The 70,427-nt window shown below is 45.7% G+C and overlaps 6 protein-coding genes and 1 non-coding gene across 10 annotated transcripts; 3 read left to right on the top strand and 4 right to left on the bottom strand.

Annotated features, from left to right (window-relative positions):
* Window positions 1-32,264: 32,264 nt before the first annotated feature.
* Window positions 32,265-35,345, top strand: CRR2 (Tetratricopeptide repeat (TPR)-like superfamily protein). The gene has a single exon (XM_048709174.2). It carries the CDS (start codon window positions 32,413-32,415, stop codon window positions 34,372-34,374), a length of 1,962 nt encoding a protein of 653 aa, XP_048565131.1. The 5' UTR covers window positions 32,265-32,412; the 3' UTR covers window positions 34,375-35,345.
* LOC125545280 (delta-1-pyrroline-5-carboxylate synthase 2) lies at window positions 35,195-41,593 on the bottom strand. The gene is made up of 21 exons (XM_048709173.2): window positions 41,330-41,593; window positions 40,715-40,786; window positions 40,487-40,590; window positions 40,295-40,397; window positions 40,050-40,211; window positions 39,380-39,657; window positions 38,544-38,694; window positions 38,209-38,373; window positions 38,048-38,125; window positions 37,844-37,933; window positions 37,677-37,763; window positions 37,491-37,577; window positions 37,309-37,405; window positions 37,065-37,168; window positions 36,791-36,866; window positions 36,397-36,547; window positions 36,245-36,313; window positions 36,047-36,113; window positions 35,828-35,898; window positions 35,559-35,639; window positions 35,195-35,473 (listed from the first exon to the last, which is right to left on the bottom strand). Exons 1-20 carry the CDS (start codon window positions 41,429-41,431, stop codon window positions 35,561-35,563), a joined length of 2,193 nt encoding a protein of 730 aa, XP_048565130.1. The 5' UTR covers window positions 41,432-41,593; the 3' UTR covers window positions 35,195-35,473; window positions 35,559-35,560.
* Window positions 41,594-47,255: 5,662 nt separating this feature from the next.
* Window positions 47,256-47,329, top strand: TRNAV-CAC (transfer RNA valine (anticodon CAC)). Its single transcript has one exon. It is a non-coding gene; the product is annotated as a tRNA-Val (tRNA).
* A 4,096-nt stretch (window positions 47,330-51,425) lies between these two features.
* Window positions 51,426-54,723, top strand: LOC125545278 (PRA1 family protein A1-like). 4 transcript variants are annotated; one of them, XM_087513482.1, is made up of 8 exons: window positions 51,427-51,921; window positions 52,527-52,564; window positions 52,668-52,746; window positions 53,133-53,219; window positions 53,308-53,402; window positions 53,496-53,567; window positions 53,646-53,762; window positions 54,587-54,723. In XM_087513482.1, the coding sequence occupies exons 1-7, from the start codon at window positions 51,446-51,448 to the stop codon at window positions 53,729-53,731; spliced, it is 933 nt and encodes a 310-aa protein (XP_087369608.1). In that variant the 5' UTR covers window positions 51,427-51,445; the 3' UTR covers window positions 53,732-53,762; window positions 54,587-54,723. The 4 variants fall into 4 exon arrangements, with proteins under 4 accessions (XP_087369609.1, XP_087369610.1, XP_087369608.1 ...); XM_048709171.2 differs by lacking the exon at window positions 54,587-54,723 and having other exon boundaries at window positions 53,646-54,021; XM_087513483.1 differs by lacking the exons at window positions 53,133-53,219; window positions 54,587-54,723 and having other exon boundaries at window positions 51,426-51,921; window positions 53,646-54,021.
* Window positions 53,993-56,106, bottom strand: LOC125545279 (aldo-keto reductase family 4 member C10). Its single transcript, XM_048709172.2, has 7 exons — window positions 55,836-56,106; window positions 55,698-55,748; window positions 55,514-55,590; window positions 55,258-55,345; window positions 54,888-55,160; window positions 54,573-54,803; window positions 53,993-54,239 (listed from the first exon to the last, which is right to left on the bottom strand). The coding sequence occupies exons 1-7, from the start codon at window positions 55,947-55,949 to the stop codon at window positions 54,156-54,158; spliced, it is 918 nt and encodes a 305-aa protein (XP_048565129.1). The 5' UTR covers window positions 55,950-56,106; the 3' UTR covers window positions 53,993-54,155.
* Window positions 56,107-56,172: 66 nt separating this feature from the next.
* On the bottom strand, window positions 56,173-56,967 carry LOC147980689 (uncharacterized). The gene has a single exon (XM_087515715.1). It carries the CDS (start codon window positions 56,965-56,967, stop codon window positions 56,173-56,175), a length of 795 nt encoding a protein of 264 aa, XP_087371841.1.
* Window positions 56,968-57,679: 712 nt separating this feature from the next.
* On the bottom strand, window positions 57,680-61,491 carry LOC125545277 (aldo-keto reductase family 4 member C10). The gene is made up of 7 exons (XM_048709169.2): window positions 61,165-61,491; window positions 61,000-61,050; window positions 60,514-60,590; window positions 60,334-60,421; window positions 59,466-59,741; window positions 59,101-59,349; window positions 57,680-58,035 (listed from the first exon to the last, which is right to left on the bottom strand). Exons 1-7 carry the CDS (start codon window positions 61,273-61,275, stop codon window positions 57,952-57,954), a joined length of 936 nt encoding a protein of 311 aa, XP_048565126.1. The 5' UTR covers window positions 61,276-61,491; the 3' UTR covers window positions 57,680-57,951.
* Window positions 61,492-70,427: the final 8,936 nt, after the last annotated feature.

Below are 70,427 nucleotides of genomic sequence, written 5' to 3'. Positions count from 1 at the left end.
CACTTATAGCTCTAGTGCATCTGTTGCATGGCAATCCCTACTCACTCACATTGATATCTATTGATGGGCATCTCCATAGCCCGTTGATATGCCTAGTTGATGTGAGACTATCTTCTCCTTTTTATCTTCCCCACAACCACCATTCTATTCCACCTATAGTGTTATGTCCATGGCTCACGCTCATGTATTGCGTGAAGATTGAAAAAGTTTGAGAACATCAAAAGTATGAAACAATTTCTTGGCTTGTCATCGGGGTTGTGCATGATTTAAATTTTGTGTGGTGAAGATAGAACACAGCCAGACTATATGATTTTGTAGGGATAACTTTCTTTGGCCATGTTATTTTGAGAAGACATGATTGCTTTGTTAGTATGCTTGAAGTATTATTGTTTTTATGTCAATATCAAACTTTTGCCTTGAATCTTTTGGATCTGAATATTCTTGCCACAATAAAGAAAATTGCATTGATAAATATGTTAGGTAGCATTCCACATCAAAAATTCTATTTTTATCATTTACCTACTCGAGGACGAGTAGGAATTAAGCTTGGGGATGTTTGATACGTCTCCAACGTATCTATAATTTTTGATTGTTCCATGCTATTATATTATCAACCTTGGTTGTTTTATATGCTATTTTATATGATTTTTGGGACTAACCTATTAACCTAGAGCCCAGTGCCAGTTTCTGTTTTTTTCCTTGTTTTAGAGTATCGCGGAAAAGGAAAATCAAACGGAGTCCAATTGACCTGAAACTTCACAGAACTTATTTTTGGACCAGAAGAATCCCACAGAGCATCGGAGATAGATCAGAAGAGTCCCGGGCTGCCCACGAGGGTGGGGCGCGCGCCCACCCCCCTAGGCGCGCGCCCCTGCCCCGTGGACAGCCGGGAGACCCCCCCTGACTTGTTCTCGACGCCAAAACCTCTTATATATATAGAAACTTCCAAAAAGAAACCTAGATCGGGAGTTCCACCGCCAGAAGCCTTGATACGTCTCCAACGTATCTATAATTTTTTATTACTCCATGCTATTATATTATCTATTTTGCATGTTAATGGGCTTTATTTTACACTTTTATATCATTTTTGGGACTAACCTACTAATCGAAGGCCCAGCCCAAATTGTTGTTTTTAGCCTATTTTAGAGTTTTGTCGAAAAGGAATATCAAACGGAGTCCAAACGGAATGAAACCTTTGGGGACATGATTTTCTCAACAAACGTGATCCAGGAGACTTGGAGTGGGCGTCAAGAAACAATCGAGGAGGCCACAAGGCAGGGGGGCGCGCCTACCCCCCTGGGCGCGCCCTCCACCCTCATGGGCCCCTCGTTGCTCCACCGACCTACTTCTTCCTCCTATATATATCCACGTACCCCCCAAACATCTAGGAGCACCACGAAAACCTAATTCCACCACGGTAACCTTCTGTACCTGAGAGATCCCATCTTGGGGCCTTTTCCGGAGCTCCGCCGGAGGGGGCATTGATCACGAGGGCCTCTACATCAACTCCGTGGCCTCTCCGGTGATGTGTGAGTAGTTTACTTCAGACCTTCGGGTCCATAGTTATTATCTAGATGGCTTCTTCTCTCTCTTTGATCTCAATACAAAGTTCTCCTCGATCTTCTTGGAGATCTATTCGGTGTAATCTTGTTTTGCGGTGTGTTTGTTGAGATCCGATGAATTGTGGGTTTATGATCAAGTTTATCTATGAACAATATTTGAATCTCCTCTGAATTCTTTTATGTATGATTGGTTTATCTTTGGAAGTCTCTTCGAATTATCAGTTTGGTTTGGCCTACTAGATTGATCTTTCTTGCAATGGGAGAAGTGCTTAGCTTTGGGTTCAATCTTGCGGTGTCATTTCCCAGTGACAGCAGGGGCAGCATGGCACGTATTGTATTGTTGCCATCGAGGATAAAAATATGGGGTTTATATCATATTGCATGAGTTTATCCCTCTACATCATGTCATCTCACTTAAAGCATTACCCTATTCTTATGAACTTAATACTCTAAATGCATGATGGATAGCGGTCGATGTGTGGAGTAATAGTAGTAGATGCAGAATCGTTTCGGTCTACTTGTCACGGACATGATGCCTATATACATGATCATACCTAGATATTCTCATAACTATGCTCAATTCTATCAATTGCTCGACAGTAATTCGTTTACCCACCGTAATACTTATGCTCTTGAGAGAAGCCACTAGTGAAACCTATGGCCCCCGGGTCTATCTTCCATCATATTAATCTTCCAACACTTAGTTATTTCTATTGTTGTTTATTTTACTTTGCATCATTATTTCTCTTTATCATAAAAATACCAAAAATATTATCTTATCATATCTATCAGATCGCACTCTCGTATGTGACCGTGAAGGGATTGACAACCCCTTTATCGCGTTGGTTGCGAGGTTCTTATTTGTTTGTGTAGGTGCGTGGGACTCGAGCATGATCTCCTACTGGATTGATACCTTGGTTCTCAAAAACTAAGGGAAATACTTATGCTACTTTACTGCATCACCCTTTCCTCTTCAAGGGAAAACCAACGCAGTGCTCAAGAGGTAGCAAGAAGGATTTCTGGCACCGTTGCCGGGGAGATTCGCGCCAAGTCAAGTCAAGATTTGACTCCCGACAACGAGCCATTTCTAGCGCCGTTGCCGGGGAGTCTACGCACAAGTCAAGACATACCAAGTACCCATCACAAACTTGTATCCCTTGCATTACATTATTTGCCATTTGCCTCTCGTTTTCCTCTCCCCCACTTCACCCTTGCCGTTTTATTCGCCCTCTCTTTTTCCGTTCGCCTCCCTCTTTCTTTTGCTCCTCGCACTTTCTGCTGTTGTGTCTGAAATTGGGGAAATTATTGTCGATATGGACAATAATAATAACATGGAAAATTTTGATGCTCCTGCTGAAGAACCCCCTATCTTACATACAAAAAAATTCTGAATCGGTAGTGGTAATATTATTGGAAAAGGAGTTATCCAAGATTTCTTTACTTGTGTCGGTGCTTTGCATTCTATGGGTAGTTCTATTCTTCATAGAGCTAGCTAGTAGTCTTGCGGACGCTATCGCCATGCTTGTAGTTGAACTTGAAAGGCAATTTATGCACATGCATCCTTGCATACAAAGGATTTTCCTAGAATTTTCTAATATTGAGCATTCTTCTGTTAAGTGTGCCGCTACTATCTTTTTGGCTCATGAGTTCAGATTTATAATAAAATAGGCCAAAGAAATCTTTGCACACTATAGGGTGGACGTTGGTCATCCTCCCATAGAGGCAATCCTCTTTGATCAAGAGGAAATAATGCCCTTTCAATCTCTAGACTTTGTTGCTTTTAATGAGAACCTTGGAAAAGAGGTTCCTACCAATGTTCTAGTGGATAGAATTTCCGAACTTAATAATGATTTTGCTATTCGAAATAGTGAGCTAAGATATTCTCTCGAGTATAGGCTTACTAAGTTTTGTCAAAAGAATGCTTATAATGACGAATTGGTTGTGCAATACGAAGGGCCAAAGGAGGAACCTATACCTCCCAAAATTGATCTTGGGGGCTTATGTCCCATTAAATTTAGCCATTTTGATTACTTTTTCTTGCCTCAAATAAAACACGCTGCTGAACGTAGATAATATGAAATGAGTTTTCGTGATCTATCCTATTATTATGGCAATACCTAGATCTATCTTCGCTTTTACGCCTAGCTAGGGGCGTTAAACGATAGCGCTTGTTGGGAGGAAACCCAATTTTATTTTTATTCCTTGCTTTTAGCTCCTGTTTATTAATAAATAATTTATCTAGCCTCTGTTTTGGTTGTGTTTTTTGTGTTTAATTAGTATTTGTGCCAAGTAGAACCGTTGGGAAGACTTGGGGAAAGTCTTTTTGATCTTGCTGTAAAAAACAGAAACTTTAGCGCTCATGAGAATTGCCATTTTTATTTGGAGAGCGTTGTTTAGTTAATTCTTTTTGAAGATGATTAATATATAAATTACTCACGTCCAGCAATTTATTTTAGAATTTTTGGGGTTCCAGAAGTTTGCGTTAGCTACAGATTACTATAGACTGTTCTGTTTTTGACAGATTCTGTTTTTCGTGTGTTGTTTGCTTATTTTGATGAATCTATGGCTAGTAATAGAGTTTATGAACCATATAAAAGTTGGAATACAGTAGGTTTAACACCAATATAAATAAAGAATGATTTCATTACAGTACCTTGAAGTGGTGGTCTATTTCTTATACTAACGGAGCTTACGAGTTTTCTGTTAAGTTTTGTGTTGTGAAGTCTTCAAGTTTTGGGTAAAGATTCGATGGACTATGGAATAAGGAGTGGAAAGAGCCTAAGCTTGGGGATTCCCCAAGGTAATATTCAAGGACAACCAAGAGCCTAAGCTTGGGGATGCCCCGGAAGGCATCCCCTCTTTCGTCTTCATTCATCGGTAACTTTACTTGGAGCTATATTTTTATTCGCCACATGATATGTGTTTTGCTTGGAGCGTCTTGTATGATTTGAGTATTTGCTTTTTAGTTTACCACAATCATCCGTGATGTACACATATTTTGAGACAGACTCACATGATTTGAAATTTATTAGAATACTCTATGTGCTTCACTTATATCTTTTGAGCTATATAGTTTTTGCTCTAGTTCTTCACTTATATCTTTTAGAGCACGGCGGTGGTTTTATTTTATAGAAATAATTGATCTCTTATGCTTCACTTATATTATTCTGAGAGTCCTTTAGAACAACATGGAAATTTTCTTTTAGGAATAATATAGAAACTTTCATAGAAGTGCATTGAATACTATGAGAAGTTCGATACTTGATAATTGTTTTGAGATATGGAGATGGTGATATTAGAGTCATGCTAGTTGAGTAGTTGTGAATTTGAGAAATACTTGGGTTGAAGTTTGTGATTCCCGTAGCATGCACGTATGGTGAACCGTTATGTGATGAAGTCGAAGCATGATTTATTTATTGATTGTCTTCCTTATGAGTGGCGGTCGGGGACGAGCGATGGTATTTTCCTACGAATCTATCCCCCTAGGAGCATGAGCGTAATACTTTGTTTCGATAACTAATAGATTTTTGCAATAAGTATGTGAGTTCTTTATGACTAATGTTGAGTCCATGGATTATACGCACTCTCACCCTTCCACCATTGCTAGCCTCTCTAGTATCGCGCAACTTTCGTCGGTACCTCAAACCCACCATATACCTTCCTCAAAACAGCCACCATACCTACCTATTATGGCATTTCCATAGCCATCCCGAGATATATTGCCATGCAACTTTCCACAGTTCCGTTATTATGACACGCTTCATCATTGTCATATTGCTTGCATGATCATGTAGTTGACATCGTATTTGTGGCAAAGCCACCATTCATAATTCTTCATACATGTCACTCATGCATCATTGCACATCCCGGTACACCGCCAGAGGCATTCACATAGAGTCGTATTTTGTTCTAAGTATTGAGTTGTAATTCTTGAGTTGTAAGTAAATAAAGTGTGATGATCATCATTATTAGAGCATTGTCCCAAGTGAGGAAAGGATGATGGAGACTATGATTCCCCCACAAGTCGGGATGAGACTCCGGACGAAAAATAAAAATAAAAGGAAAAAAAGGCCAAAAAAAAGAGAAAAGGCCCAAATAAAAAAATGAATGAGAGAAAAAGAGAGAAGGGACAATGCTACTATCCTTTTTCCACACTTGTGCTTCAAAGTAGCACCATGATCTTCATGATAGAGAGTCTCCTATGATATCACTTTCATATACAAGTGGGAATTTTTTATTATAGAACTTGGCATGTATATTCCAATGATGGGCTTACTCAAAATGCCCTAGGTCTTCATGAGCAAGCGAGTTGGATGCACACCCACTTAGTTTCTTTTGTTAAGCTTTCATATACTTATAGCTCTAGTGCATCTGTTGCATGGCAATCCCTACTCACTCACATCGATATCTATTGATGGGCATCTCCATAGCCCGTTGATACGCCTAGTTGATGTGAGACTATCTTCTCCTTTTTGTCTTCTCCACAACCACCATTCTATTCCACATATAGTGCTATATCCATGGCTCACACTCAAATATTGCATGAAGATTGAAAAAAATTTAGAACATCAAAAGTATGAAACAATTGCTTGGCTTGTCATCGGGGTTGTGCATGATTTAAATATTTTGTGTGGTGAAGATAGAGCATAGCCAGACTATATGATTTTGTAGGGATAGCTTTCTTTGGCCATGTTATTTCGAGAAGACATAATTGCTTAGTTAGTATGCTTGAAGTATTATTATTTTTATGTCAATATTAAACTTTTATCTTGAATCTTTCGGATCTGAACATTCATGCCACAATAAAGAAAAATTACATTGAGAAATATGTTAGAAAGCATTCCACATCAAAAATTCTTTTTTTATCATTTACCTACTGGAGGACGAGTAGGAATTAAGCTTGGGGATGCTTGATACTTCTCCAACGTATCTATAATTTTTTATTGCTCCATGCTATTATATTATCTATTTTGGATGTTAATGGGCTTTATTTTACACTTTTATATCATTTTTGGGACTAACCTACTAACCGGAGGCCCAGCCCAAATTGCTGTTTTTTTGCCTATTTTAGAGTTTCACCGAAAAGGAATATCAAACGGAGTCCAAACGGAATGAAACCTTCGGGAACATGATTTTCGCAACAAATGTGATCCAAGAGACTTGGAGTGGGTGTCAAGAAACAATCGAGGAGGCCACGAGGCAGGAGGCGCGCCTACCCCCCTGGGTGCGCCCTCCACCCTCGTGGGCCCCTCGTTGCTCCACCGACCTACTTCCTCCTCCTATATATATCCACCAAACATCCAGGAGCACCACGAAAACCTAATTCCACCACGGCAACCTTCTGTACCTGAGAGATCCCATCTTGGGGCCTTTTCTGGAGCTCCGCCGGAGGGGGCATTGATCACGGAGGGCCTCTACATCAACTCCATGGCCTCTCCGGTGATGTGTGAGTAGTTTACTTCAGACCTTCGGGTCCATAGTTATTAGCTAGATGGCTCCTTCTCTCTCTTTGGATCTCAATACAAAGTTCTCCTCGATCTTCTTGGAGATCTATTCGATGTAATCTTCTTTTGCGGTGTGTTTGTCGAGATCCGATGAATTGTGGGTTTATGATCAAGTTTATCTATGAACAATATTTGAATCTCCTCTGAATTCTTTTATGTATGATTGGTTTATCTTTGCAAGTCTCTTCGAACTATCAGTTTGGTTTGGCCTACTAGATTGATGTTTCTTGCAATGAGAGAAGTGCTTAGCTTTGGGTTCATTCTTGCGGTGTCCTTTCCCAGTGACAGCGGGGGCAGCAAGGCACGTATTGTATTGTTGCCATCGAGGATAAAAAGATGGGGTTTATATCATATTTCATGAGTTTATCCCTCTACATCATGTCATCTCACTTAAAGCATTACTATGTTATTATGAACTTAATACTCTAGATGCATGCTGGATAGCGGTCGATGTGTGGAGTAATAGTAGTAGATGCAGGCAGGAGTCGGTCTACTTGTCTCGGACGTGATGCCTATATACATGATCATACCTAGATATTCTCATAACTATGCTCAATTCTATCAATTGCTCGACAGTAATTCGTTTACCCACCGTAATACTTATGCTCTTGAGAGAAGCCACTAGTGAAAGCTATGGCCCCCGGGTCTATCTTCCATCATATTAATCTTCCAGCACTTAGTTATTTCTATTGCCGTTTATTTTACTTTGCATCTTTATTTCTCTTTATCATAAAAATACCAAAAATATTATTTTATCATATCTATCAGATCTCACTCTCGTAAGTGACCGTGAAGGGATTGACAACCCCTTTATCGTGTTGGTTGTGAGGTTCTTATTTGTTTGTGTAGGTGCGTCGGACTCGAGCGTGATCTCCTACTGGATTGATACCTTGATTCTCAAAAACTGAGGGAAATACTTACGCTACTTTACTGCATCACCCTTTCCTCTTCAAGGGAAAACCAACGCGGTGCTCAAGAGGTAGGAAGCCTCCGTAGCCACCGAAAACCAATCTAGACCCGTTTCGGCACCCTGCCGGAGGGGGGAATCCCTCTCAAGTGGCCATTGCTACCTCTTGAGCACTGCGTTGGATTTCCTTGAAGAGGAAAGGATGATGCAGCAAAGTAGCGTAAGTATTTCCCTCAGTTTTAGAGAACCAAGGTATCAATCCAGTAGGAGGCTACGCGCGAGTCCCTCGTACCTACACAAAACAAATAACTCCTCGCAACCAACGCGATAAGGGGTTGTCAATCCCTTCACGGTCACTTACGAGAGTGAGATCTGATAGATATGATAGGATAATATTTTTGGTATTTTTGTGATAAAGATGCAAAGTAAAATAAAATCAAAGGAAATAACTAAGTATTGGAAGATTAATATGATGAAGATAGACCCGGGGGTCATAGGTTTCACTAGTGGCTTCTCTCAAGCGCATAAGTATTTTACGGTGGGTGAACGAATTATGGTTGAGCAATTGACAGAATTGAGCATAGTTATGAGAATATCTAGGTATGATCATGTATATAGGCATCACGTCCGTGACAAGTAGACCGACTCCTGCCTGCATCTACTACTATTACTTCACTCATCGACCGCTATCCAGCATGCATCTAGAGTATTAAGTTCATGAAAATGGAGTAACGCCTTAAGCAAGATGACATGATGTAGAGGGATAAATTCATGCAATATGATAAAAAAACATCTTGTTATCCTCGATGGCAACAATACAATATGTGCCTTGCTGCCCTTACTGTCACTGGGAAAGGACACCGCAAGATTGAACCCAAAGCTAAGCACTTCTCCCATTGCAAGAAAGATCAATATAGTAGGCCAAACCAAACTGATAATTCGAAGAGACTTGCAAAGATAACCAATCATACATAAAAGAATTCAAAGAAGATTCAAATATTGTTCATAGATAATCTTGATCATAAACCCACAATTCATCTGTCTCAACAAACACACCGCAAAAAGAAGATTACATCGAATAGATCTCCACAAGAGAGGGGGGAACATTGTATTGAGATCCAAAAAGAGAGAAGAAGCCATCTAGCTAATAACTATGGACCCGAAGGTCTGAGGTAAACTACTCACACTTCATCGGAGAGGCTACGGTGTTGATGTAGAAGCCCTCCGTGATGGATGCCCCCTCCGGCGGAGCTCCGGAACAGGCCCCAAGATGGGATCTCGTGGATACAGAAGGTTGCGGCAGTGGAATTAGGTTTTTAGCTCCATTTCTGATTGCTTGGGGGTATGTAGGTATATGTAGGAGGAAGGAGTACGTCGGTGGAGCAACAGGGGGCCCACGAGGGTGGAGGGCGCGCCTAGGGGGGTAGGCGCGCCCCTCTACCTCGTGGCTTCCTCCTTTATTTCTTGACGTAGGGTCCAAGTCTCCTCGATCATGTTCGTTCCAAAAATCACGTTCCCGAAGGTTTCATTCCGTTTGGACTCCGTTTGATATTCCTTTTCTGCGAAACTCTGAAATAGGCAAAAAACAGCAATTCTGGGTTGGGTCTCCAGTTAATAGGTTAGTCCCAAAAATAATATAAAAGTGGATAATAAAGCCCAATAATGTCCAAAACAGTAGATAATATAGCATGTAGCAATCAAAAATTATAGATACCTTGGAGACGTACCAAGCATCCCCAAGCTTAATTCATGCTCATCCTTGAGTAGGTAAATGATAAAAAAAGATAATTTTGATGTGGAGTGCTACTTGGCATAATTTTAATGTAATTCTTCTTAATTGTGGTATGAATATTCAGATCCGAAAGATTCAAGATAAAAGTTCATATTGACATAAAAATAATAATAATTCAAGCATACTAACTAAGCAATTATGTCTTCTCAAAATAACATGGCCAAAGAAAGTTCATACCTAAAAAATCATATAGTTTAGTCATGCTCCATTTTCGTCACACAAGAATGCTCTCATCATGCACAACCCCAATGACAAGCCAAGCAATTGTTTCATACTTTAGTAATCTCAAACCTATAAACTTTCATGCAATATATGAGCGCGAGCCATGGACATAGCACTATGGGTGGAATAGAATATGATGATGGGGGTTATGTGGAAAAGACAAAAAAGGAGAAAGTCTCACATTGAGGGAGTCTTGGATTAGGGGGTCTCCGGACAGCCGGACTGTTGGACTATGAAGATGCAAGATTGAAGACTTCTTCCCGTGTCCGGATGGAACTCTACTTGGCGTGGAAGGCAAGCTAGGCAATACGGATATGTATATCTCCTCCTTTGTAACCGACCTTGTGTAACCCTAGCCCCCTCCAATGTCTATATAAACCGAAGGGTTTTAGTCCGTAGGACAACATACAATCATACCATAGGCTAGCTTCTAGGGTTTAGCCTCTCTGATCTCGTGGTAGATCAACTCTTGTACTACTCATATTATCAAGAACAATCAAGCAGGACGTAGGGTATTACCTCCATCAAGAGGGCCCGAACCTGGGTAAACATCATGTCCCCTGCCTCCTGTTACCATCCGCCTTAGACACACAGCTCGGGACCCCCTACCCGAGATCCGCGGGTTTTGACACCGACATTGGTGCTTTCATTGAGAGTTCCACTGTGTCGTCACCATAAGGCTGATGGCTCCTTCGATCATCGCTAGCGATGCGGTCCAGGGTGAGGTTTTCCTCCCCGGACAGATCTTCGTATTCAGCGGCTTGGCACTGCAGGCCAATTCGCTTGGCCATCTGGAGCAGATCAAGAGCTACGCCCCTGGCCATCAGGTCAGATTTGGAAACTTGAACTACACGGCCGACATCCGCGGAGACTTGATCTTCGATGGATTCGAGCCCATGTCAGATGCGCCGCACAATCGCGACAAGCATGACGTAACTCTGCCGTCGGACAATGTTCGGGAGATCGCATCCGCAACTACTCCGGCCTTTAATCCGGAGCAAGTCGCGCCATCCGAGAGCGGAGGGATGGACCCCGCCATGGAGGCCGCACTCTTAGTGGCGATAGAGTTGGATACTGACTTCACCCCTTACGAGAGACGTGTCGCCGAACCACTGGATTCATCTCCGGCCACGGGCTCCGAGCCGCTCACATCCGTGTCCGTCGAATCCGACTGGGCGCCGATCATGGAGTTCACCTCCGCGGATATCTTCCAGCACTCACCTTTCGGAGATGTGCTAAATTCATTAAGGTCTCTCTCCCTATCAGGAGAACCTTGGCCGAACTATGTCTGGCTAGAATGGGATGCGGACGACGAAGAAATTCGCTGCCCACCCACCACCCACTTAGTAGCCACTGTCGAAGACTTAACCGACATGCTCGACTTCGACTCCGAAGACTTCGATGGTATGGACGACGAAGCTGGAGATGGACAGGAACCACCGCCCTCAAGGCGCTGGACCGCCACTTCATCAGATGATATATACATGGTGGACACCCCCAAAGAAGGCAATGGCGACGAGACAGCGGAGGATGACCCCTCCAGGAAGCAACCCAAGCGCCAACGTCAGCGGCACCGCTCTAAGTCCCGCCACAACAAGAGCAGTGATACCGGCACAGGAGATAATAACCCTCCGGATAGTGCCGAAGACAACAACAATCCCCTCCAGCACGATGTAGAGCCGGAGGACGAACAAGCTAGCCCTCCAGAGCGGGCGGCAGATGGAGAACCAGAGGAGGACAATTACATGCCTCTCTCCGAAGACGAGGCGAGCCTCGGCGACGATGAGTTTATCGTGCCTGAGGACCCCGTCGAGCAAGAGCGCTTCAAGCGCCGGCTTATGGCCATGGCAAATAGCCTGAAGAAAAAGTAGCAACAGCTTCAAGCTGATCAAGACTTGCTAGCAGACAGGTGGACCGAAGTCCTTGCAGCCAAGGAGCATGAACTCGAGCGCCCGTCCAAGAGTTACCCAAAATGCAGGTTGCTACCTCACCTCGAGGAGAAAACATTGAAACCTCATTCACCAGTGTACAATGCGGCTGACTGGCCATTACGCAGCCGAGCCAAAGAGGCGTTTCAGCCTAAAGTTCAGGCCGCACCCCGTCGCCACTCAGTCAAAAATACTAAGGCCCGGGGCAACACAGAGGACCTGCGAGACATCTTGGACAGTAAGGCAAAAATTGCAAGGTCAATATATGGGACACGGGCACGCGCGCCAACACGGGACGATGATCGTCGCGTCGGATACACCAAGAGTAAATCCGGCCGGGCCGAATACAGCAGACAAGACTCATACGAACTGTGTCGGGATATAGCCCGGCACAGAGGTGCCGCACACCCCCTATGCTTCACTGTGAAGTTATGAATCATGAATTCTCGGAGGGTTTCAAACCCATAAACATCGAATCATACGATGGCACAACAGATCCCGTTGTATGGATTGAGGATTTCCTCCTTCACATCCACATGGCTCGCGGTGCTGACCTACATGCCATCAAGTACCTCCCACTAAAACTCAAAGGACCAGCTCGGCATTGGCTAAATAGCTTGCCAGCAGATTCCGTCGAAAGTTGGGAGGATCTGGAAGACGCATTTCTTGACAACTTCCAGGGCACTTATGTGCGGCCACCGGATGCTGACGACTTGAGCCACATAACCCAGCAGCCAGGGGAATCGGCCAGATAATTCTGGACACGGTTCCTGACTAAGAAAAATCAAACTGTAGATTGTCTGGATGCAGAGGCCCTAGCGGCATTCAAGCATAACATCCGCAACGAGTGGCTCGTCCGCCACCTCGGCCAGGAGAAGCCGAAATCTATGGCAGCCCTCACGACACTCATGACCCGCTTTTGCGCGGGCGAGGATAGCTGGCTGGCTCGCAGCAACAACACATCGAGGATTCCGGATACCTTGGATACCAAAGATGTTAACGGGAGGCAGCATCGTAATAGACCAAAGCGCCGCAATAACGGCGATAACATCGAAGATACGGCAGTCAATGCCGGATTCAGAGGCTCTAGATCCGGTCAGCGGAAAAAGGCATTTAAAAGAAATACTCCAGCTCCGTCCAGTCTGGATCGCATACTGGATCGCTCGTGTCAAATCCACGGCACCCCCGAAAAGCCAGCCAATCACACCAACAGAGAATTCTGGGTGTTCAAGCAGGCCGGCAAGTTAAATGCCGAAAACAAGGACAAGGGGCTGCATAGCGATGACGAGGAGGAGCCCCGGCCGCCGAACACCGGAGGACAGAAGGGGTTTTCCCCACAAGTGAAGATGGTGAACATGATATACGCAACCCACATTCTCAAGAGGGAGCGGAAGCGTGCACTAAGGGACGTCTATGCGATGGAGCCTGTCGCCCCAAAGTTCAACCCGTGGTCTGCTTGCTCGATCACCTTCGATCGCAGGGACCACCCCACTAGCATCCGTCATGGCGGATCTGCCGCACTGGTCCTAGACCCCATCATTCACGGATTTCACCTCACTCGAGTCCTTATGGACGGCGGCAGTAGCCTAAACCTGCTTTATCAGGATACAGTGCGAAAAATGGGTATCGATCTCTCGAGGATCAAACCCAGCAAAACCACCTTCAAAGGCGTAATCCCAGGTGTAGAGGCCCATTGCACAGGCTCAATCACACTGGAAGTGGTCTTCGGATCACCGGACAACTTCCGAAGCGAAGAGTTAATCTTCGACATCGTCCTGTTTCGCAGTGGCTATCATGCACTGCTCGGACGAACAGCATTTGCAAAATTCAATGCAGTGCCGCATTACACATACCTCAAGCTCAAGATGCCAGGACCTCGCGGGGTCATAACAACAAATGGAAAGACAGAACGCTCGCTCCATACGGAAGAGCACACTACGGTCATTGCAGCAGAAGTACAAAGCAGCATGTTCAGGCAAACCACTCTTTCGGCGTCACAACCCCCGGACACCTTCAAGCGAGTCCGAAACAAGCTGCAACAGGATCGCCTGGCACGATCAGAGCTCGCCTAGCAGTTCGGCCCCCGTCCCAGTCCCAATGAAGCGACGAAATCCGTGCCACACGTACATAATTACGCATTGAAAATACCATGGACATAGGCGGGGGCACGATCAGGACATGCCCCGCATTGTGGCTTAACCGCACTAGGGGTTGTATACCTTTGTCATTCCTTCTCTCTTTCAGGGCCTAACTATCTGGAAACCCTTTTCCGGTAGTACGATTGTCGGATACATTCCGAAAGCAACAACCAAGGCGGCAAGAAGCTAAGATGAACACGGGAACCACCAGGTGCTCTCTAGTAATAATTGATATACCCGCTTTTCACTATTTATGCGTAGCTTGCCCTGGGATAGGACATTTCGAATTGTCCTACTTTATGCTTATTGCACTACTTGTACCAGTACGCTTCGACGTATTATCTAAATAACAATGCATATCATTAATCTGTCATTGCATTATTTAAGTTTTTCTCTTTCTCTTATATGTCCACTTACAACAATCCGCACCCGCACGTTCGGGTACGGTCAGTTCGCCAGGGGTTCTCGTTTACCCCATAATACGACGCAAGAAGTCTGAACACTTTCGACAATGCGGCACCCCAAACTTATAGCATTATATGCATCAGCTCCGAATCATGTCTTTGGTCAAATGTTGGGTTGCCCGGCTCCCATGCTTTGGTACCTTACGTTCCGCTATATCGGCTAAGGTAGTGGTGGGAGAACTACTGCGGTTGTGTTCTGGTTCTTCCGGAAGAGCACCTCAGTAGAGAAAGCCAAAAACTGACTGTCATGATAAGGCGAGAGACTGGTCGCTGTTCTAGAGGTCTCAAGTCCTTAAAGACTTTTTCCGCTTTGGGTGAGGAGTCGGCCTTGTCCGGCTTAGGCGTGTATAGCGCCCCAAATTCGGCCCTCTGAATACCTGGGGCTTCGCCAAAATTTAAAATCATAGACTTCTATGGCTAAGTGAGAGTGATAAAGCATTATAGTCCGATTGCCTGGTTCGTTGCGCTGAACACCTCCCTTGGAGGACCCAAAATTGGGGTAAAGAGTGTTCAGGTTTATCCCGAACACCCCGGTACTAGTTACATGGGGGCAGAAGCCGACGACTGGCCAACTCTAGATTTTATAAACGGCCGCACAGAAGGTAATATTTTAATTAAGAAAGCGTCGCATGGCGCAAATGAACTCGTTTCATATTACAGGATCACATGAGCATGTTCATTCAAAAATTACATCCTTAGCACACTCATCTGCCACTAGGCGGGAACCCTCCAGGACACCCTCATAATAATTCTCGGGGCGGCGATGCTCCTTGCCCTCCGGCGGCCCCTCCTTCACCAGCTTCACGGCGTCCAGCTTTTCCCAGTGCACCTTCGCCCGGGCAAAAGCCCTGCGTGCACCCTCGATGCAGACGGACCGCTTGATGACTTGAAGCCATGGGAAGGCTTCCACAAGCCGCCTTACCAGGCTGAAGTAGCTGCCGTACAGGGGCTCGCTAGGCCACATCCGGACTATAAGGCCCCTCATGGCCTGTTCGGCCACCTTGTGAAGCTCGACCAACTGCTTCAGCTGGTCGCTCAAGGGCATGGGGTGTTCGGTCCCGGTATACTGAGACCAGAACAACTTCTCCGTTGAGCTCCCCTCCTCAGCCCGGTAAAACTCCGCGGCATCCAGTACACTGCGGGGAAGATCTGCAAATGCTCCTGGAGATCTCCGAACTCGGGTAAGAAAAAGGAAAGTCTCCTTCACGTGCTTGCTTTGCATAATGAATGCCTTACCCGCTGCTATCTTCTTCACCGCGTCAATCTCCTAGAGGGCCTTGTGGGATTCAGCCTTGGTGCTCCGGACGCTTTCAAGCGCCTGCGCGAGCTCGGACTCTCGCGTCTTAGAGTCCAGCTCCAAGGACTCGTGCTTTTCGACGAGAGCCTCGAGCTCTTGCTGCACCTCGCCTACTCGGGCTTCTTGCTTCTCCCGTTCAATGCGTTCTTTGGCCGCTTTGTCTTCGGCCTCGGACAACGCCTTCCTCAGGGTCGCCACCTCGGTCGTGGCCCCTGACAAATCCATGATGATCCTATTACTTTACACCCAAACTTGTTTTTAACTACATAGACAGGGGTATTTCTTACCTTTGCTCTCTTCGAGCTGCCTCTTGGTAAGGCCGAGCTCGTCCTCGGACCGCTTCAGGTCCTGCTTCAGTGCAGCGACCTCCGCAGTACGTGCGGCAGCGGACAGCAGTGAAGCCTGCACATACACATAGACATACTCTAATTAGACTCCTGAGTTATCATTTGATCCTCTATTCGGCTTTTCTTCGCGAACGCCGAACAGGGCATCAGGGGCTACTATATATGCGGTATATTTTCTTATACTTTGATTGCTCACCTCAAATCCTATTAGAAGGCTGGCGCAGGCTTCGGTCAGTCCGTTTTTGGCGGACTGAACCTTCTCGACCACCGCACTCATGATAGTGCGGTGCTCTTCTTCGATGGAAGCGCTGCGAAGCGCTTCCAGCAGGTTGTCTGGTGCCTCTGGTTGGACAGAGGACACCGGCACGGATGGTTGGCCTCCCTTGATGGGGGACCGCCTGCCGGAGTCCGGAACCATCGAGGGTTCCGGCGCAGTGTCTGGCTTGGGCCCGAACTCAAAGCCCGTAGGAGCCTCTCTCCCTTGGTACCCAAGGTCCGGGAAGTCGCCACGAGGCGCCCCCAGGACCACCTCCCCTTGGCTCGGTGCCTGTTTAGACAACACCGAGGGCGAGGGGTGGAGGCGGTCGGAAGAGAACCACTGTTCATATCCGACGAGTCCAAAGAGCCGCTCGACGAGGGTACGTCGAGATGAGCTCGGGACGGACTGCACAATCATGTCCGGCATGAGGAAAGGCAGTACAATAAAACATATCATGAAGTACTACGGTGTCAGGACACTTACGACTTCGCCAGGGGCTTGTCCCTAGGTAGCCACTCGTCGCCGCTGTCGGCGGCCGTCGTGGCATAGTCCGGAAGGAGGGTCCTTCCCTTCTTGGACCCTTCGGCCTCCCCGGATGGGTCGGCCTTCCTTTTCTTGTCTCCCCTGGCTGGGGGGGAGAACTTTTCTCCTCCTCCTCCTTTCCATGGGAGGAGTGCGCGTCGGAGTCATCGTCCGATGACTCCGATACAACCTTGCGCCGGAGACCCTTTTGGGTCCCCGCGACCTTCTTCTTGGTCTTTTCTGGCACCTCGTAGGGTGCCGGAGTCAGCATCTTCGTCAGAAGAGCGTCTGCAGGATCTTCGGGCAGCGGGGCTGGGCTATCGAGCTGCTTCGCCGTCTCTATCCAGTCCTGTTAATGACATGGAAGTTCAAATCCTGCACACAACTAAATCGGGGCTAATAAATACCCTGAGAAATATAAAAAGCTTACCGGATTGGCGCAGCACTTTGCGCTGAGTCCGCGGTCCTCGTTGAGGGGGGGAGGGATCTCGGCGCTCTTGAACAGCACCCTCCAGACATCCTCGTGTGTCGTGTCATAGAGCTCTCGCAGCGTCTGGTGCTTGGCCGAGTCGAACTCCCACAAAACAAATGCACGCCGTTGACACGGAAGGATCCGGCGGAAGAGCATAACCTGGACCACGTTGACGAGCTTGATTTTCTTGCTCGTCATGTTCTGGATGCAGGTCTAGAGTCCGGTCAACTCTGCCGGAGAGCCCCAGGACAGGCCCTTCTTTTTCCAGGAGGTGAGCCGCGTGGGGATTCCGGATTGAAATTTGGAGGCCACCACCCAGTTGGAGTCGCGCGGCTCGGTGATGTAGAACCACCCCGATTGCCACCCCTTTATGGTATCCACATAGGTGCCCTCGAGCTAGGTGACATTAGGCATCTCGCCCACCATGGCGCCTCCGCACTCTGCTTGCTGGCCGCTCACCACCTTCGGTTTGACATTGAAGGTTTTCAGCCATAGGCTGAAGTGGGGCCTGATGCGGAGGAAGGCCTCGCACATGACGATAAACGCCGAGATGTTGAGGATGAAGTTGGGGGGCCAGATCATGAAAATCCAACCCATAGTAGAACATGAGCCCGCGGACAAACCGGTGGAGGGAAAATCCCAGTCCGCAGACGAAATGGGTAAGAAAAACTACCCTCTCATGGGGTTCGGGCGTTGGGACTATCTTCCCCGCATTGGGCAGCCGGTGCGCGATATCTGCGGCCAGATATCCGGCTTCCCGTAATTTTTTGACGTTCTCCTCCGTCAACCATCCACTTGCCTCCTGCTCCCGGCATGCTTGGAGTGGTTTGAGAAGAAGAACGCAAGCTTGGGCGCTAGAGCTCGAGTGTGAGGGAATGGGTAAGTGAGGAAGAAGAAAGCGTGGGTGAAAAAGTAAATCCTTATCCCTTTATAAGGGCGGAAGAGGCGATATGTCTCCCCACTTGCCTGGTAAAACCGCTTATTCCCTAGGCGCCGTAATTGGTGGCGCGGTTGGGTTACCCACGTCTGTATTGATGAGAATCCCGTGATAAAGGGAACACGATCTCTGCTTTGACAAGACGTGTCAAGAAAACCGCCTCACGATATGTGCGGAGCTGGTTGAGAAAAGCGGTTCGAATAATAACCGGGCCATGGCGTAATGTCATGCTGTCGAAACATGTCAGCAGATTAGATTTGTGGAAATATTATTCTCTCTACGGTGGTATGTGGAACTTATTTTGCAGGGCCGGACACTATCCTTGTATTCAAAACTCTTCCATGATGTATGCAGAGGAGGAACCCATCTTGCAATGCCGAACACAACACTGCGCGCCAGACTCATCGTCATTGAAGCCTGGTTCAGGGGCTACTGAGGGAGTCCTGGATTAGGGGGTCTCCGGACAACTGGACTATATCCTTTGGCCGGACTGTTGGACTATGAAGATACAAGATTGAAGACTTCGTCCCGTGTCCGGATGGGACTCTACTTGGCGTGGAAGGCAAGCTAGGCAATACGGATATGTATATCTCCTCCTTTGTAACCGACCTTGTGTAGCCCTAGCCCCCTCCGGTGTTTATATAAACCGGAGGGTTTTAGTTCGTAGGACAACATACAATCATACCATAGGCTAGCTTCTAGGGTTTAGCCTCTCTGGTCTTGTGGTAGATCAACTCTTGTACTACTCATATTATCAAGAACAATCAAGCAGGACGTAGGGTATTACCTCCATCAAGAGGGCCCGAACCTGGGTAAACATCGTGTCCCATGCCTCCTATTACCATCCGCCTTAGATGCACAGTTCGGGACCCCCTACCCGAGATCCGCCGGTTTTGACACCGACACACATCAACGCGGCTAATCAATGGGCCATGGAGATGCCCATCGATTGATGTTAATGCAAGGAGTAGGGATTGCCATGCAACAGATGCACTAGAGCTATAAATGTATGAAAGCTCGACAAAAGAAACTAAGTGGGTGTGCATCCAACTTGCTTGCTCACGAAGACCTAAGGAACTTGAGGAGGCCCGTTGTTGGAATATACAAGCCAAGTTCTATAATGAAAAATTTCCACTAGTATATGAAAGTGACAAAACAAAAGACTCTCTATCATGAAGATTATGGTGCTACTTTGAAGCACAAGTGTGGCAAAGGATAGTAGCATTTTCCCTTCTCTCTTTTCCTCTCTTTTTTTGGGCCTTCTCTTCATATTTTTTTATGGCCTTTCTCTCCCTTTTTTTTAATTTCTCACTTGGGACAATGCTCTAGAAAATGATGATCATCACACTTCTATTTATTTACAACTCAATGATTACAACTCGATGCTAGAACAAAAGATGACTCTATATGAATGCCTCCGGTGGTGTACCGGGATATGCAATGAACCAAGAGTGACATGTATGAAAGAATTATGAACGATGGCTTTGCCACAAATACTATGACAACTACATGATCATGCTAAGCAATATGACAATGATGAATGTGTCATGATAAACGGAATGGTGGAAAGTTGCATGGCAATATATCTCGGAATGGCTATGGAAATGCCATAATAGGTAGGTATGGTGGCTGTTTTGAGGAAGATATAAGGAGGTTTATGTGTGAAAGAGTGTATCATATCACGGGGTTTGGATGCACCGACTAAGTTTGCACCAACTCTCAATGTGAGAAATGGCAATGCACGGTACCGAAGAGGCTAGCAATGATGGAAGGGTTAGATTGCGTATAATCCATGGACTCAACATTAGTCATAAAGAACTCACATACTTATTGCAAAAATCTACAAGTCATCAAAAACCAAGCACTACGCGCATGCTCCTAGGGGGATAGATTGGTAGGAAAAGACCATCGCTCGTCCCCGACCGCCACTCATAAGGAGGACAATCAAAGAACACCTCATGTTTCAAATTTGTTACATAATGTTTACCATACGTGCATGCTACGGGACTTGCAAACTTCAACACAAGCATTTCTCAAATTCACAACTACTCAACTAGCACAACTTTGATATTATTACCTCCATATCTCAAAACAATCATCAAGCATCAAACTTCTCTTAGTATTCAAAACACTCATAAGAAAAAATTACTAATCTTGAATACCTAGCATATTAGGATTATTTAAGCAAATTACCATGCTATTTAAGACTCTCAAAATAATCTAAGTGAAGCATTAGAGATCAATAGTTTCTATAAAACAAATCCACCACCGTGCTCTAAAAGATATAAGTGAAGTACTAGAGCAAAACTATACAACTCAAAAGATATAAGTGAAGCACATAGAGTATTCTAACAAATTCCAAATCATGTATGGATCTCTCAAAAGGTGTGTACAGCAAGGATGATCGTGGTAAACTAAAAAGCAAAGACTCAAATCATACAAGACGCTCCAAGCAAAACACATATCATGTGGTGAATAAAAATATAGCTCCAAGTAAAGTTACCGATAGAAGTAGACGAAAGAGGGGATGCCTTCCGGGGCATCCCCAAGCTTTGGCTTTTAGGTGTCCTTAGATTATCTTGGTGGCTGCCATGGGAATCCCTAATCTTAGGCTCTTGCCACTCCTTGTTCCATAATCCATCAAATCTTTACCCAAAACTTGAAAACTTCACAACACAAAACTTAAAGTAGAAAATCCCGTGAGCTCCGTTAGCGAAAGAAAACAAAAGACCACTTCAAGGTACTGTAATGAACTCATTATTTATTTATATTGGTGTTAAACCTACTGTATTACAACTTCTCTATGGTTTATAAACTATTTTACTAGCCATAGATTCATCAAAATAAGCAAACAACACCCAAAAAACAGAATCTGTCAAAAACAGAACAGTCTGTAGTAATCTGTAGCTAGAGAAAGATCTGGAACCCCAAAAATTCTAAAATAAATTTCTGTACGTGAGGAATTTATCTATTAATCATCTTCAAAAAGAATTAACTAAACAGCACTTTCCAAATAAAAATGGCAGCAGTTCTCGTGAGCGCTAAAGTTTCTGTTTTTTTACAGCAAGATAACAAGACTTTCCCCAAGTCTTCCCAATGGTTCTACTTGGCACAAACACTAATTAAACACAAAAAACACAATAAAAACAGAGGCTAGGTAAATTATTTATTACTAAACAGGAGCAAAATCTAGGAATAAAAATAAAATTGGGTTGCCTCCCAACAAGCGCTATCGTTTAATGCCCCTAGCTAGGCATAAAAACAAGGATAGATCTAGGTATTGCCATCTTTGGTAGGCAATTCTTCAATGAGACATCTATTATCCTTAGAAATTTCTTTATTTTTAGTTATTATCAAACTTTTAGGCACAAGATCGAAAAATTCATTTGTAACAAATGGTTCCTTAATGATAGCAACAAGATTGGGATGAATACTTATAGATTTGAGATCCGCAGTTTCCTTACTAGAGGATTCACCCTTATTTTTAGGAACATACATAAGTTTGGCGATTTTAGTAGGAGGACTTGGAGTATTCTTTACGGAAGAAAAAGCGGTTCCCAAGTTGGTAATGATATCTTCAAGTTTATCGATCCTAGTGGAATCATGATTTATTTTCTCATTAACTATGGGTTCCTTCTCTTTAATATTTTTCAAAGTGACTCCTACTTTAGATCCATATTGAGAGATTTGGTTGTGGATATTTTTATCCAAATTTTCAATTAACTCTACGGTAGCAACCTTATTTTCAATAATTTTGAGCCTTTGCATTACATGCTCCAAAGTTAATACAGTTCCATTAACCAAAAGAGGGGGTGAGCCAAACAAATCTATCATAGCATTATAAGAATCAAAAGTATGGCTACCTAAGAAATTCCCTCCGATAATGGTATCAATGATATATCTATACCAAGGATTAGCACCTACATAAAAATTGCGGAGAAGAACGGAAGTAGATTGCTTCGTGGTAGATCTATTTTGAGCATTGCAAATTCTATACCAAGCATCTTTCAGACTTTCTCCCTCCCTTTGTTTAAAATTTAGGACTTCATTATCGGGAGACAACGGAGAGGATAGAGGACTAGCCATAACGACAAGCAAGCAATCCAACACACGAGCAAACAAGAAATGGGCAAAAAGAGGCAAATAGAGAAAGAGAGGGAGGATAGAGAGAGAGAGGGCGAATAAAATGGCAAGGGTGAAGTGGGGGAGAGGAAAACGAGAGGCAAATGGCAAATAATGTAATGCGGGAGATAAGGGTTGTGATGGGTACTTGGTATGTTGACTTTTGCGTAGAGTCCCCGGCAACGGCGCCAGAAATTCTTCTTGCTGCCTCTTGAGCACTGCGTTGGATTTCCTTGAAGAGGAAAGGATGATGCAGCAAAGTAGCGTAAGTATTTCCCACAGTTTTTGAGAACCAAGGTATCAATCTAGTAGGAGGCTACGCGCAAGTCCCTCGTACCTACACAAAACAAATAACTCCTCGCAACCAACGTGATAAGGGGTTGTCTATCCCTTCACGGTCACTTACGAGAGTGAGATCTGATAGATATGATAGGATAATATTTTTGGTATTTTTGTGATAAAGATGCAAAGTAAAATAAAAGCAAAGGAAATAACTAAGTATTGGAAGATTAATATGATGAAGATAGACCCGGGGGCCATAGGTTTCACTAGTGGCTTCTCTCAAGAGCATAAGTATTTTACGGTGGGTGAACAAATTACTGTTGAGCAATTGACAAAATTGAGCATAGTTATGAGAATATCTAGGTATGATCATGTATATAGGCATCACGTCCGAGACAAGTAGACCGAATCCTGCCTGCATCTACTACTATTACTCCACTCATCGACCGCTATCCAGCATGCATCTAGAGTATTAAGTTCATGAAAACAGAGTAACGCCTTAAGCAAGATGACATGATGTAGAGGGGTAAATTCATGCAATATGATAAAAAAAACATCTTGTTATCCTCGATAGCAACAATACAATACGTGCCTTGCTGCCCCTACTGTCACTAGGAAAGGACACCGCAAGATTGAACCCAAAGCTAAGCACTTCTCCCATTGCAAGAAAGATCAATCTAGTAGGCCGAACCAAACTGATAATTCGAAGAGACTTGCAAAGATAACCAATCATACATAAAAGAATTCAGAGAAGATTCAAATATTGTTCATAGATAATCTTGATCACAAACCCACAATTCATCTGTCTCAACAAACACACCGAAAAAAGAAGATTACATCGAATAGATCTCCACAGGAGAGGGGGAGAACATTGTATTGAGATCCAAAAGAGAGTAGAAGCCATCTAGCTAATAACTATGGACCAGGAGGTCTGAGGTAAACTACTCACACTTCATCGGAGAGGCTATGGTGTTGATGTAGAAGCCCTCCGTGATGGATGCCCCCTCCGGCGGAGCTCCGAAACAAGCCCCAAGATGGGATCTCGTGGATACAGAAGGTTGCGGCGATGGAATTAGGTTTTTGGCTCCGTTTCTGATTGTTTGGGGGTACATAGGTATATATAGGAGGAAGGAATACGTCGGTGGAGCAACAGGGGGCCCACGAGGGTGGAGGGCGCGCCTGGGGGGTAGGCACGCCCCCCTACCTCGTGGCTTCCTCCTTTATTTCTTGACGTAGGGTCCAATTCTCCTGTATCATGTTCGTTCCTAAAATCACGTTCCCGAAGGTTTCATTCTGTTTGGACTCGTTTGATATTCCTTTTCTGCGAAACTCTGAAATAGGCAAAAAACAGCAATTCTAGGTTGGGCCTCCGGTTAATAGGTTAGTCCCAAAAATAATATAAAAGTGGATAATAAAGCCCAATAATGTCCAAAACAGTAGATAATATAGCATGGAGCAATCAAAAATTATAGATACGTTGGAGACGTATCAGCCATCTTCATCATCCCGACGCTCTCCATGACAAGGAGGGAGTAGTTTACCCTCGGGGCTGAGGGTATGTACAAGTAGCTATGTGTTTGTTCTCTCTCTCTCGTGTTCTTGAGGTGGTACGATCTTTATGTATCGCGAGCTTTGCTATTATAGTTGGATCTTATGATGTTTCTCCCCCTCTACTCTCTTGTGATGAATTGAGTTTTCCCTTTGAAGTTATCTTATCGGATTGAGTCTTTAAGGATTTTAGAACACTTGATGTATGTCTTGCATGTGCTTCTCTGTGGTGACAATGGGATATCACGTGATTCACTTGATGTATGTTTTGGTGATCAACTTGCGGGTTCTGTGACCTCGTGAACTTATGCATAGGGGTTGGCACACGTTTTTGTCTTGACTCTCCGGTAGAAACTTTGGGGCACTCTTTGAAGTTCTATGTGTTGGTTGAATAGATGAATCTGATATTGTTTGATGCATATCGTATAATCAAACCCACGGATAGTTGAGGTGACATTGGAGTATCTAGGTGACATTAGGGTTTTGGTTGATTTGTGTCTTAAGGTGTTATTCTAGTACAAACTCTATGATAGATCGATCCGAAAGGATAACTTTGAGGTGGTTTCGTACCCTACAATAATCTCTTCGTTTGTTCTCCGCTATTAGTGACTTTGGAGTGACTCTTTGTTGCATGTTGAGGGATAGTTATTTGATCCAATTATGTTATTATTGTTGAGAGAACTTGCACTAGTGGTAGTATGAACCCTAGGCCTTGTTTCAACACATTGCAATACTGTTTATGCTCACTTTTATCGCTTGCTACCTTGCTGTTTTTATATTTACGTATTACAAATACCCATATCTACCATCCATATTGCACTTGTATCACCATCTCTTCGCTGAACTAGTGCACCTATATAATTTACCATTGTATTGGGTGTGTTGGTGACACAAGAGACTCTTTGTTATTTGGTTGCAGGGTTGTTTGAGAGAGACCATCTTCATCCTACGCCTCCCACGGATTGATAAACCTTAGGTCATCCACTTGAGGGAAATTTGCTACTGTCCTACAAACCTCTGCACTTGGAGGCCCAACAACGTCTACAAGAAGAAGGTTGTGTAGTAGACATCATGACTCCTATTGAATCTTTGTTTTCCAATGTTAATCTTGATAAAAATGGGACCGGAGATGAGTCAACTTTAGTTAGAAGGCGTCCCAATGATTCGGAGTTTTTAGATCTTGATGCTAAAATTGATAAAAGTGGGATTGGAGAGGTCAAAATTTTAAGTAGCAATGAACCCACTCTTTTGGATTTCAAGGAATTTAATTATGATAAATGCTCTTTAATTGATTGTATTTCCTTGTTGCAATCCATGTTGAATTCTCCTCATGCTTACAATCAAAACAAAGCTTTTACTAAACATATCGTTGATGCTATGATGCAATCTTTTGAAGAAAAGCTTGAATTGGAAGTTTCTATCCCTAGAAAACTTTATGATGAGTGGGAACCTACTATTAAGATTAAGATTAAATATTATGAATGCTATGCTTTGTGTGATTTGGGTGCTAGTGTTTCCACGATTCTGAAAACTTTATGTGATGTATTAGGTTTCCGTGAATTTGATGGTTGTTCCTTAAATTTTCATCTTGCGGATTCCACTATTAAGAAACCTATGGGAAATATTAATGATGTTCTTATTGTTGCAAATAGGAATTATGTGCCCGTAGATTTCATTGTTCTTGATATAGATTGCAATCCTACATGTCCTATTATTCTTGATAGACCTTTCCTTAGAACGATTGGTGCAATTATTGATATGAAAGAAGGAAACATTAGATTTCAATTTCTGTTAAGGAAAGGCATGGAACACTTCCCTAGAAAGAAAAATTAAATTGTCGTATGAATCTATTATTAGAGCCACTTATGGATTGCATGCCAAAAATGATAACACTTGATCTATTCGTGTTTTTATGCCTAGCTAGGGGCGTTAAACAATAGCGCTTGTTGGAAGGCAACGCAATTTTATTTTTGTTCTTGCTTTTTAGGTCCTGTTTTGCAATAAATTTTTTATCTAGCCTCTGGTTAGATGTGGTTTTGTGTTTTAATTAGTGTTTGTGCCAAGTAAGACCTTTGGGATAGCTTACGGTGATAGTTGATTTGATCTTGCTGAAAAACAGAAACTTTTGCGCCCAGGAGATTAGTTTTCATTTTTTTACAGAAGCGTGATAAAATACTGATTATTCTTGCATATGATTAATAAAAAAAATTGCCTAGGACTTCCTAATTTCTCAGGATTTTTGGAGTTACAGAAGTATTCAAAATATCCAGATTGCTACAGATTGTTCTATTTTTGTCATATTCTGTTTTTCGCGTGTTGTTTGCTTATTTTGATGCATCTATGGCTAGTATCGGGGGCTATGAACCATGGAAAAGTTGGAATACAATAGATATTACACCAGTATAGATAAATAATGAGTTCACAACAGTACCAAAAGTGGTGATTTATTTTCTTATACTAACAAAGCTTACGAGATTTTCTGTTGGAGTTTTGTGTTGTGAAGTTTTCAAGTTTGGGGTAAGGATTTGATGGACTATGGAATAAGGAGTGGCAAGAGTCGAAGCTTGGGATGCCCAAGGAACCCCAAGGTAATATTCAAGGATGTCAAAAAGCCTAAGCTTGGGGATGCCTCGGGAAGTCATCCCCACTTTCGTCTTCGTCTATCGGTGACTTTACTTGAGGCTATATTTTTATTCACCACATGATATGTGTTTTGCTTGGAGCGTCTTGTATGATTTGAGTCTTTGCTTTTATTTTGCCACAATCATACTTGCTGTACACACCTTTTGGGAGAGACACGCATGAATCGTGATTTATTAGAATACTCTATGTGCTTCACTTATATCTTTTGAGCTAGGCAATTTTGCTCTAGTGCTTCACTTATATCTTTTTAGAGCACGAAGGAAGTTTTATTTTTATAGAAATTGATGAACTCTGGTACTTCACTTATATTATTTTGAGAGTCTTTAGAACAGCATGGTAATTTGCTTTGGTTATAAAATTAGTCCTAATATGATAGGCATCCAAGAGGGATATAATAAAAACTTTCATATAAAGTGCATTGAATACTATGAGAAGTTTGATTCCTTATGATTGTTTTGATATATGAAGATGGTGGTATTAGAGTCATGCTAGTAAGTAGTTGTGAATTTGAGAAATACTTGTGTTGAGGTTTGTGAGTCTCGTAGCATGCACGTATGGTGAACCGTTATGTAACGAAGTTGGAGCATGAGATGATTTTTATTGTCTTCCTTATGAGTAGCGGTCGGGGATGAGCAGTGGTATTTTCCTACCAATCTATCCCCCTAGGAGCATGCGCGTAGTACTTTGTTTCTATGACTAGTAGATTTTTGCAATATGTATGTGAGTTCTTTATGACTAATGTTGAGTCCATGGATTATACGCACTCTCACCTTTCCGCCATTGCTAGCCTCTCTAGTATCGCGCAACTTTCGCGGGTATCATAAACCCACCACATATCCTTCCTCAAAACAGCCACGATACCTACCTATTATGGCATTTTCATAGCCATTCCGAGATATATTGCCATGCAACTTTCCACCGTACCGTTTATTATGACATACATCATCATTGTCATATTGCTTTGCATGATCATGTAGTTGACATCGTATTTGTGGCAAAGCCACGTTCATCATTTTTTATACACGTCGCTCTTGATTCATTGCACATCTCGGTACACCGCCGGAGGCATTCACATAGAGTCATATTTTTGTTCTAGTATCGAGTTGTAATTCTTGAGTTGTAAGTAAATAGAAGTGTGATGATTTTCATTATTAGAGCATTGTCCCATGTGAGGAAAAAAGAGAAAGGCCAAAAAAGAGAAGGCCCAAAAAAAGTAAAGAAAAAAAGGGAAAAGAGAAAAGGAGAAAAAGATAGAAGGGACAATGTTACTATCCTTTTTGCCACACTTGTGCTTCAAAGTAGCACCATGATCTTCATGATAGAGAGCCTCCTATGATATCACTTTCATATATTAGTGGGAATTTTTTATTATAGAACTTGGCTTGTATATTCCAATGATGGGCTTCCTAAAAATGCCCTAGGTCTTCATGAGCAATCAAGTTGGATGCACACCCACTTAGTTTTCTTTTTTGAGCTTTCATAAACTTATAGCTCTAGTGCATCCGTTGCATGGCAGTCCCTGCTCACTCACATTGATATCTATTAATGTGCATCTCCATAGCCCGTTGATACGCCTAGTTGATGTGAGACTATCTCCTTCTTTTTTGTCTTCTCCACAACCATCGTCTATTCCACCTATAGCGCTATGTCCATGGCTCACGCTCATGTATTGCGTGAAAGTTGAAAAGGTTTGAGAAAGTCAAAAGTATGAAACAATTGCTTGGCTTGTCATCGGGGTTGTGCCTGATTTGAATATTTTGTGTGATGAAGATGGAGCATAGCCATACTATATGATTTTGTAGGGTTAAGCTTTCTTTGGCCATGTTATTTTGAGAAGACATAATTATTTTGTTAGTATGCATGAAGTATTATTGTTTTTATGTCAATATTAAACTTTTGCTTTGAATCTTATGGATCTGAACATTCATGCCACAATAAAGAGAATTACATGGATAAATATGTTAGGTAGCATTCCACATCAAAAATTCTGTTTTTATCATTTACCTACTCGAGGATGAGCAGGAATTAAGCTTGGGGATGCTTGATACGTCTCCAACGTATCTATAATTTTTTATTGTTCCATGCTATTGTATTATCTGTTTTGGATGTTTTATATGCATTAAGATGCTATTTTATATGATTTTTGGGACTAACCTATTAACCTAGAGCCCAGTGCCAGTTTCTGTTTTTCCTTGTTTTAGAGTTTCGCAGAAAAGGAATACCAAACGGAGTCCAAACGGAATAAAACTTCCGCGATGATTTTTCTTGGGCTAGAAGACACCCAGGAGACTTGGAGTGCAAGTCAAAAGAGCCACGAGGCGACCACAAGGGTGGAGGGCACGCCCAGGGGGGTAGGGCGCCCCCAACCTTGTGGGCCCCTCGGGGACCCCCTGGCCTAGATCTTCCTCCTATATATACACATATACCCCCAAAAACTTACAAGGGAGCCACGAAACCACTTTTCCACCGCCGCAACCTTCTGTACCCATGGGATACCATCTTGGGGCCTTTTCCAACATCCTGTCGGAGGGGGATTCGATCACGAAGGGCTTCTACATCAACACCATTGCCTCTCCGATGAAGCATGAGTAGATTACCTCGGACCTACCGGTCCATAGCTAGTAGCTAGATGGCTGCTTCTCTCTCTTTGATTCTCAATACAAAGTTCTCCTTGATATTCTTGGATATCTATTCGATGTAATACTCTTTTGCGGTGTGTTTGCTGAGATCTGATGAATTGTGGATTTATGATCAACTTGTCTATGAATATTATTTGAATCTCCTCTGAATTCTTTTGTGCATGATTTGATATCTTTGCAAGTCTCTTCGAACTATCGATTTGGTTTGGCCAACTAGATTGGTTTTTCTTGCAATGGGACAAGTGCTTAGCTTTGGGTTCAATCTTGCGGTGCTTGATCCTAGTGACAGAAGGGGAACCGACATGTATTGTATTGTTTCCATCGAGGATAAAAAGGTGGGGTTTTCATCATATTGCTTGAGTTAATTCCTCTACATCATGTCATCTTGCTTAAGGTGTTACTCCATTCTTTATGAACTTAATACTCTAGATGCATGTTGGATAGCGGTCGATGTGTGGAGTAATAGTAGTAGATGCAGAATCATTTCGGTCTACTTGACACGGGCGTGATGCCTATATTCATGATCATTGCCTTAGATATCGTCATAACTTTGCTTTTTTCTATCAATTGCTCGGCAGTAATTTGTTCACCCACCGTAATATCTTCTACCTTGAGAGAAGCCTCTAGTGAAACCTATGGCCTCCGGGTCTATTTTCCATCATATAAGTTTCCAATATACAATTCTAGTTTCCTATTTACTTTCTTTGCAATCTTTTACTTTCCGTTCCATAAACCAAAAATACCAAAAATATTACTTTACCATTTATTCATCTCTATCAGATCTCACGTTGCAAATAATCATGAAGGGATTGACAACCCCTTTATCGCATTGGGTGCAAGGTTGGTGTTTGTTTGTGCAGGTATTCAGTGGCTTGCGCGTTGTCTCCTACTAGATTGATACCTTGATTCTCAAAACTGAGGGAAATACTTACGCTACTTTGCGGCGTCGCCCTTTGCTCTTCAAGGAAAAAACCAACGCGAGCTCAAAAGGTAGCAAATAGCATGGAATAATGAAAAATTATAGATATGTTTGAGACGTATCAGCGCGCCCCTTCCCTTGGCCGCCGGCCCTATGGATTGAAAGGGGGAGGGCTAGCCCCTCTATCCTTCCCTCCAGCTAAGAGGAAGGAAAGGGGGGCACCTCCTCCTGCCTTCCCCCGCAGGCAAACAAGGAAGGGGGGCGCCAAAGGGAAAGCACCCAAGGGGGCCGGCCGGCCACCTTGGGGAGCACCCAAGGCTGCCTCCCCTCCCCCACCTATATATATGAGAGGGAGGGGCGCTACACAAACCCACAACAATCTCTTAGCCGTGTGCGGCGCCCCTTTCCACAATTTAGTCCTCCATCTAGTTTTCCGTAGTGCACGACGAAGCCCTGCGGGAACAAGTTCATCACCCCGTCGTGCTGCCAGAACTCATCTACTACTTCGCCCGTCTCGTTGGATCAAGAAGGCAAGGACGTCATCGAGCTGAGCGTGTGCTGAACGCGAAGGTGCCGTACGTTTGGTACTTGATCAATTGGATCGCGAAGGTGTTTGACTACATCAACCGCGTTGTTAAACGCTTCCGCTTTACAGTCTACGAGGGTACGTAGACATACTCCCCCCTCTCGTTGCTATGCATCTCCATGGATAGATCTTGCGTGTGCGTAGAATTTTTTTTTGTTTTCCATGCAACGTTCCCCAACATGCAGCTCAGGATCCATGCCCGCGAGGAGTGCCGCCTGAGCTTGGTGTCGACGGTGTGTCTGCAGGGCGGCGTGGTGGTGGTGGCGGAGCGACAACGAGAGGGTGGAGGGTGCTCTCTGATACCACGATGTTAGGAGCTTGTTCTGTGTTCTGGAGTCCAAATACAAGATGAAGACTTTCAGCTTGGAAGACACGAAGAATTTTAAGTACTTAGAGTAGGACTCCAATTGCGGGTATAACCCGGAGTCTCTTGTAACCCCATGGACTCAGCTGTTATATAAAGCGAGTCTATGGGTCATCAGAAAGGGAGAAGAAAAATAAGTAACCAGAAATAAGTCGCCTGAGACAAGTCTTAGACAAGATCAAAATAAATGCTCTCGATTGGTTGACGATGCTGAGTCAGCCGGCAGTAGCGCTCAATGGCCACTTGTTCTCCTGTTGCTCTTTTCTGCTGCCATGGCAAAGTTGTTGGGTTGGGCTGCCATGGCAGTTTTCTTTTCATCGGTGCTTGAGACGCTAACAAAAAATAAACAGAAAAAAGGAAAAGGTATATAATAGAAACAGGAAAAAATAAAAAAGAAAACAAAAAAGAGAGGTAACAAGAAGAAAAGAAAAACCGGTTCAGGAACCTTCTAGAAGGTTCGCAAAACCAAAAAACCCGTCCAGAAACCTCTAGAGAGTTCCGAAAACCTGGATCGCTGAAACATTAAACGGGCCGGGCCCAAGACGAACGATCGCTTGATCTCCCTGTGTTAGGGGAATTCCCGCGACAGTGCTCCAGAATCTTTAGGCCGATCACACGCCGACCCGTTCAGCCATTTGCAGCCCAAACGAAGGATCGAAATGCAGCCCATACTTTCGCCGGATGCTGCAGACGTGTAAGATGGACCCGGAGCCCATCGGGCATCGGCCTACCGAAACCACAAAAAATCGCGCAAAATCCCGACGCTTCTCCGGCTCCGCGCGGCACGGCCATTTTCCTCCGCCTCCACCCAACCCCGAACTCCGACCGAACCGGCCACAAACCCCACCCAAAAAATATCCATCACGCCGGCGCAGCGGCGCGCCCCTCCTCCCCCACGGTGAAGCCCCTACCGAGCCGCCCCCTCCGCCTCCGCCTCCGCCTCCGCCCCCTCCACCTCATGTTCGCCTCCGCCCCCGCGGGTTCGCTCCACCTCTCCCACCCGGCGTTCGGCGCCAGGCGCCCAAGGCTCGCGCGCTGCAGGTCCTCCCTGTCGTCGTCGGGCGCGGCGCCCCCGCCGGCCAACGCCAACCACCTCATCCAGACGCTCTGCGCCAGCGGCCGCCTCTCCCGCGCCGCCGCGCTCCTCCAGGGCCTCCCCGCCCCCACGCAGCGCACCTACGAGTCGCTCCTCCAGGCCGCCGCCAGGGCCGGGGACGCCGCGCTCGCCGCGGCCGTCCACCGCCGGCTCGAGGCCGACCCGGTCTTCCGCTCCGACCCGTTCCTCTCCACCCGCCTCATCGACGCCTACGCTGCGCTCGGCGCGCTCCCGGCCGCGCGCCAGGTGTTCGACGAGGCGCCCGACAAGAACATCTTCGTGTGGAACGCGCTGCTCAAGGCCCTCGCGCTCGCCGACCATGGCGACGAGGCGCTCGCGCGCTTGGCCGACATGGGGCGACTCGGCGTTCCCGTTGACAGCTACAGCTACACGCTCGGGCTCAAGGCCTGCATCGCCGCGTCGGCGTCGCACGCACCGGCCTCCGCCCGTGTACGCGAGGTACACGCACATGCCATCCGCCGTGGCTACGCATTGCACATGCATGTCGCCACTACTCTTATTGACTGCTATGCAAAGCTTGGGATCGTCGGCTATGCTGAGAATGTGTTTGCTGCAATGCCAGAGAGGAACGTTGTTTCCTGGAGTGCCATGATTGCGTGCTATGCCAAGAATGAGAGACCTGCTGATGCCATTGAGCTGTTCAAGGATATGCTGGCTTCTGATGCAGACCTGGTGCCTAACTCAATCACAATAGTAAGTGTCTTGAATGCGTGCGCAGGAGTAAACGCACTCGGTCACGGCAAACTATTGCATGCCTATATTCTTCGGAGGGGTTTCGACTCACTTGTTTCTGTACTGAATGCACTGATGGCAATGTACATGAGATGTGGATGCCTTGAAGTTGGCCGGCATATTTTCAATTGGATAGGACGCCGGAGGGATGTTGTGTCGTGGAATTCACTTATATCTGGATATGGGATGCATGGCTTTGGCCGTGAGGCGATTCAGGTGTTTGAGAAAATGGTTCAAGTTGGGTTATCACCGAGTATCATAACATTTATCAGTGTTCTTGGGGCTTGTAGCCATGCCGGACTTGTGGATGAGGGGAAGAAGTTGTTTGAGTCGATGACGGATTATAGTGTCAAACCCCGTGCAGAGCACTATGGTTGCATGGTAGACCTCCTTGGTCGTGCTGGGCAGTTGGATGAAGCAGTGGAGCTCATACAGAGCATGCACATTGAGCCGAGTCCTCAAGTGTGGGGTGCACTGCTTGGAGCTTGCCGTATTCATGGCCATGTGGAGTACGCAGAGATGGCTTGCTCTCGTCTCTTCGATCTTGAACCCAGAAATGCCGGCAACTATGTACTACTTGCTGATATTTATTCTCGAGCTAAACTGCAAGACCAAGTTGCCGTGCTAAAGGAGCTGCTTGAGGAGCATGGGCTAGAGAAGGTGCCGGGGTGCAGCTGGATGGAGGTGAACAAGAAGATATACTCTTTCACATCTGTGGACAACAAGAACCCCCCGGTTGAGCAGCTTCAAGCTCTGATAGGTGAGTTTGTGGCACAGATGAAAAATGAGGGCTATGTCCCTGACACAGAGATAGTCATGTATGACATTGAAGAAGAAGAAAAGGAAAGGATCTTGCTTGGTCACAGTGAGAAGCTGGCAGTTGCATTTGGGCTTATCAACACTCGCAGCGGTGAAGTAATCAGGATCACCAAGAACCTGAGGCTATGTGAGGACTGTCATTCAGTCACCAAGTTCATCTCCAGATTCACAGAGCGCGAAATCGTTGTGAAGGATGTGAATCGGTTTCACCACTTCAGGGATGGAATTTGTTCGTGTGGCGATTATTGGTGAAGATGCTGCCAAGTCGCTGGTGCTTTTTGATCTTTACTGATCATACCAAATTGACGATGAAGTAGGCACTATTGTACAGCCTAACATGATTAGATTAGCCACGATGACCCAGTCTTTCAGGAGGAACAGGAAATTGATTGCCGGTCTTTACTTGGAGACCAATGGAACTTCTGCAAGGCAATTTTGGCACGTTTGTAATGGGTCCCCTTTAATGACATTGTATGAATTAGCAAGTTCCTTGTAAAATCCCACCTAATCTTCATAATCAAGACCTGAGATTCGTTTAAGATATGCAAGCAAATGGTTTATGATCAGTGGTTTATGGTTCTTTGATTTGACGCATAAATGAGTTTTCGTTGCATTCCTGAAGTCATGACAATCTGTTGAGATCTGCTGAGATTTCTGATAAATGGTTGTTGGCTTGTTGCATTCTGAGAATTCTTGAGACTGCATTTTACTTGTTGCATTCTGAGAATTCTTGAGACTGCATTTTACTTACTAGGAGTTGATTTGCAAATGGTTCTATGCTCACAGAGGCCAGGCTATGTGAAACTATTTGTGTTGGCCGTCTACGGCTGCAAAGCTGTCCGTTTCAAGGACCTGTTTCAGTTCAGCCTAATTCACATAGCCTCAGGCACAGTTCGTGACAGTTCACCCGCCTGGTGCCAAAGACATAGCTGGTGCTAGTTCTGTTCACCCCTGCATCCACACGTTTGTTTGTAACAAGAGGATTCGAACAGATGTCTCAGCTTGCAAGCTGCGAGGCTTGCGAGAACAGACTGTATGCCGATTACATTCATTTCAGGTGCTCTTTGCCATAGAAAGACAACATGACAACGGATTTGAGACTTCATCAGAAACAGTACAGCTACTTCATATATGTAGCATAGATGTACCGATGCAATTCTACAGTTACAACAACTAGTGCCATAACTACGACATTGTATGGATAAATCATTGTACACGAACAATCACGGAACTAGATAGCGACATAGTAACAACAATGCTCTCTTGTCTTTCTTCATTCCTCGCACAGAGAGAAGGGGGGCTTTGAAGAGGATTATTCTACAAAAATTGCTCTACAGCAGGAATCCTCTACCTGCAAACATAGGAGCTGAAGGTCAGTAAAATACTCCAGTGAGTAAGCATTCTATCGAAGCGAAGCAACATAAACCGTGTCTTACCCTCATTGCAAAGGAAGATCCTTGTGGGTGTACACAACTCCCTTGTCGCCGTTCACTACTTGTCCACTCCCTCGCAGAATGCTATATAATGAGGAGAGCAATGCATACATATTAAGTGAAGGTACTAATGCTTTAGAACCAGGAAGTATCTTGCGTAAACTGAAGAAACTATAGGGGAAGATGGTGCACGCAGAACACTTCCTCATATGAAAGTACAGTTCTATTATTTGCTGAAGAATTGCAGAAAAACAACTGGCATAAAGACCTACCACCGAGTGGTTAAAAGACCGTCGACGCCAACAGGTCCACGAGCATGTATGCGCCCTGTACTTATGCCAACCTATTCAAGACATTTGAAAATGTTCAGAAATACAGTTAAAAAAAATGTTCAGAAAGATAGAATTGAAAGGTGATTGCATCAGAGCCAATCGAATCTTGAATAACATTTGACAACACATATTAGGCCCAAGCGAGTCAAACGGCAATACCTCTGCACCTAGACCGAAGCGAGTCCCATCACAGAACCTTGTGCTTGCATTATGGAACACAGCAGCACTGTCACAGTTTAGACGAAATGTTATTTCGATACTTGCAGCATGATCTTATATCAAATAAATCATCAAACAAAGCTAACAATACCATAATTAGCAACCACAATAACCGTAGAAATGAAGTTAACTAAATACCTGTCAACTTGTTGTAGAAAAGTATCTGCTGACTTCTTATCAGTTGTGATAATACAATCTGTGTGTGCACTGAAACAAAATATTTAAGACAATCAAATTTAGTGTAACAGAAGAAAAACATCGAGAGTATGTTTAAATGGAAACCTGCATACCTTCCATAACGATTGATATGGTCAATCGCTGACTGCACATCATCAACAAATTCGAGGGTGCATGCCATTGAGCTATACTCATGATGAAATGAATCTACCTTTGGTACTTTCAGTGTGTCATGTGCGACAGGCCCACCATAAATAACAACTCCTGCAATATTACATCACCTTATAAATTAAAACAATGATCATTGTAAAACAATTATAATATTATGATAAACTAATCATGCCCATCAAATGTTATTAGCATCAAGTTCATATTTCAATTCACGGTGTCTAGAACCTCATACAGATTAGTACTTGTGACTAAGTTTGCTAGACTTATTGTTTAAACGTAACTACAGAATTACTTATTATTGTTCACATATTTGACTTCAAGGGTGTGAGCTGGTACCTTCTTTCGCAAGTTCCATCAATAAATCATCAAGACCCTCTGTCTTGTTCAGATCTTTATGAACAAGTAGTGTTTCCTGCACAATGATATACATAATACTTAGTCTATTTATGTAGTTATTCATGCCGGAAATAGTGCATCATATATTACAAAAAAAATATTTAGTTGAAAGTAGAATCAGTGTTGTGTTACAATGATATACACAACCTCTAAGAAATCTGGTATGGTGGAAAATATTAAAAACCATATACAAATATCAAACTCAGAGACGTACCATAGCATTACACGCTGCAGGATAATCAACCTTTGCATCCAATACGATACGTTTTGCCATGTCCATGTCAGCTGATTTATCAATATAAACATGGCAGATACCATCTGTAGAAGAATGAAAACAATTTAGTTCGTCATACATTCAAATTTCACAGAAAATGTAACCTACTTAATTTCTGTGACATAATATCCTATTTTAAAAAATAAGCTGAATTACAAGAATTCAGTGAGGAAAAATGGCTTACCAGCATGACCAAGAACGGGAATCTTGGTTTGTGCTTTGATTTGAGAAACAAGCCTGTTACTGCCTCTTGGAATAACAAGATCAATCACATCGTCAAGCTGCATAGGCATAGTATGCAATCAGTTTAGACATGTTTATGTAATCAACTTCTCATCAATCGAAGAATCAAATGACAATGCTCACCTTTAGAAGATCAGCAATTTCATCTTTGCTTTTCACAAGGCCAATAAGCTTTTTGCCAACAACATCTGGAATCACGCTGGTTATGACCTAATAAAAAACGATAAATTGATATGTCAGGACTGTAATTAAGCTAAATAAAGATGATGCATTACTCCAAACACAATCAGCTAACTAAATGGATCATACCTTATGTAATATTGTGTTTGATCTCATAGCTTCTTTTCCTCCTTTCAGAAGAAGGCCGTTTCCACTTCGGATTGCTAGAGCTGCAATCTGTACAATAATATGCTGATAATAAATAACAGTTGATGTTCCAGGTAAGTTTTATAATTTGTACTTCCCAAAATCTTTACCTGGACCAGGGCATCAGGACGAGACTCAAAAATAATTAGGAGAACACCTAATGGGCAGTACATCTTCTCGAAAACTAAATCCTTAGCAACCTACAAATAAGTCCTTGATGGGTTAAATACATGAGGAAATTATAATTTAAATCTTAGTATGCCATAATCATAAAATATCCTCCAAATTTAGAAATGTGGTTCGGTGGTTTTCACCTCTGTTTTTTTCAGTGTATGTGAGATAGGGTCCTCCATGTCCGCAATTGCACGAATCGATTCAGCAAGGCTTGTTATCTACAAATATATAATGAGAACATATGCTATGACCAAACATAATCAAATAGATGAACGGATACTGCTGTGAAATTTAAACCCACCTTTCCTGCCTTCAGGGTCATCCTAGCAACCAAGGATTTCTCGTAACCTGAATCTTGTGCCGCAGCTAGATCAGCTTCATTCTCGGATATAATTAAATCCACGTTTGCATCCAGAGCACCGGCAATATCTAGCAAAATCTTCTTACGCTCCTCCGATGACAAATTCTGTTTGGGAGGCAATATGCAACAGAAAAAAATTAGCAATGGCAGCTCGAAAACCAAAATACAGAGACAGCTCAAACTTTCCATTAATAGCTATTGCTCCATAAGAAATGAAGGGATATCTTAGGATACCTCCAACGGAGGCTTCTTTCTAGAGAAAGAGAAAAAGGTACCTGGAGATGCCGTGAGCAATCTTTTGCAGCAACTGCCATCTCACGGGTTGTCACCTCCTTCGAACAATCCCAGACATTTGCTTCATTATGGAAAAGTGTACCAATTTTCTCTCCTCGCATAATCTTAATAATGCTATCTGTTACAAATCCACTGAATGGATATAGGAACAAAAAGGTTAGAAGGCGGAAATCATTATATTACAGGATGACATAAACTCAGTTTTGTACAATAGTACAAGGCTACAGCTGGCAGTTGCAGCTAAAACGCAGCACAAGCTTGACTACATGCCGAAGTGAAAGCATAGGCCTCCCTAAATCCTCAGTGAAGTAATCAAACACTAAATGTGTCTGGTAGCGTTTTGAAGATGTGAAATTTGATATACTACTTTAAAATACTTGGCCAACCAGAAGTAGCCTTTGGTGGCATGTTTTAGGAAGAAAGGCGACTAGGCGAGCACCAAGCCTCGAACGCGGGTCGGCGGGCTGTGAGCATTTGAGCCTGCTCTAGCTAGCCAACTGGTTGGCGCCCAGTTCTCTGGGATACTCAAGGAAATTAAACTAAATATCAACACAAGCGGGTAACAGACTCCAGTGGATTATATAAGGAAAAATTGCATGCATTAGATCTCTAGTATCTGTAAATACTTGCACACTGATTTACGAAATGCCAAATTATAATAGCGATAGTTTAATATGCAACCATGGATTGCTCAAATATACTAGCTGGCAGTTTGTCCAACCATAGTGGCTTGCAGTATGTTAACCTAATGGGAACATTTAGTAGCTATCATATGGTTAAATCATGCTATAATAACAAGGGAGAAAAGTTGCCTCACCTTGCAATTACAGCAGGTACGCCCTTTGATGCAGCAGTAACAGCAGCTGCCACCTTAGCTTGCATTCCACCTCTTCCCACACGAGACTTCTCCCCAAAATTAATTAGCTTCCCGTGTTTTTCATTGATGTAGGTGTGGATAATCTTTGATTGAGGATCACTCGGTGGACCACTATAGAGTCCCTCCACATCACTAAGCATGATAAGTAGATCAGCATCCAGTTCTTTTGCCAACAGCGTCGCCAAACTGTCGTTATCCCAGAATATACCAGATGAATCCTGCACATGAAGTCAAATGTTATAACCAGTGAACAGGAAACGCTAAAGACGGCCCAGTTGTCATTGCTAGTGGGAATCCATAAAGTTGATGCATAGCCATCATTTTGTTTAAAGCCTGGAGTGATAAACATCGATCACTGAAACTTAAAAGGGCACTGCATATTCTGTTACAGCATAATGAAAGATAAACCAGCAAGACAGACAGAGAGCAAAATAGCATAGGTTGCTTGTTCTACAAAATAATAACAGAGGTGCCTGCAGAGGAAAAGCTAAATGAAGGACTAAACTACGGACAATTGTCAATTAAGCTCCTACTGCAGAGATCACATTAGAGAAACACGAAACTCTGAAGCTTGGGTGTGCATGGCAATTGTTCTTGAGAGAAATCACACCTCATATGGCGCTCTCCTCGTACTGATAGCATCGTTCTCGTTGAACACCGGTATCACCTTAAGATCTAACAGGGAGACAACAGTCTCACGAAGCTGGTGCCCAAAACTTGGATCCCGGAAATCACGATCCGTAACAAGAAGCTGAGACGATGTCACATCAAGCTGCAGTAAGGTAAGTTTGATGTCAGAAACATATGTTAACCTCATCAACAACAAAAGAAAGAACAGCAGTTAGCAGAACCCACTTGGCTAAACAGCGTATCGTAGATAGCCATTAGGCCACTCTGGCCGACGGCAGCGCAGGCCTTCCCATCCAGGTCCAACTGTGGGTTCTGCAGATCGGCGAAACTGCAAGCAAGGAGAATTATCAGCAAGCAGTGACAATAACCAGAGGCAATGACCGTCAGCAAACTGCTGTGAGAAAAACTCTCTGCAACCTGCTGTTGATAAGCTTCCGGTACTTGAGCCTCTGCCTGCCGACGCCAACGGCGCCAGAGGTGACCAGAATCACCTCATACCCCTGGAAATTAAGCTCCTTCACCTGAAACATTTCCACATATTTACCGGTTAGTATCGGTCAATAAAACAATTTACCGGCTAGTACTACTGTATATTAGCACAAGCTCCTTGGCCAGAGCACATGACATGTCGGAAAATTCAGTTACCTGCTCGCAGAGAGCTCCGAGCCTGCCCATGGCCAGCCGGCCATTCTGCCCGGTGACAACAGCGGTGCCGACCTGGATGCACGAGAACTCATTAGATGGACCCGACGAACGAACGCCGATTTACTTAGCGACAAAGTAAAAAAATTACTCCCACAAAGTACTTTCTCTAATCACAAAACACCAAATACTTTCCAACTAAATTAGAAAATATACTTTGCAATTTAGTTTCACGAATCTGGGACAATCTAGAACCCAGCACGTGATTTTTATTATTACGCCATAATAACAGGAGGCGCAGCGAATCGAAACAAATTTTCGCCGCCTCCCTTGAACAGATACTTTACGGAATCAGCCCGCTGACGTCACCAGATCGGAGCCTTTTCGCCCGTGCCAGCCTCGGCGCTTTCTCCGATCACCCGTGCCCGCCGCACTCGGTCCAGGATCACGCCGGAGAAGAAGAGGAGGGGAAACAAAAGGAACGGCAGCGAACAGGCCCAATAAAACGGCGGCGACGGCGGCGGCATTAGATTCGTATCGGGAGGGGAGGAGGAGGAGGAAAAAGCTCGCCATGCATGCATGGGAGCATATTCGTGTCGTATCGCGGTCACCACCCACCTTGACGACGATGCGCTTGACGTCCCTGACGAAGCCGCGGGTGGAGTCGCTGTTCTCGAGGTCGGCCGCCGCGACGGCGCCTCCGATGCCTCCCCGGCCCATTCTCCGCTCCGCCGGGGCGTGGCGACCCGCGGGCGCTCGCTCGCTCGCTCCGGATCGAGACGGGCAGGGCGAAGGAAAAAAACGGGTGGGCGAGGCGAGGCGAGGTCAAGGTGGGTGGGTGGAAGTGGCGGAACAGAACCGTGGGATAACAAGTGGAGCTACCGGGCGCCCCCGATTTAAAGGGGAGGAGGGGAGGCGAGCGAGCCGCAGCGCACCGTCGCGTCCCGGCCCGGGGAAGGTGGGGCCGGGGCCACGCGGGGTACGTGTGCGGCGCGATGGCGGCCACAGGCCCTAGATCGTCTGCGGCGAGGGGAGCCCGTGGCCACCGCCTCGGCCGCCCGTGCGGGGCGCCCACGTGTGCGCGCGCCCGGAGGGAGGGGGAGGGAGGGAAGGCCGTTGCGCAAAATATCCTGGAGCCGAGGAAATATAGGGCGGGATCGATCGGCCGCCAGCTGTTGCCCCGCACCTGGACACAGCAGTGGAAGGGTGCGGTGGACGTTTGCGGGGTAGGCTCTTTTTGGGGGCTGTCCTCCTTCGGTCATGCATGGTATGGTATGGTAGTACACTCTTCACTCGTACTGCTGGCTCTAGCATCGGTATGGGGTGGATTGTTATGGTCATTTTGACGCACCTGCCAATTTGTACTCACATGTTTCCTTAAAAGAGGTTGCATGAAGGCACATGTATGTGCATACTTTGAGTCCCAAGGAGATGAGAATGTGGTATCTGCTAGTGGAGTAGCATGTCGATGGATTCGCGTATATGCCTTGGAACATGGACACTTAGGTGGTGTTTCGTCGAGGCCTCGAGGGAACCGAGTGGTAGAGTGGAATGGATCGGTTTTAGAAGCTATGGAACTTCGGTTCACCGAATGCTCGGGTCACGGAATGTGGTAACGTAGAACGGAAGGAACTCGTCCGATTGAATGGAACATTTGGCTAATAGTGGAACCAGCTGATAACTTCGAAGCCGGCAAAAGAACTGATTCCATGCTTGGTTGATATTCATTTTCCGTTTTCTTGATCAAGATGAATATAAATCTCAATATAAACAAAATATGTTCACCAACCAAAACACATTTTCATCTTATCCCAATGTTCTAGAAAAATTCCACTTGATTCCGGTTGATTCCCCCGATCAAACACTTGGTTCTTACATGTATATGTTTGTTTTTGTCATGTATGATAGATAATCAAACTGCTAGAGTGCGGTCGGCAAGACCGTGGTTGAATCATATAGTCTAGGATGTAGGTGATGAAGATGAATATTGTTGGTACAAAGGGGTGGATGCGCAAACAAGCATGTGAGGATGAGATCACACTAGCTCATATCAATGTGTTATCAGTTTGGTGAAAAAAAAACGAAAAAGGGGAAGACTCCTTACTCTGAAAAAAAAAATAGCTCTACTAATAAGAATTATGTAGTCCCCCACTTCGATTTGCTCGGTGTAGTAGTAAATTTGTCGACCCTTCTCCCCAACCCCCGCTTCGCCCGAGCCGGGCGACTCGAAGGGAACCCTAGCCGTCGGCGTCCTGTCACCCGCCCTTCGCTCGCCCCGCGTCGCCGGCGCCGGAGGGCCGGCCGGCGAAGCCGTGCCGGGCCCTGAGATGGCGGCGGCGAGCTGTCCTTTCTCCTCTCGCCCTCGCCCCTCCCCTCACGCCAGATCAGGGTCGACTGCGGCAGCCTCCTCCTCCGGCGGTGACGGTGGCGGCGGCCTCCCCGGGCCTCCCCTGCTCGTTGGCGGCGTGGGTGGACTGCCCCGGCCGCAGTTCCCCGCGGTGATGCCCTGTCCACCCTGAGGTGATCTGGACGCCTTCTCAGGCTAGCGGCAGCGCTTCGGCCGGCCAGCCTCAGCGGGGCCCTGCTAGCTGCGGCTCCTCCCCCTCCTCTCCCCCCTCCCCCCCCCCCCTCCCGACGAGTTTCGGGTCCGCCTCTTCGGGAGGCGGCCATGGAGGCTGCTGGTTGTGGTTGTGCCCGTCGGTGTCTGCCTCCTTTGGCATGCCGGTCGGGTTTGGCTGCGCGCAAGTCCACTTCGACACCACCACCTTTAGGTATTGTTTAGTTAAGAGAACTGAATATAATGTAATGTAATTTGTATTGAACGGTGTGGTCCTTTGGCTCACGGAATGCAGCATAGTGGAATAAAACAAACTAGCTCCATTGAGGGTAACATTCGGACAAGTTGAACCAGCCGTTAACTTCAAAACAACAAAATAATTGATTCCCTAATTAGTCTCTTTCCATTTCCATCCTCTGGACCAAACGAAAAATGAAATGGTTATGTTCCCCAATTCGTTATTTCCTTTTCATCTCATTCGAAGATTCTACAACCACCTTGTTAGATTCCACTTGGTCCCAATCAAGCACACTACCAGCGGTCAAATTTAACAGTTGTCTTATTCATGTATACATTTTTGTTATGTATCAAACTATTGGAGCATGGTCGGCAGAAGATGATGTACATAATGAAACTACATTCTTGTAGTTTAGGATGTCGGTAATGGAAATGAATAGAATGGTGTCAGGAGGGCTTGAGGTGCATGCATGGCACGTGGGGATGAGATCAAACTAGGACATATGATTGTGTTCCTAGTTTCATGGAAATGCAATTTAGGGGGCGGGGGTGGGTGGGGCTGATCATTTGCTAAAAAAATAGCTCGAGCAACATAGTTTGTATATTACCTTGGTTCGGTTTATTTATTTTTCTTCAATCGAGGAACCGGCAGGAGCACTGCCTTTTATTCATACAAAAAGGAGGGTTTATGTACAAAGGTGTCAGGTTTTTCCGGAAAAACCTGGCAGAAAATCGCAAAAGAAACCTACAAGGTATTACAACTCAACCAATATTGGTCGCCTCATGGGCCCTTCCGGAGGCCAAGGCCCCTATTTGATGTCCTCAAATGCGATTGCCGCCATCTCCAAGTGGGTCATGCGAGATCCATTGAAGATGCGACCATTACGCTCCTTCTAGATATTCCAAATGGCGTAGAGAAAGCGGCCGCTACGATGGCGTTTGTCCTCGATGGACGGCGAAGCGACGAACGTATCCCACCAGTTAGAGATCTTCATTGGAGGTGAAAGCGCATGCGTGACCGCATGTGCCTCTCCCGTCCACACTGGGACGTGCGACCATACTGCGACAGAAAACAAGCAGTCCTTGCACAGGTGAGTTGTCGTTTCTAGCGCCCCAAGACAAAGCGGGTAGCAAGGGTCATGAGGCCAGCCCCAAACGGCCACCATGTCCGTCGTAAGAATCTTTCCACATGGCGCATGAGCCAGAATAATAACTTGCATTTTGGTTCCACGTGCGCCTCCCAGATCTTAGTCGGCGAGAACCTGGGAAAGGACCCTACAAACTGGCGTAAGCTGAAGCAGCGGAGCAGATGCCGTTGGGGGTCCAATGCCATGATATGGATTCTTCCCTACGCGGGGTCAACGCTACCTCAGATGTTACCAATGCAACAGTAATGAACTCCAGCAGCTAGGCCGGCATCGCCAGGCGAGCGACCGATCTGATCCAGTTCTCATCATGTAGCTCCTTCATTAACCTAGTGAAGGGTTTGAATTTCAGTCATCCAATATTCACAAATATTCAAACATATCGACCTCGTGTGTCGTGAGAATTCCAGGATTGTATAGATCTATACGAAGTGTTGACGTGATTTGTATCTAGTGGCACCAATGTTACGAGTACATTTCCACCTAATCGGTTAATGTAGTTTTTTTGCGGGGATACCAATGTAATTTTTGATACTACACCAATTATCACGATTTTTCTATAATAAGAAATTCAACACATTTCTTATGCTCTAAACACTACCATGGTAATTTTGACCTTTACTTTGCATAAATATATTTATATAAGAAGGAATTCAATATTCCTAAAACTGTGACAAATCCAATGATAGGAGTACATTTCCACCTAATCGATCAATGTACTGTAGTTTTCTTTACGAGGAGATCAGTGTAGTTTTTGATACAGTGCACCAATTATCATGATCTCCCTATAATAAGAGTTCAACACATTAGTAGTAGTAAAATTATGGTTTTTGGTGCGGAAATGTTGCGTTTCTCTACGCTCTAGTAGTTTGGGGAAGAATTGTTTGTAGGGATGTTGCGTTTTCTCATTGTGGACATAGTGCGTTTTCCTCAAATACTTTCTTCATCCGAAAATACTTGTCATTAAAATAAACAAAAATAAGTACTTTGTTTAAAATTAAAATACATCTAGATACATTTTATTTTATTTATTTTGATGACAAATATTTTCGAAACGGAGGGAATACTACGCATTTCCACGTCTCTTTTGCTGTGAGCACGTATTTCCATCACAATACTCTTATTCCCCGGGACGGCACCGAAGCCACTGATTCACCACAATAAACGCCGAGTTGGAATTCCCTCACCTACTTAGTATTTACTACAGCACAATAAACACAGCCTTCCACCCCCGCGCTGTACTCTGTACTCAGCCAGGTGACTTCCTCGGAGCCCCCACACCGTCGACACCGAGTTTGGTTCTATGCGCACGGTGCGCCGTGGCGGTACGCGGCCAGGAGGCATGCACCAACCACCAACGCACAGTATAAGCTACGCTATGCATGCAGCATCATTTCGCGCACGAACTTCGCTTTGCTTTTGCTACTACTCCTACCTAGGAGTAGGAGTAGGTCCGTTGATCATTGCGTGCACTGTACCGCGCGGCGCGTCCGGCCAAACTGTGCTACGCGCCACATGGCCCACAATGTTTTACTACCCGTATATACTATACTTCTTCGTAAGAGCATCTCCAACTAGTCCTGGTCATGGGCAGCCCGGCCCAAAAAAGCCCGACCCGACCTGGCCCGACGCCGCTCCCGGGCCGGGCTCGGGCCTAGATTTTGAGCCCGAAGGCCAGGTCGGGCCCATCGTTTTCGTATTTTTCTAAAGGACGGGCCGGGCTGGCCTGAAGCCCGACGGGCTTTTACGTGTTCGGGCCGGGCTCGGGCCTAGAAAACAGGCCCGACGGCCGGGCCGGGCCAGGCCGGGCTCGAGCCTAGGTTTTTTGTGTCGGGCTTGGCTAGGCCCGGCCCGAGGTATGGCCAGGTATATCTCGAACAGAGGCGCTATTAGCCGCACGCTGAAAAAAACGATAATATTGCGCGTGATTGAAATTGGGCTCCAGCGGACACGCTAAAATCCTACGCGCAACAAAATAGGTTCAGCGTGCTAAGGAAAACGGCATCGCACACTGATTATTTGGTGCGTCTGCTGCAAAATCTGGGCTGCTGCTGATGGAACCGTGGGATTGAACGCAGTGTGTTATGCGCTTCTGGTAAAGCAAATACACAAGCCCAGCACGCTAAAACGCTATTTCGGCGCTGAAAAAAATATAACGGGTCCCGCAATTGCGGATCTGTTAAAGATGCTCTAAGCTTATCTGAAAAAAAAAAGCTCTTAAGCTAGCGCAATGCCACGGAATCACAGATCTCAAAGCATGCAGCGCCCCTACTGACCGCCTCTTATTTTTTTGGCGCGGAAGTGCCCCTACTCTAGCTCTACCGACCTGATTGAGAAGATGCTTGGCCCTTGGCCCTTGCACATGGCTCCGATTCAATCTGGGCGCGCGCGACAAACAAACTCGCACGGCGCTCGACGCGCCCGTGATGTTTTTTAGTACGCTGCTGCTAACCACCAACCGCCTCGCCATCTAGAATCTTTAGATATTTTTCCTCAAAGATCATAATACGACGATGTCTCCTGCGCACATCAAAGGCGATGTAAAATATTTCCCTAATAAAACAGAAATGGTCAAGTAAAATATTCGCTCGTCACATCATAACATGTCTGGGTGGTGTAGTTGGTTATCACGCTAGTCTCACACACCAGTGGTCCCCAGTACGAACCTGGGCTCAGACAGGTACCTTTTTTTTTTCTCTGCTTGTTTTAGATGTGAATATCCGGTTCTTTTCCCCCTCTTTTTTGAAGCGGATTCTTTTCCTTTTGCAAATTGCAGATGGTCGGATCGCACCAAAAAAATCGCAGGGTGCACAGCGTCGGCAATTCAAATAGTTCTTCGTACAGCTCAAAAAAAATATAGTTCTTCGTAAAAGTAAGTTTAAATAAAAGTTGTCTATGAGGTCTTTTCTCGGTTTTCTTAAACATCTTTCCCTAATTTTTTCACTTTCCATTAAACAAGCCTAGGGCCAGCAAGTCAGTGCAACGGGCGGCGTTGCCCGTCACCAATTACCACGTGAGCTGGGTGACCGGTGGTGGCGACAACGCATGGCGGTGCAACGGCGAGCTGCGGAGCGAGGAGACGTGGCGGCGTGGCCATGTGGGAAGGTGTGGTGGTGAGCCCTGGCGTGGCGGCGGTGCGGGAACACGGGATGCACGAGGGGTTTCACCCGTGAACTTTCAGGCGATTCCCTGCTAGTCAAATTATACGGGAAGGGCTATCTTTCAGTTAACATGAGGTGAGTTGGGGAATTACACGAGAACCCGTAAAAAAATCAGGTCTACAGAGTTGTTAGAGGGTTGTTTTTGCCTCAACTAACCGTGTTTTTTTACGGATGCAGTGACTATTGGAGTTGCTCTAAATGGTACAATTTTTGTAGAAGGCCAAATGCCGTAGACAGGAGAAAATTAGCCCTTGCAACAGTTTTCTTAAAATAATAATAAATTACGGACATGTCATTGAAGAAATCACAAATGTGTTTCCTTCTGCGTCCACCGATGACCCAATGTGAGCAAAGCTCATTGTCGGCTTTTGATCTTCAACTTACCGGAGCACCCTTGTTGAAATTCAAGAGTTTATAGAATCAACAACCAGGAAGTCGTTGATATACAACAGAACACGCATGCGACCGGAAAGTGACAGAGAAGGCAGGCACAAATCTCACAAATTCCCCGAGGAAGGCCAAAAGATAATCCTAACTTCGAAGAGACAGAGAAGGCAGGCACAAGTCTCACAAGTTCCCCAACAAAGTCATATCCGACCGAGCTTCATCGCACTAAAATGAAACTAGAGAACGAAAACACGTTGAAGCTTCATACCTCCACGGGACGTTGCCGCCATGCAGATCATGCACCCGATGACCGACACCGTCCTTCGACTCGCCAACACCACTCTCTGAGGAAGGACATCAACATGAAAAAGAAAAACCGAAGCGCCATTGTTGCCATCGTGTCGGCTGCTCCAACTTCACTAGCGAACGAAGAATTCAAAGACCCTACGAGGAAAGACAACCGGGTGACCCATTCCCACCCTTCCGCAGTCCCACTGCCGTAGCGGTCGGCCGAGGCCAGCGAAGCCGCGGTGGCGCCAACAGGTCGAGGGTAAAAGCTAGCCGTCTCCTGGTCGCCTCCTCTCTAGAAAACCTAGGAAAACGACTGCTAAATGGCACTATTGCAGTTCATCGAACTATCCTTTTCATGTAATCGCACTTGTTTGTTTACTCGTCGCCGTGTGGAAGTTCGTTTCTTCGCAGTACTCAAGCCAGTCGTGCGGTGCCGAGCACTGGAGGTGCACGTACGTACACCACCAGCAGCATATTCTCTGGACTCCATTTCTATCCTGCAACACGTAGAGCACATTGGCAGCGTGGCTTCCATAGCCCGGAGTGCACAGGCGCGCCACCCTCCCCGTCGCCGTCGCCGCCGCCACGCGTCCCGCCGGTCCACAGAGAGCGTCACATGTCGAAGCCGAGAATTATGAGAGCGCAATGACGTCAAGAGGTCGAGTCCAAAACAGCGACCAATGATCAAGACGAGCAGGACAGTGGGACGTGTCAGGGCGATGATCAGGTCAGGCCGTGCGAACAAAGCCGGACGTGTCGGGGCGAGATGCGTGAGGAGCCGAGGCCCAATCAGGCAGGCAACGATCGAGATCACGGAGGCGCGACGTGTCTAAACGAGACATGCCAGCACGTGACGTCCATCCAGAACTGGCCAATTGTTCCTCCTGTTTCTCTGAAGAAGACGATGCAACAACCGCGCAATGATTCTCCAGAAGAACAGCAGAGTTTTTCCTTTCGATGCTCACCCCAACCCACCACAGAATCCATGAATGGTGCTTAATTTCGGCTGTGCTTTTTCTAAGAAGTGTGCGGCCGCAAGGTCCATGAAAGGGTGTGATGATCCATCAACTTCACGCATGTGCATACAAAAGTGGCAGGGGACGCGCCCAACTTCGACGTGGCTTTCGAGTAGCCGCGGCGAAGCGAAACGCGTCCCGGGGTTGTGGTGAAGGACTAACCGACCGAGACAGATCACAAGAACATTCGTCACTATCACCAGCATGCAACAAGATGCAAGATCGTTGTCGCCGGCGAAGGTAAAGCCCTGATTAAACGTGAATTTTGTGCCCGGGGTGGGAGTAGAATTTGGGTGCGCATTATATTCTTATTACGTGTACGCATGCTAGGCATTTTCTAGAGAAAGCTAAAACATGGCAGCTTAAAACTTGTGACCATGTGTCAATCAAAGCGTGGTCTGGTGCAAATGGATTGGGTAGCGTTTGGTTGATCGACCATAGTAGTTTGAACACTTGGCGGATCCTGAATTGATATGAATTGAATGTGGCCTCAAACAATTTTACATTTTATGTCAATTATCGGCATCATTGAAAATTAAACCATATATGGCCTTGGACAATATCCACAATCATTGCCACCCACATATTCCAGTCCAACGTGTCACGGGGAGCTTCGGCAACGTGCAACTCAACATCACCCGTGGCGGTGTCAACCCGATCTAGATATGTGAGACGTCACAACTTGGTGGATCTTTACGATGCAACCTCCCCACCACCACGCTCACTCGTGCACGCACCATAATGGTGTTTTATTTTAGTTTGTGTTTTCTAAGAGGTCCGTGGACCAATGCGATTATTCATCAACTTCACACGTGCATACAAAAGTGGCAAAGGATGTGCCCAACATTGACGTGGCTTTCGAGTAGCCGCGCCGGAGCGAATTGCATCCCGGAAGTCTGGTAGAGGACTGAGACATATCATAATAACATTATCACTATCACCAGCATGCAAGAAAGATGAAAGATCACAATCACCTTTAAGCCCTATTTCTACCTAGGGGGTAGTAGAATTTGAGTGCGCAGTATGTTCTTATTACGTGTACGGATGTTAGAAATTGGCCAAAGAAAACTAAAACATGGTAACTTAAACATGTGACCACAAAGTGTGGCGTGGTGCAAATGGATTGGATAGTTCTTGGTCGGTCGACCATAATGATCAACACTTATCGGATCCATAATTGATATCGGAAGATGTGGCATCTGGCAATTTTAAATTTGAATCGAATATTAGCGCCACTGAAGATTTAAACCCTACATCGCCTTCGACAATATCCTGATTAATTCACACCCACATCTTCCAATCCAGCGTGTCACGGGGAGCTTCACCAATGTGCAACTCAACATCACTATGTAAGTGTGGAGACGACCACCGCTAGATATGTGAGGTGTCATGGCTCAGTGGATCCGCCAGAAATAGAAAAAGATCATTGAGAGCCCGTTACCCTATTTGAACTGTAGATCACCAATAAGAATACATGTAAAGCCCTGATATAACGTGCATTTCGTGCCTGGGGGAATATTCTTATTGCGTGTACGCATGCTAGAATTTTGCGAGAGAAAACTAAAACATGGCAACTTAAACTTGTCACGTGTCAACCAAAGCATGGCGCAAAATGGATTGAATGGTTCCTGGTTGATCCAGCATAATAATTCAAACACTTGGCGGATATAGAATTGATATCCAATCAGATGTGGCGCCATGCAATTTTAAATATAAATCGATTATCGGCATCATCGAAATTTTGAAACCAGATATATCATCAGACAATATCCTGAATAATTCTCACCCACATCTTCCTATCCAACGTGTCACTAGGAGCTTCACCGATGTAAACGTAGATGTGTCATCCTGATCTAGATGTGTGAGATGTCACGGCTGTGCCAGAAATAGAAACAAATATCATCGAGAGCCCATTACCTTATTTGAACCGTAGATCACCAATGCAAACACGCAATAGATTAGCTGGGTCACACCGCTCAAAAAAAAAGCTGGGTCACGAGTTCAGGATGAACTACAAGTGTGACCTTCCAATTCTCCAGTGTACAACTGCACGCGGCATGCGGGGTAGTGCCACACTTGGCCTGAGAGCCCGATCTGAGCCGTTGGTCCATGAATCGGACGGCCAAAACTGCGTGCGGTCAGATAGTACGTACGAGTCTTGTTCCAACCGGACCGAGGCTCGCCAAATTCGAACCAAGCGCCCGTCTTCTCCTCGATCGATAGCGTCTGGGCTTCGTAGTCGGCGGCGAGCGGCGGCGATGGACGGCAGACCCGCGACGGCGGATGACGTGGTGGAGGCGATGCGGGAGTTCGTCTGGTTTCCGCCGCCGCGCCCCGCCTCCGAGTTCTTCTCCCGCTTCAGCGCCCCGCGGTCTTGCTCCAAGTGGATCAGCCGCCTCGAGTGCAACCTCTACTAGTACGATCCATCGCTCGATTCTCTGCCCGTTCCTTCGCCTATATCATCGACCGAATGATCAGCGCGGTAGATTGGTTGGGTACCTGTTTCGATTTGGGCTCGCGGGGAGACAGAGGGTTGATACGTCTTCGCAGGTGGTTCATAGTTTTCTTCGAAATCGGCTGGAAAAATAAGAAGTAAAAACCATGAACACTGTGGACTTTTAAGTTGGACGAACAGGCCGAATCCGGGCGTGATTTTTGTGTGCTGTTGGAAACTGAGAATAATGTTGCATCAATTGTGCACATTATGGTGTCACTGCTGGAAATATTAGCTAGGGATTATGTCAAAGAATCGATGTTTGTTTCACCAAAAAAAGTATTTAAAAACAATTGAGCCAAAGTGTAGCTACTGAACAGATACTCGAGTCATGACTTATTAACGACTCGAGTACAGAATATCTGAGCGTTGATTTTGAATATTTGATACGCTAGAATGGGATGCCTTACTGCCATTTACTTTTAACTGTGTACTGCCAGTTTGCAAATATGTATATTTGTGCCATTGTGCCGTCCCATATACCCCCCTTATTAATGCTCCTTTCCATCTGTTTTGATGTTTTGCAGCTATGGGACCAACTACTTCATCTTGATCCTATTGATAGGTACGCAATGGGACTTCTGCGTGTACCGGTGTTTTTGGCTTCTATAAGTTACACGAAGTTTTTGGGTTTCATATTTCTGTTCTCTTGTGTATGCAATATGCAGGGATGAGCTTCCTTCAGAAACCAGTTGCTATACTTACAGCTTTTGCAACTGGCCTCAGCATTGCATTTTTCAGTGACAGGTGTGTTTAAACTTTCTCACTGCTAATGTTATGCCTACAATGAGAAAACATGTCCCTCCCAACTAAAATGAGCACGGGGTTCTGTCCATCTTTTCAATCTCCAAGTATCTCTTATATTCCAGATGAAGGATTGACACGAGTACCTGAGCAATTTATTTGTAATACGCTCAATAGATGCGTATCACCATAGCAAGCTTTATCTCTTCTATCTAGCCCCGCGGCTCCCAATTGTTGTCACTTCTATTGCTCTATTCAACATTATTCAGTTATTCCTCTTTACAGTGGGGAAACAGTGATACCTCAGACTTCTACCAGGATGATTGTTACTGATTAGGTACTTTTGATGATTGTTACTGATTAGGTACTTTTGATGTTCGATATTGCAGTTTTGCTGTTACTTCCACCAACAAGGTTATAAGCATTGTCAGAAAATTTTCACCGGATTTAGCGGCCCAGATGAGACCATACATAAAGTGATTACCTTATTGCCTGGTTTTATTATTATTCCTTTACTCGGTTTCTTGGAGAGCTTTGTTTAGATTGTTGCCAATGGCATTTCAGCTCTGTCCGTCATGGCCGACCAAGTATGAAAGGATCAACTCATATTTGTGGCCGACCTCTGTCTATGTGGGTCTTTGCCCTGTTCCTTTTTGAAGGTTGGTAGAACACATATGATGCCATTTTTACCTTAGTTTTTGCAAAATTTCAGTTACAACAGAACCAGAAATGAACTGTTAATATGTTTGCAGTTAGCTGCATTTTCTGGGCGAGCTCCTGCAATTTCCTGATAGTTCCGTGGGCACTATACGTTGGTCTACTCGGTAAGGCCATCTAATTAGAGTTTCAGAACGTTTGCGTAAAACACTATTGCCCTAACAAGTTGAGTTTCTACCCTGCAGTAACCTTGATTCATGCCAGCTTCAGAGAACGTAATCTGAAAGGCCGTCTCAACAGATTCAGGAAGGAATTTCGAGAAGCATGGTGAAATTTCAGCGAAGCCTTAAACGTCTCTTCCGGTTCGTACCATGGGAGCTACCTTGTGGGTTTCTTGGCTCCTGTATAGTTGAAAGTTGAATCTGTGGCATGTTATAGATGTACAGTTAGTACCATTGCAGAGTTATGCTTGGAAAGTACTAGTAAGGTGCACCAGGGCACCACCCCCTGTTATGTTTTTCCATCTCTTTTGGAGGTGAAGGGGGATGCAACTATAAACACATATTTGCATTCTAGTACCGTGCCAAGCCACTGGAGGAAATTATTATTATTAGCCTTCGATGTATCCTCATCATTTCTTACTTGTGATTATCTTACAGTAGAGCAAAAACATAATTGTCAAATTTGTTCCTCGGCTGGTTGCTATTATCAGTTCCCAACACTCTAGTGGTGCATCCAAATTCTGATGTCTCCTTTCAAATCTCTCCGTCGAAGAGCTCTTCGTAGGTTTTGTAAATGCTCTGAGGGTGCACAAACGAATCCCCTCTGATTTGCTTAACCTGTTCCAACATGAGCATTGAACAAGACACACTTGTATCAGTAACAATTCTACAATTGTATATAACAAAACACAACCAGGCGTATACTACAACAACCTTTGCTTAGACTACTACTCCCTCCGTTCCAAAATAGATGACTCAACTTTGTACTAAAGTTAATACAAAGTTGGGTCATCTATTTTGGAACGGAGGGAGTATGAGTTAACCAGAACTAGTTTCATGTTATGACATTTCGTATATGCGCATTTGCCAATGCCAACATTGTAGCAAGCAATCTTAACATTTTCTGCACCTCGGAGGCCCAGACAAATAAATGCGATGTTCGAAACTTGCCTGTTTTATTTCAGAAAGCTTGGCGCACAGTTCTTCAGGAATAGACCAGTCAAACAGAGCAATGTTCTCCTTCAACCTCGACTCATTAGCACTCTTGGGAAGCACACTCTGACCCTGCTGAAGACCCCAGCTCAGAGCGATCTGCGCCGGAGTTTTCCCCAGGCTCTCGGCTACTGATGTCACCACCGGGTTACTCGCGACATCTTTCATCCTGCCCAAGGGCGCATACGCCTGCAGACCAGAAGCATATGAGCACAACACTCAATTGTTACTTGCCAAGTGTGCTCAGAAACACACATGCAGATGCAGACTTACTGATAGATGAACCCCATTGGAGTGGCAAAACGCCCTCAGCTTCGCCTGTTGCCAGCCAAGGTGGCACTCGACCTGATCAACGGCCGGAGGGACACGGGCAATGGCAAGCAGATCACCTAGCTTCTTGGAGGAAAAATTGCTCACGCCGATGGCACGAGCCTTGCCTGAATCGTACAGCTGCTCCATCGCTTGCCAGGTCTTGGGTATGTCAGGGTGGACAAAGTTCTCGGGGCTTATTTCGGTGCCTTTCTTGACCTGGAATGGCCAATGTATCTACATAGATGTCCAGAACAGTCAGCCGTTAACAGCAGAAAGATGGCAATCTTTCAGTTATGGACTTCCGAATCCATGTAAAGGTGATCCAACTTACTAGGTATAGATCCACATAATCCAGCTGCAGATCTTTCAGTGTGCTGTCGATTGCGAGCGGAACGTCTTCGGGTGCGAGATCGCTGCACCTACAGAAGTAGCACACAGTTTTCTTCAAAATGCAGAAGAAGTGCAGAGTTCTTGGCTTCTTTAAATGCAGAAGAAGTGCAGGGTTTTGATTCTCTGGTTGCTACGATAGGAAGTGAAATGACTAGTTCGAAACAAATGCTAGCCTTGTGGAAGAAAATGGTAGGTACCATATCTTGGAAGTGATGAAGAGGTCCTCTCGCCTGACCACGCCATCGTCGAAGAGCCTCTTCAGAGCAACGCCAATCTAGTACAGGAACACGACGAGTCACTCCTCGTAATCTGCTTGTAGATCAAAGCCGTGTGCAAGCATGTGATTTACTGTTCATCTACAGGGTTAACTGACGGACTAACCTCCTTCTCATTATGGTACAGCGGCGCGCAGTCGATGTGCCGGTACCCTGCCTGCCATCGCCGCAGCAAGCAGACTTAGAACAGCACGCACAGGTCTGAACTGGGGTTAAAAAGGGGATGGGGAGAGAGGGCTGGTACCTTGACGGCGGCGCTGAGCACGTCGGTGATGACCCCCGGGGCGGCCTTGTAGGTGCCGAGGCCCACGGAGGGGACGCGGGCGCCGGTGTTGAGCGTGAAATGAGCGGCGGCCATCCTCTTCTCCGGCCACCCCGCGGTCTCCGCCCCGCGCGAGCGAGGCGGGGATGGGGATGGGGATGCGATCACGAGCTGAGGGGCACACCTGGAGTCCTCCAAAGCCGTTTCGTTTCGCCAAGCAACAAAAAGAACGCGAGGTTGAAGAGGAAGCGAACGTGATGGAAGCAATGTCGCCCAAACGAGCCGGGATTTTTTTTTTTTAAATTCACTTCTCACTTTATTAAACTAATGAAAGGATCTCGTCTGAAATAATACTTAGAATACAATCAGGGAGAACAAGGTCCCAAAACATCGAAACCATATTACTTATTCCTAGTTTAGCCAGCCCATGGGCAGCTCTATTCGTTGTTCTCCTCACCCAGGTGATCTTGCACTCAGCAAGCGAACTGCACATTGATTTCACTTCCTCTACAATTTGATCCATAGCTGATAAATTCCGCTTCTTTTCATTTAGCATCCCAGCAACAGTCTGGCAGTCCGTTTCAAGGTGCAACTTCTGCACTCCCTTCTGAACAGCTTCCTGAACTGCTCGTCTGCATGCAAGCAGTTCAGCCACCTCCGCGCTGCATGTATCCGGGAAAAACACCGACGCTGCACCTCTGAAAACTCCATGTTCATCTCTAAAGATCACACCCCCTCCACCTCCCACCCCTGACCGCACCATAGCTCCATCTACATTGGCCTTCAGCCAACCATGCTCCGGGGGTTTCCAAGTATCCTTCAGCTGGCTACTTGCAACTGAACCATGGCCACCCATTACTCTTTGCCACTCCTCTAGTCGCATGACCACCGCTTTTGCAATCTGCTCCGGCTCCTCAATCTTCTTTCCTTCGCGTGTTTCATTCCGTGCTAACCATAGTGCGTAGATGCCCTGGATCATCATGGACTTTTCCTCGTCCGACGCCTCTGACAGCCACTGTAACATCCACTTCGCGAGCGAACTCTGGGTGCTCATAGATACAAGTGGGATCGCCACCCTTACACCCAATGCCGAGCCCAGCTCCTTCCAAAACATTGCCGAATGATAACAGGCCCAAAACCGATGATATAGCTTCTTCTCTCCCACATGCAGGGCAAAAAACGCCCGCCTTGATATGTCGCAGTAGAAGTTCCGAGCCCACCGCCAGGCCATTCTTGATCAATCTCCAAACGTGGATCGGCGCTTTCCCAGGAGCTTTGGATCCCCACAGAGAGCCAATCTTGGTGGGTCGTGGTGGATGACGAAGAGCCTGGCTGTCCAGCTCTTGCCCTTTTCTTCTCCATACATAGATGATATGCAGACTTTACAGTAAATTCACTATTTTTTATAAAGTTCCAAGCAGGGAAATCTACATAGCCCTGTCCACCCACACAAATTTGCAAAATATCCTGGATATCATCCGGGGAAAACATGGTCACCAATTTAGCTTTATCCCATGCATCACCCTCCTCATTCAGTAAATCGCTAACACGTCTAGATCGTCCCACCCATCCGGTGCCGAGCCCAAGGAGATGCGGCCATGGGACCCGTGTGTCACCTGTGGGTGCCAAGTCGACGGCTCCTCTCGGCCTCTCCCCGACGCTGTCTATCCATGGAAAATCTAGCGAGCTTTGAGTGGAAACTTATCGCTACTTGCTAGCAGAAGAGAAAAATCGAGCAATCAACTTGTAAACAAACGGCCCCAGTTTTATTACCATGTGAATCAACTTCGCTGGAGGAACGATCCATACAGAACAAACAATCCCAGTGACATGAAAAGCTATGATAAATTCATGCCTCCACCGGCAACACGAGATAGTTTCAGAAACTTAAGATACATGTCATCTCACTTCCTATGGTCCTATCACCTACGGGAGTAAACCGTGCGTCTATTCAATAGTTTCCAGGGTGACTGAACCCGTACATTTCTTAAGCGCATATGGTGATACATAACAAGTGACTGACACTGCTATCAACAAAGGAAAAACAAGTGACTGACAGTAATGAGACGCCCAGCTCCCAACCACGACGGGGGCTGTCCTAGATTTCGCCATCCCAGAGCTCATCGTGGGTCTTGTAAACGCTGTCTTTGTTGACGATGAAGTTGCCCATAAGCAGCCTAGCCTGAAGAGCACAAGAAAAGGATGGCAAGTCAGAAATGACTAGGGCACTGCTGCACTCACGCTGGCGTGCTATGAATGAAACGCCTTGGCTGAAAATGCATATTGTAGTTCGCGGATGGTTAACAATGCCATCACTAGTCAGGATCAGGATTCAGAAGGCCATCATTGACGTGTACCCGTCTTTATGGATCTATAGGATTAGGAACCTGACGCTGTTTGTTTCGAACAACAGCTGAAGTGACAAACAACGTTGGTCTGATCAAGTCATGCAGCACCTAATAGCCACTACACGGTGAATTCAGTGGTAGTTTTGTTCTATAATATGTGAATGACAGCTGAAGTGACAAACAACGTTGGCCTGATTAAGCAATGCCGTAGCCACTAGACAGTTAATTCAGTGGTGGTTTTGTTCTATCTGTGTTTTCCTAGAGTAAAAGGTATTAAGTGTAGGTCCCTTAAAAGATCAGTACTCCTTTCATAAGGAAAGAAACAAAGGAAAATAGGGCTCCATTAACAGCGAATGGAATAGTAGCCCATTCAGTCCAAAACGAATAAGCAGTTTCTTATGTCATGTAAGTGACATTGGACCATTAATAATTAGAAACAACAAGCAATAGAATTTTCAAAAAATAAAAAAGAGTGGAACATAACCATTGGTTATATCTTGTGGCGAGTAGACCTAAACCTGTGCATCATCTCACTAGAATCCGTCACGCTATGCTTCTGAACTAGTATATTATTGCTGCTTGTTATTGCGCGTGTGCTTCTAATTTTCTTTTAACAGGCATGATCCAAGGATAAAATAACATTTCTGTATGAGTATCTTGGCACTGAAGCTACCCAATACAAATTCAGAAATGCTACTTAATTATAAGTTCTATAAGAAATTTCCAATGGGGCATTAGAAAGCCAGTGTATACTGTATATGTTTCAAATTCGGTATCAAATAGCAGTGTAATCTTCTCCAAATCATATCAAGCAGCTCGTATATGATAATAGGCGACGGCTGAGGCACAAAACAGCTAAAAGTAGATGAAAAATGTCTATACGAAGTTGCATAACTCACCTGCTTAATCTCAGAGAACTTTGCAAGCAAGTCTTCTGGAATAGACCAGTCATAAACAGCAAGGTTCTGCTTTATCCGTTCTTCACTCACACTCTTTGGCAGTACACTGTGGCCCATCTGAATGTTCCAGCGCAACGCCACTTGTGCAGGAGTTTTGCCAAGCTTCTCTGCAATTGAGAGGACGACGGGTTCTTTGAGGACATTGCCATTCATCCATGTTGAACCAGGCGAACCTAGCGGTGAGTACGCCTGCAACATGCAGATGCTGAATCATAAGCACAAGCACAACTTCTGAAAGATAATGCTACAAACACCACTAGCAGTCACTTGACTGACGGAAATATAGAGTTAGATGGTAGACTTACAGAGAGGTGAACACCGGCCGACTGACAAAAGCTATGGAGTTTAGATTGCTGCCAACCAGGATGGCACTCCACCTGGTCAACAGCCGGAGGTATGCGAGCTACAGCAAGCAAGTCACCCAATTTCTTCGATGCGAAGTTACTCACACCAATTGCACGAGCTTTGCCGGCATCATGTAACTTCTCCATTGCTCCCCATGTAGCTGGGATGTCAGGTGGTAAGAAGTTTTCAGGGTTGCCAATGCTTGTTCCCTTCTTGACTCTAAATGGCCAATGGATCTACAAAAATATACATGCCATTAGTTTTTCATTTGACATTATTCTACAACAACATACGAAACCCTTTCAACAAACAATCATCTATATCAAAAGTTAGACAGAAGTATTACAAATAAACCCCAAATTATCCATAGACTTAGTAAGCAGAAGTCCACAATACAATGTCTGTCAATACCAGAATGGATGGATTTGATAAGGTTAACTGAACACTACTGATCGGAGTTGTTGAACAGGACAGAAATAACTGCCAGCATATCCAATGGGTGGTGATAGGAGGAAATCACATTTTCAATGATCCAGTCACTCTTCAGATCACAATATTGGAATATAATTATCCAGCAGACTAGCACTGTAGCAGATGTAACATAGACAAACTTTGGACGCTGATGCATGATTTCACAATAATGTAAGTTGACCGTCGATTGAGGAACATTATCTTTTACTAAAAAAAATGAATGGAATATATGAAATAGCTACTTGTTATAAATTGATGCCAATGGTGGTCATGAGGCACTGAAGACAGAGAAACCATAACTGAGCAAATAACGTACTGAACTATGACTCATTAACAAGGAAGATCCATACAACTTACAAGGTAAAGATCCAAGTAGTCAAGCTGCAAGTCATTGAGGGAATCCCCAAGTGCCTCAGGCACATCTTCTGGGGCATGATGACCACACCTGAAAAAGCATACCCATTAAAGCAGCAATTAGTTGGACATGAAGCACTGAAGAGATATAACCACAGGGGTATCACCAGAAATTTGTCTTACCATAGCTTAGAGGTGATAAACAGATCTTCACGCTTGACTACACCCTCTTCAAATAGCTTCTTCAGAGCCAAACCCACCTGGACAATCGAAAGAGGGATACTATGCATTTGTTATTTGTAACACAACTTCAATGGAGAAAACTTGGTACATAAAGAATCTACTGGCATCTCGAATTGGTACACATACTCTAAAGTTATCCAAATTAGTTTTGTCTGGAAAAGTAGGTAGATCATGGACTCTTTCTAAAGCAGTTCACTACTATTCTAGTGAAAGACGGCAAGTAAAATAGACGGACAGAAAGCAAGCTGTCGTATGGCCATGAGTATGAATGGAGATTGGACAACTGAATACTCGGAATATTATGTTCTTTCTTCTTTTATCAGTGATGGTGCGTTGCAGGAAACAAGTAGGAAGTTCGAGCACGGATATCAGACGATAATGCAGGAGAGAATGGATCCAAAAGGTATGGAGAAACCGGATTAGTACCTCCTTCTCGTTGTTGTAGGCCCTGGCGCAGTCGATGTGCCGGTACCCCGCCTGCACGCACGATTTCAGTCACAAAATCAAATCAGGCAGAGGGAAAGCGCATAAGAGGAAACAGGAAAGGGGGCATTGTGGATTTGTAGGGAGAGAAAGAGAAGGAGATGGGACCTTGACGGCGGCGTAGACGGCCTCGCCGACGACGCCGGGGTCGGACTGCCAGGTGCCGAGCCCCACCGAGGGGATCTTGGCGCCGGTGTTGAGCACGAAGTGCGTCGCCATCTCCGCTCCCACTCACTCGCACGCACACGGAGGCAGTCGCTGCAGTCTCTCGCAGAGGACGCTGGAAGGAAGGGGACGGGGACGGGGACGGCGAGCAATGGGTGGTGCGCGGCGAGTTTATACTCACTCACTTTGTAGGCAGCGGAGCGGGTGCGGGCTGTCTCGGCACGGCCACAGCTGTGTGGTTCGTCACGGGGCTCCGTGGTGGTGGCGGTTACTACTGAGACTAGGCTAGTGCAGCGTGCGCCAAGTGGCGGGACGAGCCAGCTGCTGCGTCGGTCGGTGCCATTGCCATCGCTCTTTCACAGCCGCAGCGGCACGGCGTATGTGCTTCACAGACCTCCACGCAGTCGCACGTTCACAATGCTTTTGTTTGTTCTCCGCCGTCCCACGCACACTGTTTGTTTGTCTGTTCATCATAGTAGTACTGTATAAAATTACGTGGTGCAGTCGCGTGCTTCTTCTTTTATTGACCTGGGTGCAGTCGTGCTTTGTGTATATGCATTAGCATTACGCCGGCCCCGATGAAACGCATGGTTTACCTGCTGTGTCTCCGTCGTCACATGTGCCGCTTTGTTTTGCCGGATTCGATCGGTTGGCAGTAGTAGTATCTTTCTTTCTCCAGGCCGGCCGACGAAGGGAAGTGGAGAAACCATTCTGTCCACATCGTCCAGCAAAGTGCACTTTCCCTGAATCCCCGCCTCCGTGCTCCTTTTGGTCATGGAGCGCAAGCTACCGAACGCATGGCGCAGAATCGACCAACGATGAGCGCTGACTAGTGGGAGTGGCCGATCAAATCCAATAGTGGCTGAAGATGACATGAACAGCGACGCGATCCATGGCATATACGCCACGGGTTCAGACTCGCCGACCGACGCGAGGCTGGCACAAGGCCACGTCGACCTGACATGCAACGCACGCTGCAGTGTATCATCACTGCACTTCGCTAGCTGCCCCTACCACTACCAGGCAGGCTTGCGTTGTGCATTTGTAGGCATCTGAAATTCTGAATCGTAAGCAGTGACGTGTTGATTCAAGGGGTAATTAAAGGGCGCTCGCAAATGCCATTCCCACGTGCTGACGTTCGTACGTACGTCGCCATGTCTCCGCCGGGGGCCATCTCCGTGCGTGCCACTGCCACTTGCTTGGTCGCCTCGCCGGAGCTGACTGAAAGTGATCGGGGAGGAGCAGGGCGATGAGCGCAAACCCCCCTTTGTCACTATACACACGAAACCGGTGGCTTCGGGTTAGGATTCTTTGCAGTCCTGTACGGCGCAGTACAGTAACTGTCGTGTGGACCTGGACCTGCATGTCATCCACACTACAAAACTGTACCGTACTGCAGAGGATCTCAACCCGATGGCTTGGAGCGAGAGCACCGTCCAGCGTTGGAAACCGGCTACTTGCATGGACCCATAGGTGGGCAAAGCCAGGATGTAACCATAAGGGGGCGAAGGCGGCAACTACACAAACCATGCATATTAAGTCTCACATTAATTGTATGGCTACATATCTATGGTAATAGTCGCACGTGTTATAATTTGTGTATGGGAAAACAGGGGAAAACAACACATGTTTTACAGCCATCTGCTTAAATTTAGTTCTACGGTTACCAACACGATCATACAATTAACAAGTTGAATCCGGATTTTTCAGTGAAAAAGGTTCAAGGTTGAAGCAAATGACTTGGAAAAAACAATATGCTTTATTCTTTCTCTTGGATTTTTATCTAGAGAAGTGTAGGAAAACTGAAACCAAAAATAAATAAATTAGAATCATCTCTACTCTTATAAAAAACCGAGTTGGTGATGATGGTGTTCCTGCCATCCTGCAATATGGACCGTCCGATCTATATCTGACGGATAGAAAGCAAACTATGACAATTTTGCAAAAAAATACCCGCACCCCTCTCCACATTTGCAGATAAGGACTTTCCTCGTTCATCTTCGTCTCCCATGAGATAAACAGCTCGTATAAATGCATCTTGATGTTCCATGCAATGCATGGGCCTCTTGCTAGTCTAGTAAACACATTAGTATGTAGCTACTGAGTACTAACTAATGCATTAGACATTACCAAACCACAGCAGATCTTGAGAAATCATTAGTGGTGAGTTCCCTGGAAGATGCACGGGCTTGCTGCAAGCCAACAATGGGCAATCAGCCGCGGCCGTCGGGACGTCGCCATTTGCCCGTTCGAACGCAGAGAAGGAGACACAACCCTACCGGCGGCCGCTTTCCAGCGTCGTCTGATGGCAACAAGCCAGCGGCGATGGCGGCAGCAGCGATGGATAGGATCTCGAATATTTTGAGGGCTCAACCGCTCGAGGTCTCACACGATCGTACTGTACACGCCACTCATTTCGATCAATCTGGATCGTGCAACAATTTGATAATGTAATTTTATGCCTCTTGGGCTTGGGCCATGAGAAGTAAGGCTTCAAATCCAATAGCGGCAACATAATTCCTCTATCGTAGTTTGTTGGGGGTGGCCCATAGTGGTAAAAGGTTTATGATCACATAAATAACAGTTAGTATGAATTATACCTGGCCATGGGCAGCCAGGCCCGGACGACCCGATCCGACGGTGCTCATGAGCCGGGCCTAGGCCTAGATTTTGAGCCCGAAGGCCGGGCCAGGCCACCATATTTGCGATTTAACAAAGAGGCCCGGTGGGCTTTTACACTGATGGGTAGGGCTTGAGCCTAATTTCTAGGCCCGACGCCTGGGCCGGGCCGGGTCCGGGCCTAGGTTTTTTGCGTTAGGCTTGGTTAGGCTCGGTCCCAAGCCCGACCTGGACCGAGGGATGGCCAAGTATAGTACAAACACATGACGGAATGTTTGATGTTTTTTTTTGCATGGCTAAACAGAAGGGTATTACTCAAGAGCATAATAGTTCATCCCTACAAAGACTAGGAATGTTAACCGGCCCATAGCGGATCCATATATACAACCATACGGTCTTCCATTCGACCAAAGTTTGCTAACACATGAATTACATTATTTTGCTCTCTACGGATATGAGCACCACACACTCTCTTTCACCCGAAAGTCTTTTCACCTCATGAGTCATCATGGCGTATAAGGACCAGCGAGGTGATCCTCTCCACTGCCACCTTGCTATCGCACTACAGGATGATCGGGAGCTCGGTCCATTGGTGCGCCAACGCCAACCCCTCCATGTACAGCCCGCCAGTTCAGCATGCAAGGCGTTAGGGCAAGACCACATACAACATGCCGAAAACATGATAGCACCATCATGGCCACATAAAATTATCACGGTTCCTGCAATTCCATCCGTGGACATGGATCCATCCACATTTAGCTTTGCCCAATTCTCAGGTGGGGGTGCCATTTTGATTGTGGGGGCTTGGCGGCCTTCACATGCGTTAATGGTTGGGTTGCACCTCATCCTTCACCATCATCTTACCCTTCACAAGGTCAACTTTGGGGGGGGGGGCTGTTGGATAACAAGCTAGGACGGGATGTAGCTTTGCAAGAAAGGTTTGGACACCTCAACAGGCTGTGCCATCTTATGATGAGTGATTTCATTTCCCACATACCAGCACCTCCATATGGCAGCCAGGGACTGTGGCGGCAGGGCTTGCGCTGCTACACATAATTTGGGGCGGAGAGCTCGGATGGGGGTGGCGGCCCTCTGGCGAAGCCACCCCTCTTTTATGGCGAGGAGGGGTTGGCGGGTTGCAGGTTGCCGGATCGGACGCCCGGCGGCTAACCTACGGGTTGGGGTCGGAGCTTTGTTACCCCGGTGGTCGCTGCCGCCGAATTTAGCAGCTACATATCGTCCTGACATGGTGCGTTCCACCCCGGCCGGATCTTAACCGGTCACAGGGTTGTGGGCGGATCGGGTGGTGGGGGCCAGATCGGGATAACTCTAGGGACGACCATGATCAGCCATGACGACAATGACGCCCGAGGGCGCTGGCTTTCTTCTTGGAGACGTTTGTTGGTCGGTTTGCCCTATCTCTTCCTACCTCACTGCTACTCCGGTTGAAAGAGGATAGTGCCCCATGCGTGGTTTTGGTAATTGATGACAATCTTTAAGGATTAATGGTTGTCTTGAGCTATATTTGAAAGGTTTGCCCATAGGCATTTCTTGAAGTCCATTTGTTGGCTTCAAAGAGATTATGTGATGATCAAGATGTTATTCAAGGAATTATCCAAAGGTTGGTCATAGAGAATACATGACACAAGGTTGATCACGACTAAGTTAAAGAGTTAATCAGATTGATCAACACACAAAGCATACAAGATGTACCAAGAGGGATCAAGTGTGTTGGGGAACGTAGCATGCAATTTCAAAAAAATTCCTACAATAACGTAAGATCTATCTAGGAGATGCATAGAAACGAGAGGGGAAGAGTGTGTCCACGTACCCTCGTAGACCGAAAGCGAAAGCGTTAGGTTAACGCGGTTGATGTAGTCGAACATCTTCACGATCCAACTGATCTAGTACCGAACATACGACACCTCCGAGTTCAGCACACGTTCAGCTCGATGACGTCCCTCGAACTCTTGATCTAGCATAGGGTCAAGGGAGAGTTTCGTCGGCTCGACGACGTGGTTACGGTGATGGTGATGTGATCCGCGCAGGGCTTCGCCTAAGCACTACTATGCTATGACCGGAGGAGTAAACTGTGGAGGGGGGCACCGCACACGGCTAAGAGATCAACTGTTGTGCTTTGGGGTGCCCCCTTGCCCCTGTATATAAAGGAGGGGAGGAGGAGGCCGGCCACAAAGGGGGATCGCCATGGGGGGAGCCCTACTAGGACTCCACTCCTAGTAGGATTCGCCCTCCCCCCTTTCCCTTTCTCATCGGAGGGGGAAAAGGAAGGAGAGGGAGAGGGAGAGGGAAAGTGGGCCGCGCCCCCTCCTCCTTATCCTATTCGGAATCCCTTGGAGGGAGGCGCACGCCACCCCTTGCGGGCTCCCCTCTCTCTCTCCCCTAAGGCCCATGTAGGCCCAATACTTCCCCGGGGGGTTCCGGTAACCCCTCGGTACTCCGAAATATACCCAAACCATTCCGGTGTCCGAATATCATCGTCCAATATATTAATCTTTACCTCTCGACCATTTCGAGACTCCTCATCATGCCCGTGATCTTATCCGGGACTCCGAACAAACTTCGGTCACCAAAACACATAACTCATAATACAAATCGTCATTGAATGTTAAGCGTGCGGATCCTACGGGTTCGAGAACTATGTAGACATGACCGAGACACATCTCCGGTCAATAACCAATAGCGGAACCTGGATACTCATATTGGTTCCTACATATTTGAAAGATCGTGGATGTCGCCTAGAGGGGGGGGGGGTGAATAGGCATTTAAAATAATTACGGTTTAGGCTTGAACAAATGCGGAATAAACCTAGCAGTTAATTTGTCAAGCACAAAACGTAAAACAACTAGGCTCACCTATGTGCACCAACAACTTATGCTAAGCAAGATAAGCAACTATGTGATAGCAAGATATATGACAAGAAACAATTTGGCTATCACAAAGTAAAGTGCATAAGTAAAGGGGCTCGGGTAAGAGATAACCGAGGCACGCGGAGACGACGATGTATCCCGAAGTTCACACCCTTGCGGATGCTAATCTCCGTTTGGAGCGGTGTGGAGGCACAATGCTCCCCAAGAAGCCACTAGGGCCACCGTAATCTCCTCACGCTCTCGCACAATGCAAGATGCCGTGATTCCACTAAGGGACCCTTGAGGGCGGTCACCGAACCCGTACAAATGGCAACCCTTGGGGGCGGTCACCGAACCCGTACACTTTGGCAACCCTTGGGGGCGGTCACCGGTACCCGTCAAATTGCTCGGGGCGATCTCCACAACCTAATTGGAGACCCCGATGCTTACCCGGAGCTTTGCACCACAATGATTGAGCTCCGGACACCAACAACCGTCTAGGGCGCCCAAGCACCCAAGAGGAACAAGCTCAAGGGTACCAAGCACCCAAGAGTAATAAGCTTCTCAACTTGTAACTTCCACGTATCACGTGGAGAACTCAAACCGATGCACCAAATGCAATGGCAAGGGCACACGGAGTGCCCAAGTCCTTCTCTCTCAAATCCCACTGAAGCAACTAATGCTAGGGAGGAAAATGAGAGGAAGAACAAGAAAGAGAACACCAAGAACTCCAAGATCTAGATCCAAGGGGTTCCCCTCACATAGAGGAGAAAGTGATTGGTGGAAATGTGGATCTAGATCTCCTCTCTCTTTTCCCTCAAAAACTAGCAAGAATCCATGGAGGTATTGAGAGTTAGCAAGCTTGAAGAAGGTCAACAATGGGGAAGAACACGAGCTCAAAAGATAAGGTTCAAAGGGGAAGAAGACCCCCTTTTATAGGAGGGGGAAAATCCAACCGTTATCCCCCACTCAGCCCCGCAGAGAGCGGTACTACCGCGGAGGCAGGGCGGTACTACCGCTCATAAGCGGTACTACCGCTCCCCTTCAGCGGTACTGCCGCGCCAGAAGAAAAGGGCTAGGGCTGGGACCCAGAGCGATACTACCGTGGAGGCAGGGCGGTACTACCGCTAATAAGCGGTACTACCGCCACTACTACCGCAGCAAGTGCCGCAAAACCCGACACGAGAAAAAGCGCACTCGAGTCGAGGCGGTAGGAGCACGGAGCCGCAACGGTACTACTGCTGAGACCATCAAGCGGTACTACCGCTTAGTGAGCTTAAGCGGTACTACCGCTGTGGCCCGCGGTACTACCGCTGCGGAGCAGTACTGCCGCTTGTGACTCCTCAGCGGTACTACCGCTGGGTACCACGGTACTACCGCTGGGACCCTGACAAAAACCACACTCAAGAAAATCAGAACTGCCATAACTTCTGCATATGAGCTCCGAATTGAGCAAACTCAAGCTTGTTGAAAACAAGACGACGAGTAGCATCAAAACAGTGACTGGTTATAGTAAGAAGAGGCAGGGGAGGAATGCCAACAAATAGAGGAGTGAAACCTCAAACCGAGAAGAACCGGCAAAACCTCCAACATCGAAAACATCATAGAAGAAGCATGCGAACTCCGTTTTCGATGAACTCAAGCTTGTCATCAAGATGACCATAAGCTCTAAGACTCACAAAGAGAACCAAACAAGAACCAAGAAAGATGATGCAAGGATGCAATGGTTTGAGCTCTCTACGAACGATACGATCAAGCTACTCATCGAGAGCCCCCCTTGATAGTACGACAATCGATCCTATAACCCGGTCTCCCAACTACCATCATGAGACCGGTAAAATAGAAAACCTATCAAGGGCAAACCTTTGCCTTGCACATGGTCCACTTGAGCTAGATGATGACGATCTTGACTTCCTCAAGTTGGACCACCTTTCTTGATTGTGTTGGCACGATGAAGACTAGATGATTGCTCCCCCATAGACCACTATGGGTGAGCCACTCTTCGGCACATCTTCACAAGTCCATTGTCACCACAATGGCCGGCAAGCTTCAAGAACTTGATCTCTTCGCGATGATCCACTTGAACTTGCACACGGCAATCTTGATGACGATCACCACTTGATGTCATCCTCTCCATGGGTTGAGAGATATCTTCCTCTTGACACAAGCCCATGAACATGTACCTAACCCCACGTAGAACTCTCACGTAGACCATGGGTTAGTACACAAAGCACAATGGACAATGCTTACCAAACCATGGGATCACTTGATCCCTCTCGGTACATCTTCTATGCTTTGTGAGTTGATCAACTTGATTCACTCTTGACTTAGTCTTGATCAACCTTGAATCTTTCCAACTCTCTTCGTTTGGATGATGTCTTGAAGGTAAACATGAATGATCACACAATCTTCTTCTTTAAGACATGCTTGCAATAAGCTCAACTCTCAAATGACCAATCTTTGGATAATTCCTTGAATAGTACCTTGGTCGACACAAACTTTTCTTGAAACCAACACATGTACTCCAAGAAAAGCCTATGGACAAAACCTTCAAATATAACTCAAGGCAACCATTAGTCCATAGAGATTGTCATCAATTTCCAAAACCAAACATGGGGGCACCGCATGTTCTTTCAATATTCTATGAAGATCTTTATCGGTCAAACCACAATAACAACATACGTTATTCCCTTTGTCATCGGTATGTAACTTGCCCGAGATTCGATCGTCGGTATCATCATACCTAGTTCAATCTCGTTACCGGCAAGTCTCTTTACTCGTTCCATACTGCATCATCCCGTGACTAACTCATTCGTCACATTGCTTGCAAGGCTTATAGTGATGTGCATTACCGAGAGGGCCCAGAGATACATTTCTGATACTCGGAGTGACAAATCCTAATCTTGATCTATGCCAACCCAACAAACACCTTCGGAGACACATGTAAAGCATCTTTATAATCACCTAGTTACATTGTGATGTTTGATAGCACACAAGGTGTTCCTCCGGTATTCGGGAGTTGCATAATCTCATAGTCAGAGGAATATGTGTAAGTCATGAAGAAAGCAATAGCAATAAACTTAACGATCATTATGCTAAGCTAACTGATGGGTCTTGTCCATCACATCATTCTCTAATGATGTGATCCCGTTTAATCAAATGACAACATATGTCTATGGTTAGGAAACATAACCATCTTTGATTAACGAGCTAGTCAAGTAGAGACATACTAGGGACACTCTATTTGTCTATGTATTCACATATGTACTAAGTTTCCGGTTAATATAATTCTAGCATGAATAATAAACATTTATCATGATATAAGTAAATATAAATAACAACTTTATTATTGTCTGTAGGCATATTTTCTTCAAAGTGATTCCATGGTACGGTAAGCATTGTCCATTACGCTTTGTGTACTAACCCATGGTCTACGTGAGAATTCTATGTGGGCTTGGAAATGTTTTTATGGGCTTGCATTAAGGGAAAGATCTCATATAACCCATGAAAGATGATATCAAGTGGTGATCGTCATCAAGGTGCAAGTTATAAAATATTTTTCATAGCTCATCACACATTTGCTAAATTTGTAACTCAAATATTCTTTTGTGCAATCCAATTGTAGAGATATAATTTTTTTGTTACAATATTTTCTATTTCCTTCTAAAAATCTTCTGAAACATTCAAAAAATCAAAATTTATATTTCAATCAGTAAATAC

Source organism: Triticum urartu, chromosome 3A (genome assembly GCF_056163025.1).
Source record: "Triticum urartu cultivar PI428250 chromosome 3A, HENAU_Tu73, whole genome shotgun sequence".
NCBI lineage: Eukaryota > Viridiplantae > Streptophyta > Magnoliopsida > Poales > Poaceae > Triticum > Triticum urartu.
Note: the sequence above shows the minus strand (reverse complement) of the source record. Positions and strands in the feature narration are given on the sequence as shown.

Coding starts and splice junctions, on each gene's coding strand:
- CRR2 (XM_048709174.2), top strand. CDS start 32,413: ATGTTCGCCTCCGCCCCCGCGGGTTCGCTCCACCTCTCCCACCCGGCG.
- LOC125545280 (XM_048709173.2), bottom strand. CDS start 41,431: ATGGGCCGGGGAGGCATCGGAGGCGCCGTCGCGGCGGCCGACCTCGAG. Junction 37,169..37,308: donor TCCCGTTCTTGGTCATGCTG/GTAAGCCATTTT, acceptor ATTCTTCTACAG/ATGGTATCTGCCATGTTTAT. Junction 36,867..37,064: donor CTGCAGCGTGTAATGCTATG/GTACGTCTCTGA, acceptor ATCATTGTGCAG/GAAACACTACTTGTTCATAA.
- LOC147980689 (XM_087515715.1), bottom strand. CDS start 56,967: ATGTTTTGGAAGGAGCTGGGCTCGGCATTGGGTGTAAGGGTGGCGATC.
- LOC125545277 (XM_048709169.2), bottom strand. CDS start 61,275: ATGGCGACGCACTTCGTGCTCAACACCGGCGCCAAGATCCCCTCGGTG. Junction 61,051..61,164: donor CCGTCTACGCCGCCGTCAAG/GTCCCATCTCCT, acceptor TCGTGCGTGCAG/GCGGGGTACCGGCACATCGA. Junction 60,422..60,513: donor TTTATCACCTCTAAGCTATG/GTAAGACAAATT, acceptor ATGCTTTTTCAG/GTGTGGTCATCATGCCCCAG.
- LOC125545279 (XM_048709172.2), bottom strand. CDS start 55,949: ATGGCCGCCGCTCATTTCACGCTCAACACCGGCGCCCGCGTCCCCTCC. Junction 55,346..55,513: donor TTCATCACTTCCAAGATATG/GTACCTACCATT, acceptor CTACTTCTGTAG/GTGCAGCGATCTCGCACCCG. Junction 54,240..54,572: donor AGCTTTCTGAAATAAAACAG/GCAAGTTTCGAA, acceptor ATGTTGGAACAG/GTTAAGCAAATCAGAGGGGA.
- LOC125545278 (XM_087513482.1), top strand. CDS start 51,446: ATGCAAACACGCAATAGATTAGCTGGGTCACACCGCTCAAAAAAAAAG. Junction 51,922..52,526: donor CTCGAGTGCAACCTCTACTA/GTACGATCCATC, acceptor GATGTTTTGCAG/CTATGGGACCAACTACTTCA. Junction 53,220..53,307: donor CAGATGAGACCATACATAAA/GTGATTACCTTA, acceptor ATGGCATTTCAG/CTCTGTCCGTCATGGCCGAC.